The 72,089-nt window shown below is 39.3% G+C and overlaps 1 long non-coding RNA gene across 1 annotated transcript; it reads right to left on the bottom strand.

Moving 5' to 3' along the window:
* Window positions 1-28,477: 28,477 nt before the first annotated feature.
* LOC146433313 (uncharacterized) lies at window positions 28,478-64,263 on the bottom strand. The gene is made up of 3 exons (XR_014854051.1): window positions 64,207-64,263; window positions 63,805-63,927; window positions 28,478-29,462 (listed from the first exon to the last, which is right to left on the bottom strand). It is a non-coding gene; the product is annotated as an uncharacterized LOC146433313 (long non-coding RNA).
* Window positions 64,264-72,089: the final 7,826 nt, after the last annotated feature.

Below are 72,089 nucleotides of genomic sequence, written 5' to 3'. Positions count from 1 at the left end.
AATAAGACTACATAGATTATCTAGCAATAAATTTAATGCCAGATTAAAGTCACCTGTTGGTCCAAATGCCTCACTCAGTGTTATCTGTTGAACATTCCCTTGTGGTTGATAATGCCTGTGGACTTCACGGAAGTTGATCCATATATATATATTTTAAATAAAGTTTATATCTAAGAATTTCCCTGTCAAGTCATGCATATTTTATAAATAGCAAAAATTATATAGAAATAATGAAACTATTTTTGATGAAGTATTTTCTCAGATTTAGCTACCAGGTCTTTCCTCTGGCACTTTTTAAGACTGACCTATTTTAGTACCTCTGTTCTTAATTAGATTTCCTGACTGTCTTCAAGTTTCCATTTCCCCTGTGATCCCAATGCAAAACATGAAACTTTCAGGTGGAGCTTTAAGCTGGGCTTTTTTTAATGACAGAGCAGAATTGTATTTGGATTAAGATTAATGGAATAAATTATCCCATTTTAATTGCATATTGTGCTAAGGGGGTTTTGTTTGTATAAATCAAATAAGGACTACAACAATGTGCTTTAAACCATCCAGAAATCTGATGAAGACAGCAGTATATTATACAGTTTATTTCTAATTTAATGGCTTAGAAAAGCACTTCAATTCTCCTTCTCTAATAACCTGATCAAGGAGGTCAGGAAGCGACAAGACGGAATGGAGAGCATGTACTGAGCTAAGTAAATAGGGAGTGAGCAACTCCAATCCACAGGGCTACAGTGCTGGTATTTCCTATATTCCCACACAAGCTCAGCCAAGGAAAGCTGTGAAATCACATCCTTTTGAGGCTCACTGTAGCTTATATTTCCCAAAGACCACTGGGATTGCAGGTTCAGTCAGACAAGGCAGAAGCCCCCAAATAAATCATTTATTCCTCAGCATGGAACAGAGTTCCTGTAAGAGCTGAGAAAAGAAAGGCTGCTGCAACAGCATGGGAAACAATGCAGAGGTCTCTACATGGCTCTAAGGTGCACCTGGGTTTGTAGAAAGCATTTTATCCCTTATCAGACAGCTACTGAAGAAGCAGATCCTGGGGTTTTTCCTCTTGTCTATAATAATCCCTTAGACCTCCAACACCAGGAAAGCATTTTCTTCTTTCCTGAAGTAAACATCCAAAAATCAATAGTGGTTTTTGCAACTTTTCACAGGAGATACTTAAACAAAATCTGTTCTGCCTTGAACCTAAGTATTTACTCTGTGTTGTGGACTACATGGAAGAAACCTCCAGAGGACTCTTCAGTTTGAGTATATTTTAAAGGAACAGATGCAATCTGACTGCAAGCAATTGATCCTCAAAACTGGGTTTTAAATACTCTAATACTTCTCAGGGATATGAGCAATATGACCTTTCCAGATTAATGTACTCTTGTCTTTGCAAACAGCCCTATTTATGGCTGACCCAATTACTTTAGGGCTCATTAATCTGAGATCTAAATTGTTAGGTGGGGAAGTTTAGAGTTTTCTTTAGAGTCAGCTACACTTCTCTATTATTTTGGACAAATATAATCAGGCCTCCTGGGATCGATGTGCAGCTGATTTACAATTAGATTTACAATTAGAACAGGACTTCTCTTGGTGCTGGGGAAGGCAAATGAGGAGCAAAGCACAGGAATGAAAACCCCCAGAGCATTTTCAGTGCTTGCTGCTGGAGTTGTCTCAATCCCTGAATTTCCCAGTCTGAAAACTGGGGACGATTCAAAGAATAAACCTCACTGGATATCTTCTCCTGCTGACTTACAGACCCAAGCCCCAACCCAAATGCAAGAATCAGCTGGTTTTAAAGGGAAGCAGGGAAGGAAAAGCTTCAATAGCACGGCAGTGCAGGCAGGACAGAGCCCTTTACAGCCCCACTCCAGAGCCCATTCTTCCTCTCACCCTCTTGATTTTGCACTCAGGAAACCCCAGCCTTACCTTTCCCTGTATATTTCTCCTTTAGGAGATCCCAGTGCCCAGAGCAGAGCAAGGAGTTGACTCCAGAGAGGCACAGCCCTCAGGACTGCTTGACAAGGCTGTCACAGCACATTGATGTTAAGGAAGCTGTTAAATGACTTATTATACTAAACATTTACTGGAAAATAATCACCTCCTCTTAGCTGATCACTGTTTAGAGTAGGAAGATTCCCAATACTCCTATCTACTGTTTTCTGTGTGGTTGAGTTACATTTTAGATACATTATAGAGAGGAAGGCTTTAAAAAGTATTTTCTTTTGAAAATTTATAGTGAGGCATAAATTATTTTAATAGCACCTCATATAATTTTGTTTATAATAATTTGTAATGGTCTTAAGATGTCTAAACAATCTTAACTAGCTAAAATGTGTGGAGAGGAGACAAACTCAAACTGTGGTGTAGACCCTCTCTATAGTTTTCAGCCTGAACACATCAAAAGCCATGTCTATGTATAAGTTGTATTTCATCTGCCTCTAAGTCTATTCATTGCCTTACATAAAATCTAGAATAAAGCTCCTGGTGCCAGGACACACTGATGTTAAATGCCATTTCTCAGATGACAGTTGGAGCTGTGCCCACAACCTGAGTGCTCACCCCAAGGGACAATAAAGTCCATGTGGAAATAGAATAAAAGACACTCTAACAATATATGCACCCCAAATATCATCACAGCAGGTTCTTGAAATGGATCAGGCTATGCACAGAGGGCTCTGAGGTTTTCTGCTAAAGCAATGAATGGTTCTGTCAGATACATCTTTTGATTCCTACTTTGTCTTGATTCAGGACAGCATTGCTCCAGCGGAGCCATGTGTGGAACCAAAACACGACAAAGTTTTGTAACAAGTTGCAGATTAAAATGCTTTTAAATTAAGACATATTGTGGAGAGGATTAAAATTTCAAGCTAGAAACATGAGAGAGATCAGGGCATATTTAAGAACACCTCTTTCAAACCCAGCCTTATATAACGCTGGGCTGCCACAAGCTCTTTGTGAGCAGTGACATTTTAAGAAAAGCTTCTGTCCATTTCTTTTCCCATTTACCCTGCAGAATGCTTGCTTCTCCCTGTGCCCTTTTCAAGCAGACTGGCATTAATAAAATAAGAGGAAACAGTGAAAAATGTGGAGTAGAAAAAGGAAGCAAGTTTGTAAAATGCTAAAAACCCCTAGCTCATGAGGCATAGGCACTAACAGACAGTTTCTGATTTGATGCTGAGGTTCTGTGCTCTGCAAGTGAACATTTTAGGTAAGTGCTGGGTGGAAGGCTGACACTAACAGTTTAAGTATGCATTCAAACATGGATACAACTTCATTCAACCAGATATCTCCAGGGATATTTACCATCTTTACTTCCACGTAGTTGAAAAAGAGATTTGAGTTAATAGAGACAGCAATATAAGTTATTTTAGCACTAATATAAAAATACTTAGCTGTTCCTTGAGTGGCTGTAGCTTGAGAAAACCTTTGGTTTTAAGGAACATTCCTTCCTGTTTTAAATTTGCATGTGATTGGGCAATGCCTTAGTTTGCTTTCCATGTAGCATTGCTGGTGATTACACAACTATTAAGGATTGCAGCTAACACTTCCTTCCAATTATGAGTCGGTGCAAGAAAGTCTCTGTGTTATAAATCATATATTGTTTTTACAAAATCAGTAAGATGTTTGTCACTGGCCACACTAGAAGTTCAACGTATTTCTACAGGAATATTAAGATGCACAGGCAATGGAGTTCCTGAAGGCAATAAATAAGTGAGGCCCTACTTGAGCTGGGGAGGTTGGACAAGATCTCCATAGATCCCTTCCACCCTCAGCCATTTTGTGATGCTGTGAAGTGTGAGCTGTTGAAAGGGAAAATTTAATTAATGGTAGCCAACAGTGATGGCAAATAGATTACTAGAGTATTAAAAAAAAGTCCCACTTAAATTCAAATTCTGTCTATGTCAAAAGTTTAGAGTTTAAGCAACCTTCAGATACTGTAGGCTTGCAAAGTGTAGACTGAAAAGACAGTAAAATCCTTAAATGTTACATTCTGGAGGTAAGTTTGCACCAGTATAAATCATGTCATTTGAGTTAATTATACAGAAACAGTGCTTACTGTTATTATCTGATTATTAACCCCTATGTGAGCTATTTACATCTCAGTCTTGATTAATCATCATAATGATTACCTGCCTGTTGTGGTAATAATTAAGTAGAAAATCTAGCAACAAAATAATGAGATTTTTAATATTCTTCTTAGGTCAGACATAATGAGCATGGAGTGTAATAGTGGGTCTTGAACATAAGGCAAATGAGATTAAGTTTTAAGAGGCTAATTTTTATTTTTTTTCACTTACAGATATTTACTTTTCATCAACAGAGAGCTAAAATGTTTTAGGAGCCGAATAAACTGAATAAAATTAAAAGTCTGTTTCTAATGCATGAGACTTCCTGACATGCCAGCAGAGGAAGGGTCTGTGTCCACCTGACCCACACTCATGCCAGCCTTCCCATGGGTGGTGGGCACTGCAGGCTGCCCAGCTGACCCTCCGAGGTGACAAAGGTCATCCTCCATTTCTTCTCCTGGCACTGCAGCAGTTTTCACCAACTGAGCAGTAAAATCAGGAGAAAAATTTTAAAATTAATTAAATGCTGCATCACCAGAAGTTGGGGATATTTAATATTTAGTCAAACATGAAATCTGGCTGATCCAGGTTATCTCCACAGGGAAATGAGAGAAGTTTGCTGACTGTGGGCATTGGAAATTACATTCAATAGTATTCTAAGAAATTTACTGCAAGGTACTAATATTGCAAATGTGTTCATGTACAGCATATGGCTCTGATCTGAAAATCCTGAAGCATGAGCTCATTTTCATGGAGTAGTCCAGTGGGACGAACATCTTAAATTCATCTGGAATTCTGCAGCTGGTGTACATCTTGGAGGATTACTTGTAAGTGTTCGTTTAGCCAGCATATTAAACGACTGCTGCATCACATTAATTTTTCTGCACTTAATCGCAAATTAAGCATTTTTTCACTACAGTTTCTTAGTATACTCTGCTCTCTTCTCAGTGTTGACCTCCTGATGAACACGTAATAGCCCATGGGTGATAAAGCCACTGACTGTATGAAATAGTAGCCTTTAGAAGACCAGATTGCCTTTAGAGATTTCATTGGTTCTCTCTGAGCTTCCTTGATTTCAGTGAATTATCTGCTCTTCATCTCAAGACAACTGAAACCAGCACCTTCAAGCCACATTAGGAATATATACAGAAAGATCTTATCTCCCTGCTAGATAATGAGGTGCCCTGATAGCACATCTGGAGAATGTTGGCATTATTTGCTGCATTCCTACAAAGTAATCTTGTATGTACATGGCTTTGTGTGCTGGGAGAACTCTTTTCTGATTGTCTAATTAAATCATACCTCATGTTATTTCTCTCAGTGTTTCAAACATATTTTCCCTGTTTAATTACATTTCTGTTTAAAGTCTCTCATTACTTCTGGTTAGTCCAGGCTCACAAAGTATGGTGGGACACACATGCTGATCAAGTCCAGGTATGTTCTCTGTGAAGGGGAAAAAGAACAAACACAAGTTGTTGATGACATCATCTTTCATAAGATTAAAAAATCAAAATCTTCTTTGTTTCATTAGAACATCCTCAAGAAGGATAGATCTTAATGGGATGTTACTAAGCTGACTGTGGATTAAGAATAAAGCTTTGTACCCTGATTTGATTTTGTTCTGACCTCTTTGAAACATTGATTGCTTGTGATCATTTTCCAGCTTTGCTCTCAGAAGTCTCTTTCATCAGCTCTCTGAATGCTGCATGGAGCACCCAGAAAGTCCCACACCACTTGTCCCCTGAAGCCTTTCTCATCTGGTTTTGCTCTTTATCTTTTTCTGTAACTGCATTTGTGTATTAAAGGTTACCATGTTTTATTTCTCTACAGATAGATGTTTGGGGATGGTTTTGTTTTGTAATGTAGAATATATTGAAGGCGTTGGCTCTGCAATAAATTGCTTTGTGAATACATGGTAAAGGCCTGTCCAGAGGTTATTGCATGGTTAAGGCCAAGAGAGAAAACAGATTTCATGTATACATTAAGGAATATGCAGCACCAGCTTATTATAAAATGATTCCATTATTCTCTGATGCTTCAAATGCTCATGTGTATTTAACTTCACAGCCATGAGTAATTCATTGACAGTAATGGAATGACTTTTGTCCACTTCACATAAAGTGTTGGCTTACACAGGAATGAAAGTTTATGTCCTCAGTCACAGTACAGTTCCTTGGAGGAATGTTTTTACTTGCCTTTCTCCTCAGTGCAATGAACCTTGCATAAGCCCTACATTTGAAGAACTGTCTTTAAACAAAAGGGAGCTGTGTCTTCCACTTTCAGTGCTTACATGGTTTACAACCAAGATAGCTTAAGCTTTCTGTTATTTTTTTAAGCAAAGTAGAAATGCTTTGTGAATAAAAAATGCTGGTGTTTCTCTTCACTTTAAGGCTGGGCTTAAAAGAGGTCATTCTATATACTGCATGAATGGTTGGAGGATGGGGGAGAGAGAAGAGTAATAGCTTTCATTTCTTAATCCCATTTTTTAAAATATTGTTAATGATGAAAATGTTTTCAGAGAATATTAAACTCCACCAAACCGTGTGTAGATTGAAATGAAGATGAGTTTAATGTCTGAGATTATCTTTTGAATACTTTCTTCTTTTTTAAAGTATTGCTCTGTCAGCTAAATATAGTTCTGATTTTTACATTTTTATAGACCATGTGAGTTCCCTGTAGGCACATTGTCTCTCTTCAGTGATTTATATAGTTTGAATTATAGGGGATGATAAGCATTTGCTGTTCAATAGTGTAGTTAATGCTCAGCCCCCCCGGGTAACAGAGCAGTGAAGCATTTACTACTCAGTGGTAGTACTGCAACAATCAGCAGCAGTGCTGCTCTATCACAGTAAATTTATATCAGTACACTTCAGCCTCAGGGAGCTGAACATTCACTCAGCATAGCCCAGGGAAAACAATTAGAATGGACATTTTCCAGTCTTTTTGGGTGGCACAACAGGAGGAGTTTGCTATTGTAACCAGATCAGAAATAACATATGTGAACATGAAAATTATCCAACTTTTATTTTCTCTCCTTTTTTCCCTTCCAGCATAAGAAGTAAATAAACACTTGGACTAGAAAGCTTTTGGAAAACTGAAAGATAAAAAAGTTTCAGTTCTGGCAGACCCACTGCCATTCTGGTGAGATGCCAGAGTCTAAGACGGCTCCAAGCCATCACTCCTGTGTTTGGGAAGAACTTCCTCTGTGGCTTGGTGAGCTTTTAGGCTGTAGCTGTGAAACACTTCTTTTCCTGTGATTGTGATGAGAAAATAGCAAGGACTGCATCAGCCAAGCATTAACAGCATTTCTCTTCCACGTTATTTTGCTTCAATAGGCCTGAAAGCATTTTATAAAGGGAGCCAATATAATCAGGTTTGAGGAGCACAAGTAGTGTTCCCTTCTATCCTCCTGGTTGCAGGAAATGATGAGGGAAAAAACCATGAAAAGCCATAACATCAATACCTGTTTCTGAACCTGGTGTCATGGGAAGAATTTTGGAGTTTTTCATCATGGTCAGTCTACACAACACCAGGCCTGCTGGCAAGAGATGGGGTACAACTGTCTCAAACAGGGAAAGGAGTTAGCAGGGCTCACTGCAGCAGCTAGGATGCAAAGGTTATTGATGTGTCAGAAACCATGGAAGTACTTGGAAGGTCATGCAGGAATTTGGGTTTCTCCCCCAGGAAGGTGGTGGGATCAGTAGACTAGTGAAGTGGATCTGCACCAATGCACACAGCACAGGGAACAAACAGGAGGAGGTTATATGTTAGGAAAACCTTTGATGCCAAAAAGGGTTGTCAAGCACTGGAAGAGGCTGCCCAGGGAAGTAGTTGAGTCACCATTCCTGGAGGTATTTAAAAGACATGTAGATATGGCACTTAGGGACATGATTTCGTGGTGAGCTTGGCAGTGCTCAGTTAACAGTCAGACTTGATGATCTAAAAGGTTTTTTCCAACCTAAACCAAAATTCTGTGATTCACTCTCTGTATGAAAAATGTTGAAACCAAAGCAGAAGAAGGCCCCAGGTGATAGCCACAGTCCTTCAGCAAGACTGTGACAAAGTAAAAATAAAGCTGAGGTTCCCAGGGTGTCTTGCTTAATGCTTTGGCTGCTGCAGTCAACACTGCCCTCTCTCTCTGAAATGCATCTGGAAGCCTCAGGCTGTAGAACAGCCTGCATGAAGAATAAGGACTGACAAAGTTAATTTTTCTCTGTAAATTGTAAAAGATGAGGCAGAGTGAAATATAAAACAGGAGGAGAAGAAACTGCAGTAGGCAAGATGAGTTTCAGCCTAGAAAACAGTGGGAAAGTGTGAAGTGGGATTTCTGCAAAGCAGGATTCCTGTGAAGTGGGATTGTAAGTGCTCCAACCCCACAGATGCTGTTGTGATTGTGAGAAAAGATGATTGCAGTGAACTCAAGAGGTGTGAACTCTGCTCTGGTGGCAGGCAATCTACAAATAATGACCATTATACCTAGACTGCATTTTCAAGCCTGGCTGGTTGTAGAGACCCAGCAAGCACAAATATACAATAGGCATGTTTAAGTGCATCTCTCAGGGCCTCAGATCTCAACATCAGACATTTGCCAGCATCTCTCTGCACCAGAGAGCCTGAACAGGCTGTTGGCAGGAAGGCCTCAAGCTGAGAGGGCAAGTCAGGTTTCCAGAAGATGTCTGTGCTATGCTCTGTGCTTGTCTGCCTGCCACAGTGTGGAAACAGCATAAGGACATTGTGAAGAGCCTCAGAAAGGCTAATGTTGACAGGCAAGTGGAGAAGATTGAGGAAAAAACCACGATTTTTGTTAAAGTCATGGCGACAGAGCTGCTGACATCCTCTGGCAGTGGTGAGAGTGTGAATAATTGAAAAGAAGCTAGGTGGCATTAGAATTGGGACTGTTTTGAAATCAGCATAAAAATTAGGACATGCAAAACTTTCAAAGAACAGGAATCTGATGAATAACAGGGAGAAAAACTTAAATATAAACAGCTAATTGGCTGCAAATCATGAGAAGATCCCAGCTGAGCTGTTCCAGTCGGTGCTCAGGTGGGCAAGGCTCTCTCTGCTGTCAGCAGGCATAAGCCTCATTCTCCCACAGCCAGCCTGAGTCTGACCTTAAAGCATGGAAACTGATAACAGAGAGAGGAGCACCACTTACAGAAAGCATGGCATGAATCCTATGGAGCTGACAAAGATAAATCTCATCCAGTTAAACAGTGTGGCCTGTTTGGTCACTGCAGTCAAGGAAATCAAAATGATATTCCAGTCCTAGAAGGGAGTTTAAAACTGTGAAATGGAAAAAGAAAAGAACTATGAATAAAATCAAAGACAAAAATGAAAAGGTCACACTTAGAGTCAAGGAGAAGATGAAGGAGCACTAAATGAATAGCAAATGAGCTTTCTTTGGGGCAGAAGAATAATCTCAGCAGCTTCAAGCTTCAGGTAACCAACCCATTCCTTCACCTCAAGCTATAAAGGATAGGTCTCTTGGGGAGAGTGGTAGTAATATTTGAATGATTTCAGCTGTAACATCAGAAAGAAAGTTGAGAGTAATGGAGGATTCATTCAGTCAGGATTCAGAATCTGTGGTCTCAGAAATAGGAGAGGAACAGCTGTGGAAGATACAGTATTAATGTAAGCCTCAATGCACATGCACATAATACACAGAATCTGTATCACTTTATCTCTGATCATGCATTTACCTCTGCTGTTACCTCCATCCTCTTCCCTGCATCACAATGTGCCTAAGGCAAGAGGAGTGAGTTGGGCATAATGTGGAGTTACACAATGCAAATAAAGGCAAGGGTGCCTCACAGAGCATCTATTATAAGGGATAGTGGATAGTGAAAGAGTGGATGTCTTCAACTGAGAGGGAAAAGATATTTCTTTGAACTCTCTGAAAGGAAAGAAATCATGCATTTAGTCAGAATGGCACTATACCAGACCACTTTTATAGGTTCTTTCAGAGCAGAATCACATATGGAAACAATTTTTGATAACGTGCTGTAAAATACATTCCAGGGAATATTCCCATATTGGCAGAGATTGAACTAGACAGTTTAATAAGCCTTCCATCCCTAATTTCTCTCTGCTTGTGATTCTTTAAGCTGAAGCCACATAATTTTATGCTCTCTATAGCTTTTGAGTCATCCAATATCTACTGATTTATAGCTTGACTTGTATATTACAAACTCCAGGTTGCTTGAGGAAGAAAGACACCTTAATCACAATAGCAGGTTTCAGACACCCTATAGCCAACTCCAGGCCCTAGTTTTATTTCTTTATTTAGTCTGTGGAATGAAATTTACCAATAAAAAATACCTACATTGGCCAGCCTCACCTAGGGTCTTTATTAAATTCTCATATTAACAAAGAGCAGAGCAGTGAAAATGACATAAAAATACGGGGCAAGATACACAGAAACTAGATGATGGTTTGGGTGAGGCCACCATCATTTTTTAAGCTTGAGTGTTGGGAAGAGGTAGTGTTATATCATCAGATGAGACAATCCAAATGTTCTGTGTAGCTACCAGGGACTGTACACACTGCACAGCCTCTGATGGTCAAAATGTAACTTTTGGTGTGCAGTATTTCACAGGATGTGGATCCAGAGAAGACAATCCGCTTCTTCAGAGCATCTCTGCCTTTCACATCTGTGTCAGGAGCTGCTGGCAAGCTAAATCTTTGATAAAAAATCTGATACCTGAAACCACAGCTTGGGAGCAGCTGTTATGGAAGAGAGAGGTGCTTTTCTCATCTCACCTTACTGCAAAAATTTAAATCTTCAAATGAGAAGAGTCTCCTTGTGAAGGCACTGCTCTCTCTGCTGCCAATCCAAGTCCTACAAAAGGGAGACACAGGCACTTCCAGAGGCAAATTCATCCCACGTGTCTCTCATAAGAGGAACTTCAAATCACCAGGGGTAGAGATTAACCTTCACCTTTCAGTACATGCAGTTGGATGGGATAAAGTTCAACCAACAAGTGGAATTCCTCTGAATTTTTCCTCGAAAAACGATAGGTGTTTAAGGATGCTGAAGTCTGTAACAAAGTTGTGCTGGGCTCCAAGGCTTTGATAGCCTGGATTCTTACCAGTGCAAGCATGAGGAAAATTGTAAAAGCACTAGAAACCTTTATAAAAAAAAATCAAACATACTTTGATCTGTGCAAGATTTTTTAATAAGCTGTCAGGTGAGACTGCCCACAGTTTTGCTAACGAGTAGTGCAATCAAAACAATTGTGAAATGTTCAAAGGTGAACAAACTGGGAATGGAGATCTGTGTGATTATAATGACATACCAAAAGTAGTAAGATAAACGCTCCCCACCCCCCTCCAAATTGTATTCATTGTCACACTGAATGCTACATTTTCCAAAGTGAAGGAAAACCTGAATTGCAGTTAAAGAAAAATTCATACCCAACACTTTCATACTCACAATGAGGGGAGTGAGAAGAGAGAATAAGAAAACAAATAATATATTTGTGTGTAAGAATCCTGAACATTATGTGATTTTCTATTTTTAGCAGGGTTTTAAATAGTGTGAAGACTGATTATGAATCAGTAAATCATAATTAATTATAAATCAGTTTTCACTCCAGATGTAATCTCAGGTTTTGGAAGAGCTCTTGTTTGAATAACTAGGATTTCAGTTTTTATATTCAAGACATGTTTGTATCATCTAGGATTCTACCAGGAAGTCTGTTTCACTGTGAATGTGTCAAACTCGAGCATGACAGTGTTGGTGACTCGTGAAGTTGATATGCAAAGAGCAAGTGACTGGAACCAATATTGATTTTCCTATCAGCAAGGGCTGGCTAGGTCTGTCTTAAAAATACAGTTGAATCTGAAACAGGATAATTAAACATATCTATGATGAGCTTAATCCTGTGAAATACATAACATTCCAACTCTACTTTAACAAAGAGGTGAACAATTCCTTTGAAGATTGTGTTTATATCAGGAGAAGAGGCTCCAGAGACCTACAGTGCCTGAGCTGGACCTGGTGAGCTGCTCTTACAAACACCTCAGACAGGTGTGGACATTATTTACTGGAAAAAGTCTACTTCAGACATGTGATATTAATGTTATGTGGCAATGTTGAAGCAGGTCTGTGATTTGTATTTCCTTTTTCTAGAATAACAGAGAAAGATTTGAAGCCACATGTTAGAATAAAGTACAAGTTCAGTGATGAGGTGGCAAATGAAAAAGGCGATTCATTTGCACTTGCAGATTATGTCTTTACCTTGAAAACTAAACCATGGTCCAACTGTGCTGTAGACTTGACTTTGTTCAAGGTAATTTGATATCGATCAGCCTTCAGGTGTAAAGCTGCAACAATCAAAGTGATCAAATGTAAAGCTACACAGATATGGTTTTTCAGACACATTATTTCTATGAGAAATCATCACATTGCAGAGAGAGCAAGCAGACTGGAAAAAGCATACTTATCATGCTTAGTTTCTTTTCCTCCCTTCTGTATTTGTATTGAGTTTTATTTTTAACAGTGGAGAACAGCTAAGAAATATGTGGTTATTTCAGACATTCCATGAACATTGTTTTTTTCATTTGCAGTCCTCTTAAATGCACTAATAATGTGAACAAAGAACTTAAAACAGACATTTAAAAACAAGGCAATAGCTGAAGTCTTAAATTCAATTATTTACTCCGACCCATCTCTGAAATTCAGTAAGTCCTTTAAATTCAGTGGAGACGGTTCTCATTCACTTTAATGAAGAGAGTGTTTAGACCCTGCCAAAACCCATATTTATAAATGAGACACTTGCAACTGTCTTCTTCTAACTCCCTGTGTTCTAGGGCTGGGAACAGTGTCCATTTCCAGTGCAGCACTGGATTTTCTGGAGATTTCTAACTCCATACACCACTTGCAGCTCATCAAGCCCATGACCACATAAGATTCTTTACACTTTCATGCCTAATGCTGTTGTTTCTACTGTGACAGTCAGATTGAGCCAAGGTGTATTGACATCTAGAAAATTTATTTGATCTTTGACCACTATAATTTGTGTTGCATTTCTACAGCCAGGCACATTTTGAAAGGTATTTTATTTATTGAAAAGGTATGAAGGTCTTATCTACAGTTTCCTCCTGCACCTTAAATATCTTAATTTTAAAACTTTTTTTGGTCTTGAAAAACAAAAATTGTTCTTTAATGGGAAAATAGGTGCTCTCAAGAGTCATGCAATTAAAACTTGGGGGTGAAAGAGTCATGCAATTAAGACTTGGATTTACCTTAATACTAACAGGAATTTAGAATTATAGGCTTCTCTCTCAAGCTCAATATATAAGTAGATGTAATCAGTGTGATTGCTTGAAATAACCCATTTTCAGTGGGAATTGCAGCAGCATCCAAAATTCATCACAGTACGGACATTGTTACTCAGCCAAATAATCACCATGGTCTTTTAGACAATTAAAAGTATTAAGTCTTCACATACTTAAATCTGACTAACAGAGTCTTGGGCAAGCTTTTTATACAAAGAATATAAAACATATTAATTAATAAATCCAAATGCAAACTCATTAGCTTAAGACTGTGCAGCAGAAACATGAAAACAGTAACGTTTTTCCCCTTAGGGTGACAACGTCACAATTATAAACAGAGCTTGGAAAGACACACTTAGGAGGCACTTCTTTCAGATGAGCTAATTAAGAATGTTCTGTTTATTTTTGTGTGCACCCAAATGAACAGTACTATTATGGCAGGAGGAAGTAGATAATTTCAAAATCCCAGTCACAGTCAGTTCAAGTGGCTAAGTTTAGTTTCAAGACATTGGTTCAAACTCAGGTTGGACACATTTTCTTCAGTATAATTTTAGAAGATAATAAAAATGCAAACAACTCCTGAGGGTAAGTCATATCACCGAAAGGAGGAATTCAGATGTCCTCTTTAAATTAAAAGTGCTGACTTAGCAAGAATAGAAACCATAGAGATTCAGTTAAATGCTTAATAGAAGATTTAGAACCCACAGAATGTTCTTGTCTGCTATTCAAGAGTAGAAGTACAGTATTACCTGTGCAGCATTTACACTTGCTGCAGCACCATGTCTTTTGTTATTAAATGTGTGTGTGTACCCATCAAAGCAAGTCCCATTGGTTCTTCATTTGGTCATGATGCTTTGTCATCTGACAAGAATTGATTGATGTCAGTGAAATAACCTCAACATTAATCCCTGCTGATGTATTCCTCTGCTCAGGAGCTAAAAATAAACACATGCAAACATTTCTGCTGAGAATAATTCTTTTCATGCTATCTTGTGAGCAATAATATTAACAGTAAAGTTGTATAGCTGCAGATGTAGCCCTGAGCATATAACATTTTACAGCAACCTTTTCCATTGCAATATGAAGGGTCAAACTGCTGTTGTGGCAGGCAAATACAACAGTGCAGACTGTAGGACTCCTTACTCCCTCTATGAACAAAAAATCAAGTGAGCTTTTGTAATTAGGAAAACACCTCTAGCTGAATTGCCAGATATATTGTGTGCAAATGCACTTGGTACATTGTAGAAAGAGAAAACAATGCATTTGGCTATGCCAGGGAATGTGTCAAAATGTTGTGTAGCATGTGAGTAGCTATATTGCTTTACCTTTGCCTAATATAATAATGTTCCTTTACTTGTTCTTAGTTTATTGTCATAATGCATGTCAGTGACATGAAGCCACTGCTTCATAGAAAACACTACTGAAATTTGCCTATCTTCTGAGTGAAGGAAAGAATGAAATCTATTTTGAATCCAGTGCTCAAAATTCTACTTTGTTCACAGCATTTTTTTTTTGTTGTTTTGGTTGGTTGGTTTTTTATTTGGTTTGTTTATTTTTTTTTAATTGAGAAAGAAGGTATATAGACTAGCTTGAAGGTTTAATATGCTCCCATGCACTTTTTATGACTTAGTCATTAGGAATAAGAAATGTTAGTTTAGACTCGAGTTTGTGGTTGATTGTTTTCTTGTTTTACCCTCAGGAAGAAGCTTGAACGTTTAATTCCGTAGCTTTTCTAATTTTATACAAAGTCCACAGTAAAGCATAAGGCACCTTTACCTAGTTTATATTGGCATGTTTAATTAAATGTTTTGTTCTTTTCATTGCAAACCAAAATTCAAATCAAAAATCAGCAGCAGGAGATTTTAACTGCTCAACATTTCTTTTGAGCTGGAGACAAAAGCTCTCATGGGTTTGACCAGAAAAAGGTTATGTCTTTCTTTTTTATCTAAAACCTGTTTGAATTTGTTGAGTTTTGCTGTCTGAGTTTGTGGTCTAGTCACTTAGCTGAGCTCCTGCAGTTGCTAATGAACAATCTTCACAAAATTGTTGTCTGGGAGAAAATTATTTACTTGCCCTCTCTAGGCTGGAACAAGGCACATAAGAAATAGTAAATATTTCTGTGGATGTGGTGCCGTGCTCAGTGAGCAACACCTCCTGTTCCTCAGCCAAATGCCTCTGCCACAAAAGTGTTGTTCTGTTGTGATGTGCCATGAGGATGTCTATTAGTTCACTGACAGATGGAACTCAACAAAAATTTAATTTCAGTCAACCAGGTTGGTTCTGGACTGGCTTTATGTGGTGCTCTATTATACAAACTGCAATGGAGTCTGACTTCAGGGCCCAGTTTCAGCAAAGCATCTCTATTGGCAGCACTGTGACCTCTTTCCAAAACAATCAGGCCCTGGCATAACCTTTCTGTTATCTCTTCCACTCTCTATCTTGATTTGCACAAACCAAACAACAATTCCCCCAAACAGAAGAATAGGACGTTAGCTGAGTGCCTTCATGTATTTTTATGGGTGCCTGAGGGTCCCTGAAAATGCAATTTTTGCAGAATATGACCTTGAAAACAAACCTTCAAACAAAATGGGAACATGTCTTCAACTTCCCTTCCCACCTGTACACAGTTCTTTCCCCATGCCTATGGTCACTAATCTCCTTTATTTACATTTGATTGTGTGTGAAGAGTGCATTAAATAAAAAGCTTACTAGATTGAATTTTGAAGCTGGCTTGAAGCTGCCTGTTATACCCATTTTTTGGTGAACCCAGAATGTGTAGAGTATAGACACCATAGAATTAAATTCTTGCTCTTTGTTTAACTTGGAGCTCCTAAGTATATTCCTGCTTTATTGAAAACTTAGCTGTGAAAATTCTAACTAGGTGAAATAATTCAGGGAAAAAAACAAGCCAGATACAGTATTTTAGAAGCAATATACTTTTTCATGAGTATTCTAGGAGCTCAAGTGGGAAATACTGACTCATTCCCCAGAAATTTGAGCCCAATTCTTACCACATTCCTAACCTAACTGTACAGATTCACCAGTTCAGCTGCATTTCACATAGGCAGCTGAATGCCCAGGCATTTCTTTGGGTTTGTATTTTTTATTGAATGTTATATGAGCTGAGTGCTGATTTGTTTGAGCCTGGACTTCCACTGAATGTGAACCTTGCCCTCCAGGGTTTTTAATTCTTGATTTTCAAAAAGCATCATCCTGGTCATGAACTCTGTGGTTTTAATGCAAATTGTTTGCATCATTATTTCTAGATGAATGATTCTCCAGTTAAAAAGTAACAGAGGGGAAAGAAAAAAACAACAATAAAAATGACAACCAAGCTTAAGGGATTTCAACAGAAAAGCAATAACCTGGATCCCTCTAGAGGCGGTTTGTGTAATATTTGGTAGGAAAAAAAAGATTTGAACTTGTCTCCCAATTCGCTGTCTACAAATAAAGGAAGCTTATCTATCTCATGTTGTTGCTTATTATCATGCCAGCATGCTCCTGTCTGGTGGTGAAAGCTGCATAATTACTGTATTTTCTCTCCTTCAAACTAGTTCTTCCTTAGAACTGAGCAATGCAGCAGGAGTTTCTGCATGCACTGATTCAGAGTCTTAAATTAACTCCTAAAGGCATATTTCCTTGAAAACAATTTTTAGAAAGCAAGTGTTTTGTGTCAGAAACCAGTTGAGGCACCAGGAAGTTAGGCTGCCATTTGTGGTAGTATTGTCAAGGAGTTAATTAAACAGGGATTCAGCTACTTTCCCATCTGTGTGCATTGCTTCTGATCTCAGGTGTAGTGAGAATGCTGCTTTGTGCAAAAAGTCAAACCTTAAATCCTGTAAGAGACAAGACAGGCCATTATGATGGTGGAAACCTGCAGGAAATAGCCCAGAGAGTTCCTCCTTGGAAAGGAGCAGTGCTCAACACAGCAGGGTGAGGAGCAGAGCTTTCTGAACCTTTCCCATTGCTTCTGGTACACAATAATTTCTCCACTAAAACTAAATGCTTGCTGAGACTGAGAGCACTGCTATTGCAGGATAACCTGCTTTTTGGGGTGTGTGCATGGACATAAAGGATAGAGATTCCCCTGGTGCATCAGCACCCCCTGTGACACAACAGGCTGTGAACAAAGTGAGTGAAGTATTGGCAATGTGTCACAATCTGTCCTTCATTGATTGATTGAAAAACCTCGCCACAAAAAAACCCCTCAAATTGATTTAGGTGGCTAACTGAAAAAAATCAGAATGTTGTCATAGTGATCTTGGTCAAATCCATCAAAGAAAGCTTGCTGCCAAGGTTTTTGTATGTACTTTGTGTAATTTGAGTTGATGGTATGTAAATACTTTGTAATTAAAATACTTTGCCCTTTAAATTATTTTTGGTTCATCTCTGGTCCTTGTTCTTCCTCTCCTGAACATTTGTCATTCTTATCTCCTTTGTAGAAAAGTGTTGTAGCCCTCTATGATTGTGTCATTCCATGGGATCCTACCAGGTATTTGAAAATCAATTTAAATTTTTTAATTAAATTAATATGAGGAGTGGTATGTATATTTATACTTCTGGCATAGAGCAAAATAGCCTTTGATAATTCATTTTGTGCAAAATATCCTTTTGTACACCATGAAATGTAATTTTATCCACATGAGTGAATGCTGATGAGGTGCTTTTGAAGAACTGTTAGCAAAAATTACCAGCCATATTCAACTTTCCTGTAAAGGTGAAAAGAATAATGTTATTATTAAAGATAAAGATGTGGGAGAGTACTCATAAAGGCCATTTAAAAAAGAATTTAGAGAGAACACCATCTTTTTCTGCAGCATTATGCTGCCTTGGGAAAAAAGCCTGTAACTTGTGTATATGGAGCACTACAATAGAGCAAAACATAGGGACATTATGCTTAATCTGGATTAATTTTCTTACCACAAAATATCACTGTACCAGACTAGAATGATCTGGGGTTCACAGAAAGAACTGGTAGTGTCAAAATCTCTCTGCCTTTCTTTTGTTCTGGAGCTCAGCCAAGAATTATCCATGGCATGGGAAAGATTCCAGTGGGTCTGGAATCATTCCTCACCCTTTTCACAACTCTGCCCAAGGACCACTTTACATTTTGTTCATGTGCTTGTTCAAAGCTTCATTTCAGACCAGGAAATATATTTGAAGGTATGTGAGCTGTCACTGGGTACTTTTAAGCAACATAACTCTTATATTCTGAGTTGATCAGCTGGGCAATTGATTGATGGCTGTTTACTTCTGGTTTGGTTAATTAAGTGGGAAGCAATAACTCAGGGGCAGCATCTGCCAGCAAGTGGAGCTCTTTGCTAGCCTAGGGAGGTGTGTCCTCACCAGGAGCCTTCTCTGTCCTAAACTGAAGCTACTGGAGAGCTGCTGTTCAGTTTGCTTTTGGCCCTTTTGTAACTCACATTATGCTCCAGTTCTGTTGGTTTGTAAAATATGGGGATGATGGATAAAAACAGGCAACTTATAAATTATTTTATTTGCATGAAGATTTTATTATTTTTTGATTTGACAGCCAGATACTGTATTTATTCTCTTTACCCCTTAAAAGAAGGGGAAGATTTTAACATTTCATTTTTAATTTATGTTTTTTTAAGAAATATATCCTAGAAATTTTAGTAAAATGGTACATTTTGCCATACCAGGAACATGGAAGATGGAGGGGACCATCTTCCTATCCTTGTCACACTATGGGCTCATTGCCCACTGATGAATGTTTATGGGAATAGTTCCTTAGAGCAGAATGTCAACCCAAGTGGTCCATGATCTACTTTGGGGTTTCATAAATGGTTTAAAGTGTAGGGCAGTGAAGGATCTCTTAGTGAGAACCATTGTTCCAAGAAACAACTTTATTTTAAATTCTCCTTCCTTTATACTGCAAATTGTCTTGATTAGGAAGGATTTTTAACTAAAACATATAACTTTCCAGTCACATAAAGGGAAGAATGGAGAAAATTTCACTCAATCAAGACGAGATGTCAGGATTAGTTTTCTAACTCAAATTCTCAAATGAATCCTGAATGAAATCCAGATTGAACATAGCATTTGCCTGCTAATGTGAGAGGTATTCTTCTTCATGTATTTTATTAATGTTGAAGTCTCGTTTATTTTTGCTGGTAAGTGGTTCACTTGGTATGTTATTCCATGTATGCTGGCAGTGATTTATCCTAATCATCGTGTACTTTCCTAGGTTGGTGCTAAGTCAATCATCTTCCTGAAGGTCGCTCATTTTGTGAATAACTTGGCTCTGCAGTGCTTGTGCTTATTCCCTCAGATTTCCCCAGTGTTCTTACTCCCCCAGGGCCAAAACAGGATTGCCATACTTAGAGAAGAGAAAAACTATTTTGGCAGGAAAAATAGATTGGTTTAGGTGTGAATTTAATAAGACGGAAAGAGGAAGATGCATCCTTTTCTCACACATCCTCGTGTGCTCAGCAGGGAAACGACTCCTTCCTCCTGCTGTGCTGAGGATGAGTGAGGCAGGGAGAATTCACCTCTCCTCACCCCATGGCTCTGCTCACTCCATGGCTCCAAACCGAAGCTGCAGAGGAAAGGAGATTGGATTTCTAGGAAGGTTTAAAAGAGTTAAGCTCCTTTTCTCAGTGCTTTTGAGGAATAGCAAATGATCAGTAAATTAGCAATGTTAGTCATGTTATTAACAAAAAAGTCCAAGAAAGTAGAGTTTCCATCCCCAGTGCATGGGTGGAGGCACAGACTCAGAGATGGGTTAAGTGAATTCCCACCTGGTGAAGTTAGAAATTGTGGCCAGCTCTCTTGTACTCAAATCCTGCTCCATGAGGCCTCTCATATTTTCTCCTTTTGAAATACTGGTTTTATGAGCCATCGTTAGCTTTTCTCTGCTTTCATTGCCATGACAGAATTCCCTGGAAATGCTTTGTAGCCTTCCATGCCTGGCCAGGTCTTTGCAGCCCTGGACAAATTCAAGCAGAGCTTTGAAGGAGACCTGCTTAGACAAACTGTGTGAACTCTGGAAACAACAGAAATAGCTTCCAGCTTGGCTCCCTGTCCCTGAGATCTCTTGGAGCTTCTTACCCTGAGCTGGCTCAGCAACTTTTAAGCAAAATGCTGCCCACTCTCTTCTTCCTAACCCACTGATTTCTGGAAGGAATTTAAAAAAAAAGGAATTTTAAAAAGCTTATAATCATAAAATGCAAATATTAAATAACTACAATCCTCCCCTTGCAGAGGTCATTTCTCAAGTAGGAAGGTATAGAAAATCACTGTATCTAAGGAAAAAAATGCTCCCTAAACAAGCACTGAGAAGAAATCTCTATAACTAAGTAAAAAATAAAGGGGAAACAGCCTCCAGAAGAGGAGAGAGTGGCTCATGCCAGCTTTCCACAGTACTCTCACTCCCTGGAACCTGTTGTGTTTCCCAGCCTCTGCAGAAACCAAAGCTCATCTGTGCTTTCCCCGAGGTCTTCAGGGCACTGATTGTTTCTCAGAGTACAAAGACCTGCTTCATTTAGCTTTTGGGGGCTGTCAGTGGTGCTGTGAAGTCACTCGTATATTCAGAAAAGAACACCTGTATATCCCTGCAGGATCAGCTTGTTTTATTACTGCTACAGCACAGTGAGACTGTGCCTCACATCACTGCCAGGCAAATCTGGCTTTTGTTCCACATAAAAGTCAGGTCTCCCATAAACCACAGCTCAGTTTAGAAACATAGGGACTGGGGCCTCTTGCAAAGCAAGGAAGGCAGAGAACAGTTTCACTCAATCAGAACAAAACAAACAAAAAAATAGTGGAAACCCAGTGCAATAAGCCTCAAGGCTTTGGTAACTTGTGCTCCTCTCAATTGTGTGTGACTTTGTTAGGGGATTCATTAGTTAAGGCTAATGAGTGCTTGTCTACACACTCTCATCTCCATAATTCACACACCAGCACTTGTCTCAGAGTGTTACAGTGACATTACATCAGCCCACAGAGCCAACTGTGATTTATTAAACTGAGAAACAAAAACAAGGTAAAATTAGTTGGGATGGATATGGGGAGGTGAAAAAACGTTGGACTCTGAGCTCATGTATTTCCTTAGGAGAAGACGCAGTCATTCTGCCCAAATCAAGGCCCCTGTACACTCTGTGGTTTATATTCAAAAGTCCCATGAAGAGCAGGCTGGATTTTATGGCTGTTACATTCTCTGTCAATTTACATGAGCATTGAAGGAAGTGTCAAAACTCTTTAAAGTCAAGGTAAGGAGCAACTGACAAAATCATACCCGTAAGTTCTAATATGGAGAGGTGTAACATTAACTACGATGGAAGAGTGCAGGGACTGTAAACTGAAGAAGTGCTTAAATGCTCTGATGGATCACTGCCTCCTTCTGCCCTGTTTTACATCAAACTAGAGCAGCTGAATTGAACAGGAAAGACAGAGCAGTGTAGCCATGGTTCATGGCCAGACAGTGCAAAATTTAACCAAGACAACCTCCCCTTTGAATTGAGCCAGTGTTGGCAGCTTAAATTAAGCAAGAGATTATTTAGTAGCTTTGTGTCTGTGTGCTGCAATCAGAGCTGGAGAGTCTCTCAAACGAGGTACTGGAATGACTGCTCTGAGCTTCTGGTGTTGCAGGAGAGGCAGTGAGTGCTGTGGCACAGAAAGTGCTGGGTGGCAAGCAGTGCAGGGCAGGGACTGAGGCTGGAAGCCCTGACTGGCATCAGCATCCAAAAAACCTGCTCATACAGCTCCCAGAGGGAAGCTTCCCATTCCACAGGGCAAAGGTATGCCTCAAGAAAAGTATAAAGAAGCAGAGATAAGGAAGTAATGAATTATTTTGTCACTGCTCTCATGTTGTTTTGTAAACAATGGACCTGTTGATTAAATACATTATTTTGCTCAGGGTTTTGGGATGTTTAGCCATTCCTTTTGCAGGTTAGGCTGTTAGGTGCAGTCTCTGGATGTGCTGCAATTTTTAACCAATAGAGAAAAATTAATTCCCAAGTAAGGCTTCTTGGGGCCAAACAAAACCCAAAAGTAAATGTTATTGGGGCAACTTCAGTTGTCTTTTCAATGGTTTTCATGTAGGGGCTTTGGGCAGGGGTTTACTTCTGAATCCTTTCTGAAAATAAAAAAGCAAACTCAAGAAAATAACAGGTTATATGAAAGTTCAATCACAAGGGAATGGTTAAAAGAGTTGAAGATGTCCTTTAAGCTCTCCAGGATGACAGTGGAGTTATAAAGAGGAGGACCGGACTGACCTCAAACAGATTAAGATAAAACTATTCAAGAATAAAAGTAATATTTTCACCTTCAGAAAACTGAGCATGCACATATGGAGACTTCTGTCATTTCTTTAAACATTGGTTATGGAAAAAAACACATTCATAAATAGACAGTGTGAGATCTACTGATAAATTCAACAATAGTAATTTTGTACCTATTGCTGAGAACAAGCTTGACATTTAAATGGATGCCCGGAGCAGTAGATTGAAGAGAATAGGTAGATAGCTATATCCTTTGCCAGCTGTCTTCCTCCTCCCCTGTCTTTTAGAGCAGTCAGAGTTGGAAAAAAAGGGATAGATTTTCTTCTTTTGGAAAGAATTTAAAAATTAACTCTTTTTGCTTTATGAAAATTAGAGATGCCATACCTTCCTTTATTATTATCGTCATCCATTTTGATTTTCATCTCTAATGCAATGCTTTGAGAATAGTTGGAATAAGTAGAGTAAAACTTCAAGCAAAAGAAAAGGTCATTCTGTAGAAATAAATATCAAAAATAGGTCAGTGGCCTGTATCATAAAGCCTTCTTTATGCTGCTCAGCTAGTGATAAAGGTTATTCAAGACCCAGAAAGAGTCCCAAAGGTTACCCCTGTGGAAAAAAACCCACTACTACTGGATCAATATTGTTCCACAGCGTTGCATGTAAACCAGAGCTCTTCAAAAAATGATGGAGCATGGAAAGGAAGAGAGTGGCAACCTTCAGAGCATCCAGGAAAAAGCAGACCCCCACAGGCTCCAGGCCATCTGTGGGTGGCTGTCAGAGCTGCCTGTGCAGCCCCTGCCGGGGCCAGGACAACTCAGTACTGCAGCCTTGGTGAAACACCTCTGCCAGCAGCTTCTCTGCAGCTCACAGACAAACTTCCTTGAGCACTTCTATATTTGGGTTAAAGCTCTTTATCCCTCTCAGCCTGCAGAACTGCAAGAAATTCATGGTAAAGATTCTAAATTATATAAAACATAAATTAAATTACATAAAACAACAGAAAAAATCCATTCTCTTAGGCAGTTTTAGTGTGCCTGTGTAGAGTGCTGAGGTTGCCAGGCTGGTTGTGGAGCAGAGCAGAGAGCATGGGGGACACTGGTTCTTTGGCTTTGGGCAGGTGGTCTCCAAAATTTCTCTAACTGCATTTTCCCCTTTCCAAAACAGCTCTTGTTTTAAAGTTAGTAGCTTTTTGTAGTACAGGTGTCTGTGCTTTTCTTAATGTGAGCCATAGAAATTTCAGTCTTTATAGACTTGGGCTGCAAGCCTGCTTATGTAGAAATCCATGTCTGTTTTGCATTTAGTTTCCTTCTCTGCTGAATGGGGAAGTTAGAGAGCATCATGTCTGAAGAGGTTTGGCCTCTCAGGAGAACAGCATTCCAGCCTCTGATAAGACTGAAATTTGTGGGCAGTCACAGTAAGGTAAGGACAGCTGTGATGTGCTGTTGGTTGAACTCTGTGACACACCTGCAGAGAGCAAGGAAAACCAAATTCAGGCCTGCTGCACAACAGCTTCTGCTCTGAATGGTATGCCATTTATACAGAAATATGCATAACTGTGCTGGGGAAGTGTCAGCGAGTGAGATGGAAGGTCTAAAATCCCATTAGTGCCCTAGTAAATCTACTCTGAAGACAGTAAGGGCTAATCTGATCTATTGAGCTCTACAATATTGCCCTGGGCAGATGATTTACAGTGCCTTCAAGTGCAAGTGCAGAGCTCTGCTGCAGCCTGGGGGTCATGGGGGCACAGCCCTGGTTGCTCAGTTTGCAGAGCAGTGGCACAATTGAATCCTTGGTTTCAGTCACAGCCAGAGGTTTTTCAGCTGGGTTGTGTTCATTTTCTTTTCTGAATTTTAATAATATAAGTTAATCACCCAGGTCAGATTTCTGCCTGCTCTGTTCCAGAAGGACCAAAGGATATTGGTGCTGTGACATTTGAGCAGTAATTTAAACAGTGCTCAGTTTCAAGCATCAGAATCAATATCTCTGTGCATCTGGGCTTAACCCATATATTCCTCCTGACACTCAGGCGTCTCTCCCACGTTGATCAGCAAGCCTTTGAACCACATATTGCAAAGGAAAATGCTGTCACACATCTGTGACACCATGGCTGTGACCTGGCAAGGGACCCTCTCACTTTCAAAACTGGTGTTAAATATCCTGTGCTGGACACAGCTTGGGCTCTGGGCCTGATGGTGCAAAGCAAGAGTCTGGCACTGCCACCAACAGGACCAGGGGACAGTGATGGCTCTGGGGACCCCCTGCTCACCAAGACACTCAGCTCCCCTGGCTCTGGCTCTGCTCAAAGCTGGTGCTAAAGTCCCAGCTAAACATGTCAACCTCTGCTCCGAGCAGGATGTGTCCTCTTGTTAGAAGACACAGAAGAGAAATGCTGTGACTCACTCTGCACTCAGGGTCCTGACATGCCTTGGTATTGTCTTTGCTGTTGCAAAAATCAACTCTTATTTTTCAGACTACATTAGCAGCTGTGTGATGCTTTGGCACTCTCACTGCTGAGCAAAGTTATTGCATCCAGTGTTAAATCAAGGGGTGCATTATACTGGAAAAATGTTATTTTGCATAAATAAGCTTCTTGAACCTTCCCATGTCAGTCTCCAGTCTGTTTCTGGGACAGAGCCATGCCATGTTCCTCCTCATGGCAAAATCACAAAAATAGTAAAGAAAAACTGGGAACAGGCTCACACAGGACTCAAATTTCTGATTGTGAGGCCTTTATCCAGTCATGGGGAAAATTGCTGTTTTTCTTTCAGCATTGTGTAAAATGAGTTTGTTTACAGATAAATAACACGAGAGTGCAGTGGAATGAATGTAAAATTTCACATACTGACTCTGCTTACTCAGACAGAGTAGGTAGTCTTGTCTAATTTTGAAGTTATTTTATGTTTGTTTTGTTACTCACTAGGGCCAATATTTTTTTCCATGTATTATTATTTTATGCTTGGTGCCTCTTAAAAAAAGATGAAAATTTCTGTGCTATACATTTTTTCTCACTATTTCTTTTTGGCTAGCCTTTTTAATAAAATCTCTGTCCAAGAGCCAAATATAAATTTGAAACACTGGCTCTAGTGCTGATGACTGAAGCTATTAAACCAGTGGCTATCCCAATGACACATGCATATCACATTCTGGTTTAAACCTCTGACTACATGAGCTCCTTTTTGCCCCCTCCAAAAAGGTGTAGTTGGCCCAGGGAAGTTCTGTCCTGCAGCTGCTGCTGCTGCCAGTTGCTCGTGTAGGAAAGTATAGGATTGCAGTGGTGCTGTAAACTTCATCACTTCTGAAAAGCATTTCTGCACATGCAGGACTGTAAAGTGACACTTGCCAGGTGGTTTCTGTGCTCAAGTACATCTGCTTTGCCTCTCACAACTTCTTCTAATTGTAAATGCTGTTGGTCCTGGGCTTGAGTCTCCCTGCTAGATTCACCACTGAATAATGTGTGAAATTTCTGCAGTCTGCTCTGAAATTACACCTAGTTACAGTGATCTGCAGAGAGGCAAAGAGGAATTTCACACCCTTTTGTGGAATTTTTGTATGGTCTGTGATATCAGGTAATAAACTATTACACAACCAAACACACTATCTCTTCTTTATTAGAATATTCCCCTTAGTTTATATAAAAGAATATATTTTACCACATAAAAATTACTGGGAAAAATTAAATGGAAGTTAGATGATTAGCAGGCCTACTTCAGATCTTGAAATTTTCATTTTTAAAATGCCAAAATATTTTAAGTGTGCCCTTCTAGAAGAACCACAGGTCCTTGGAAATATCCTTTCATGGAATGTGGCCTTCTAAATGTTTAATTTAATAGCTGATAATAGGATTCAGGCTCTTCAGGCTGAGAGCTTTCAGAAGTTTATTCAGCTTGTTTATCTAGATGGAGCAGGGACAGAGCATATAATTGAATAAACAATGGTTTAATTAATTTTTCGGTCTTGCAGTGCAGCTCATTTGTACATGTGAGTGATAGCCTCTTTGGCAGATGCTGATTTCAGTTCATACAGCAGTGTTCCACCAAAGACACCAAAAATGTTTTTTCAGTTTTTTGTGTTTTATTTCCAAAGTAATACAAACTTTCTATCCTTTTTTTATAGTTGATACAGAAATGCTGGTTAGAAAGAAGTTCATCTTTCACTTCAACATCAACCCTTTCCTGGGGAAGGTCTGGGTGTCCAGACCTTGTTTGCACAGCTCTTCCTGCAGCTCCCAAGGAATTTGGGCTGTTGGCAGCCCCAGCCAGCCGGGGAGGTTGGTCCAGGGTTGCCTGGGTGTGTGTGTGGACACTGCCAGGCTCTGGCTGGGCTGGCAGGGTCACATGAAATGCCACAGAAGCACAGCCTTTGTTTGCTTTCTCCTTCTGAACACAGGGCTGGGAATAACAGAGAAGTCTGAGAGAGCAGTTTGGCCATTCCTCCTGCTAATATGTAGTTTCCAGCTTCGGGGTTGTACTTTTGGCTTGGTTTTTTTGCTTGTTTGTTTTGACTCTTTCTACTGAAGCAAACAGAGCTTTTGTAAAGTGCAGACACATTTTGAAAAACCACAATAAAACCAAAGAAAATCACAATAATTAGAAAGACTGAGTAAAGGTCAAAGATAGAGTTGGCTAAAGGCATCACTCAGACTTGCTCTGTAGTTTTCCTGAGCTGCGTCACAGCTCCTCAGCCTTCTGCTGGGCACTGCCAGTCCTGTTTGCTTGATTGTCTTCCTCCAAGTCTTCATCTCCTTTTAGACCTCGTGAGTGCATGAAGAACACACAGAAAAACATTAAGATTTTTTATTAAACACAACATTGCTTTTGAACCTCAGATAGGCTGAAAGAATCTGACTGAGAGCTTAAAACATGCAGTTTTTTTCAAATTTGTCTTGCAGTGCCATTTTTAGGATCCTGATATTTTTACCATTTTTAATTAGTTCTTTGACAGTGATTTCAGGAAAAAAGGCAAATGTGAAATTATTGAGAAACTGCATTTGCTGACACAGGTGGTGTGACTGAAGTATCACGGAGGTGATTTAGCAGCCAGTACTAAAAGGTCCCATTAGGAATATTTTATGTGTTTATAACAATGTGTTTACATTGCCCTTTATGTTTTTCAGCTCTGTTGATACCTAAATACAGCAGAGATCTAACTGCAAGGAGAATTTGGATCAGTGTTTATTCAGATAAGAAAAGCATCATCAAGGATTTTTTCATCCTGATCAGACCAAGCATATATAAGAAAGTCAATTACATCATCTGGCAGCATCTGTAGATCATGGGGATTGAAAACAAGCAGCTTGGGATCTTTTGCAAGGAATTAGGATAATAATGGGTGTAGAAAGTCCTAAGCAATTTTAAGACTCCAAGAAAGGTGTTTTCTGGGCTGCACCACTCTGAACGATAATCAACTAACACAGCAACTCATCACTCTGTAAGTTCTGCACATGAGAAAAGGAGCAGAGAGAACCTCTCATCTTCTTCCAGAGCCAGAAAGTTTGGGGAAGAGCAAGTGTAAGGAGACATCCATCAGTGTGCAACAGCAGCCAGAAGCTGGGAAATTGAGGGAAAAGTTGGCTCAAAGAAAAAAAGTCAACATGAAATCTCAGCAAGCAAGATGTTAAAAGTGAAAAACAGACCCCACCTACCACGTGGCTGAACTGGGAGTGGAAGCTGTTGCAGTGTTGGCTGCCTCTCTGGTGGGAAGGCTGTGTCCTCTCCACCCTACATTCACTGGAAAAGCCTCTGGTGTTTGCTGGAATGTCCTTCGTGCTAATAGAGTTGTCTCTGGCATGGTCATTTCTGCAGTAGGAAGTTTCTTCTTAAAAAGAAAAAATGCAAACCCAAGAAACAACAAAGCCAACAACTAAAACCCACAATAACAGGATTTAGAAACAAAACCAAATAAGTTTATAGTAGCAGACTGGCTGTACACAGACTGTTGTAATTTATTTTTGAAATACAGCACTAAACTCTGGATTTATTCATGAATGCTCTGAGAAATTTACTTTCCTTTTATTACAGGACAGAAAATCCCACAGGTCTCTGATCTTGTCTTTCACTTTCTGCTGGAGTTTGGAAGATTTTTTTTTTTTTGCTTGGTCCCTCTGCATTATATTTCTTGGCTTCTTACAGAAGTACAGTTTCTGTGCTCCAAATTCTTCTCACATAATATAACTAAATCCATATGTCCAATTCATACAATTGAACACGAGTCTCTGGCTGAAGCTCTCTCAAAATCTGGCTACCACTTTGGCATTTTTCATCCCATACGGTTTTTTAAGAGATTTTTGCCCATGAAGTTCTAATGTTTGGCAATTGGAAATCAAAGCACCTTCTTTGCTACTATAGACCTTAAATAATTTTTTAAAGTCTTGGTTCACAGTTTTTTGCATTCAAAGCAGAGTGACCTAAAAATTAGCTGTTTGGTTTTCCTAGTCCTTCCTGCTCTTCAAAGACAAGCTAAACATTTGAAGACATTCCTTTAAAAAGATATGGAAACTCCAGCATTTTGCCTAATGCTCCTCTGTCCTAATTCAATGTAATTGAAAGTCAGGTTGGATCAGCAGCTTGTCCTTGGTTGCAGATGTTGGTCTGACTCTTGATTGCTAAGCTACACGAGAGCTGCAGAAGTGGAAGCAGTGGGTTGTGGGTTGTGTTTTTCCACCACATTTCAAAGCAGCTCATCTTCTCGATCAAAATTAGCTGTGCCAGTTTTCTGTGTTTGATTTAGACAGGGAAAGTCACAACAGTATTCAAGCTTCTGCAGCTGTCAAAGTCTTTTCAGTTTCCTTATCTGAATGCTGCCATTTTGGTTTATATGCTGTGAAGTGAAGCTCCGTTTTCATGGGTCCTTGTTCTGTGACCAAACTCTATAAATGAAAAAGATTAAACACTAAAAGACATGTGCACGATGTACTTCTGCTGCACTGAGCCCAAAAAAAAACCAAGGTGTAAAAACTGTCTGAGCTACCAAAAGGAGTTGTGAGGAACTATGAGTGTATCCAAAGATATTTGGAGAGAATATATGTTTATATAGTAAATTAACTTCAAACAAAGGCAATTTATCTTGTCTGAAAATTCACATAGTTGGTAATGCAATTGAATTAGAAAAACAAGAACAGGATGTTTAAAAATTCTTACAAGTTTAAAACCAACACTAGACACTTTCTATTTTAGAATGAGATTTAATTGCTCTCTGTAAAATGCACTGGCAGGACAACCATTTTCTCACTGGCAGGTAACAGCAGTTCCAAAAAATGTGCTTTCTCCAATGTAGCTGTAGGAAGTGTTGCTGCCTAGAGACTAGCATGGTCATTAATCAAAACAAAGAGAACAAACTGTTACATAAAGCAATAATTTTACTAGGCAAGTACTTCAAGTCTGCTTAAAACAGATGATCAGAACATATTACCCAGTTCTTGCTTTATTGTCTCCATAAAAACTTGGAAGAATACATGTCTGGTTCAGTAATTTATTTTTTCAGGCTCAAATATAATTTACTTCTGCAAGTGGTTTGGGGTTTGCTTTTTTTTTGGTGGATTTGTTTGTTTGTTGGTTGGATGGTTTGTTGGGTTTTTTAATCTGGTTCTTGCAAAAATTTTACTTTATTGGTAACTACTGCTGTGGGATTTCAGACACACACATTGCTCACCTTGAGTGCATTGAGGGTGGAATGGAATGGAGTGAACACCAGTTGGAAATTTCTCTGGGGTGTTGTTATCAATACTTAACATGGATAATCTGAAGGAGTTCAGGATAATCTAAAGTACCCTAAGCATAAGTAACAGGACAAAATCAAGCAGAAGGAAATTTATGCTGATCCTTAGGGAAAAACACTCTTTATATTGCATATCCTGTTAAATTACATGAAAGGTCAGTGGGGAGCAGGTAGGTGCTTGGAGCCACTTTAGCCTGAAATTTGAGGTTCACTTGCAGGAAACTGTTTTGCCAGGAGAAGGAACTCCTCTGGTCTAAGATTAATCTCAACATTTATTGCAAATGTTCTGACTCCAGGGGCCTTGCTGAGCACTGGTGACTTTCCCAGTTTGGCTGTCCAAGTGCCTGGCGTGTATCTTGTCAGATCAGCACTGGGAATCCCTATTCACTGGTGACAATACCATTCGTCTGGAAAATACTAATTGAGCTCAGAGACTTTCAGGGACTAAGGCACTATTGTGTTGTCTCAGCAAGTATATAAATTATACAGATCTTTCTTAAGCAGAGGCCTGTAATTGGAACTCAAGCAGCCAATTTTCTCCTAACTTATAGTAAGTGGGGAAGAGGAAACAATTTAGTTAGAAACCTGAGTTTAAATAAGAAGTTATTTGGTTAGAAATCATTCAGCTATTTATTTTGGTTTTTATTCCATTTCAAGAGGGACAAAAAGGGGAGTATAGGAAATGAATTAATGGAAAAATAAAGCAAAATTCAGATATGGTATTATGAAATGTTTAATATTAATGTATTTCATTTATCCTACAAGGACTACTCAGTGGTTCCAGTAAGCTGCTTCTTCCATCCCTGTTATGCTCAATTTGATTTTGCTCTCTTGCTATCCCTTTTTTATAGGAACACATTTTTAAATATAATGTGCTAGTTTACTTGTGCCTCCTGCTCTCCAAAATAGTCGAGGATTTGCAAAACCATGTCTTTTTCTACTCCTTTATACTGTTGCAGAAGCTGAAGAAGTATTTTCTAATTTCATTTTCAATTATTTTTAGGCTAAAGAAATGATTAAACACAGATTACCTCCTCCTGGTCCTCCCACATGCAATGTAGCACTGGCAAAAGGAGAATGCACTAAATTCCTTTCTGTACAGTGATCTTTGTGTCTGCTATAGCAAAGGTATTATAAGTTTTTAAATACTAAAGAATGTAAGATTTTTCTTGTATAGAATCTGCACAGCTAGAGCATAATAAAAAAGGATTTAAAAGCCTTTTTGCTCATTTGCTTGATAAAACCAAGAGAAACATCCCAAAAAGAGCTTGCTTGATTCAGAGTGCATCCCAGGATGCTTGATAAGCTTCCTGGTTTGTAAAAGAGCATGATCCTTCCTGTGGCATTCTCATGAATGATACCTTGCATCATACCCTGGCTAGACTGAAATGTTTTTGGATGTTGTTTTGGAAAAGTGAGAAGGCAGTGAAACAAGAAGCTGCTAGACATTTTTGAAAATACCTTGCTTTTATTATCATAGAGTGTTCTTCTGATGAACCAACACAAGTCAGTTGCTCAGAAGTTCCTTCTATGACCCTTTGAGGTTCATTTATTTACTTTTATATTAATAAAAAGTCAGAGAGAAATCGTAAATGTGGTGCTTTCCAATTTGTATTTTTCTGGGTCATAACTAGTGCTATGTCAAGTTGTTACTTAAAGCAGATATATTTTTATGTAATAAGATTAGACTTTTTTGAAAGTGATGGGTGGAAAACCTGCCTCCACCTCTCCCTCTTTGCCGTCAACTTCGCTCAGCATTTGGGAACCAATGACCTCTAAGAGTGTCTCAGAAATCCCCCTGTGATGTGTAGGAAGCAGTCAAGTGTCACTACTGGTGTCTGGCTTGTACAGCCTCTCAAATCCCACTGATGTGATCTAAAAAGCTCTGAACCTGTTTTTACACAATACTTGTTGTAAGTATTAAGTTGTTGTTATGTTGTAAGAAGCCACCATGTCTTCTTAGTACTTGTTCAGCCTTAGGTTAAATACAGCTCACCATGGCCAAGCTCTCTGACTGTATCTAAAAAATTATTTGAAGTATTTTCTGAATATTTTTAGATATTATTTTCTGGTGTATGGAGAATTTTTTTTTCTTTCTAGCTTAAAATCTGCTAAAAGATAACATATTGTAGGATAATGTGGTGAATAAAAATCATTCTGCATCTGAACTGTACTTGACCTATCAAAAATTCAGTGAAAAATCACTACTAGCCTGAGTTCACAAAGATAACAGACTGGGGTTTTCAGTCAGCTGGCACTCAGCTCTGTAGTTTTCTCTGGGCTGTGACATTGGTTTACAATAGTCTATGACCATTTATTCATCACCAAGAATTAAAAATGGTTTGTTATTCAAATAAAAAAATTTAACAATACACTGTTACTGTCAATTCAGTAGCTTCTCAGCCCATTTCTAAATTAACTGGTTTAACAAAACTAATTTTCTTCCTGGAAAGAATGGACAGGGCAAAAAAACCACAAAACAAAAGAAAACCAAAACCAAATAAACAAATAAAAGCCACAATAATCCCTCAGTGCTCTTTAGAATTGAGGCTGATTTGCAGAAGCATTGAATGCATCTACACACTGAAAGGGCTGGAAGATAAAAGCACAGACTGTAACACCAGAACTTCTTGACTCAGAGCAGAATTCTGAGACTAAATCAAAATTAATAGTTAGGTGTTTGATAGATGTAAACTGGGATGTAATTACCTACCCTGAACTACATCATTTGAAATGAAATCCTTTGAAGAGCTTTCCTTATTTTTATGAAAACAACCTGAAAGGATTCCAGCTCTGCAATGCTGGTGTTGTCAATGACCTTCTTCCAGATCCTGATAAAATGATTTCCAAAGGAATTAAAAACTTATTATGAAAATAACATAATATTTAATTAAATAGCATTTGAAGGTTTTTGTTTTTTGGTTTTTTTTCTCTTTAAGTGTTCCTTCTGTAATTACCTTGTTGCCTCCTTAGTTATGTAGGAATTTCAGTCCAAGAAGCACTGGGTGAGCCTTGGGAAGTGCTTGGAAAAGTGGTGTTATTCCCATCCATCACCAAGTACTCATTGCCAATGGATTCCCATTTCTCCCCACTCTAAGGATTTTCTGGTCTAGGTAATAAGCTGTATTTCATTGCAGTTTAACTGGATATTTTTCGTCGTAAAGTTTAGGAGATGAAGCATTTCTGCAATAAAATTAATCTCTGTAAATACATTGTATTGCACATGCTATTTTTTCTTTATCAGAGGAATTAACCTCTACTACCACAATTCACCACCAACTGTAAAAATTAAAGAGGATACTAAAACCATAGTTCTAAAAAGGACATAAATCAATTTAAAATTAACAATAAGCTTTCTATTTGAGCTGTTTATGGCCATTCATATTAATACTTAATGGAAGAATAAAAATGTCAATTATTTCTGTGTATCTGATCATCAAGTTGCAAACACCCATTAGTAAGAATAATGAAGTTCAAAGCAAACATCCATTTTGAGTGACCAACCCATGTAAAATAATAAAATACTTTAAATTAATGACACGGGAATGTGTTGATATATTTAAAAAAAATTTCTACCAAGTAAATATATCTTAATGTAAGTAGATTTGGCATGATCAACTATTAAAAACTCTTATTTTCAATAAGAAATCTCCACTAGTATATTTTATAACGTCTGTCACAGAAACACACTTGATTCAGAGTAATTAAATCTCTTGAGTCACCAGAAGCAAGTATCTGAAAAGTGATATAAAATCTTTGCTAGTAAAATTTGCAAATGACAAAAACAATTCTAATAAAGCAGCAATAAGTAATTGTGCCAGATCAATCTTATAGCTCAGCTTGGGTGAGCAAGTATGCTTGGTGGAATAGAACAAATTCTGACTAAAAACTCAGGTTTGCATATTCCATAGACATTTGCTAAGTTCAGCTGTCTTTGGTCACATGGAGTCTGCTGTAAAATTTTGCTTTGAACTTAAGTGTTGTTGTTTTATCTGTCTTGACATTTTATGTGAGTCTGGGAATTTAAAAGCCTCAAAAAATTGAAATAAGTGAGGCTGGTTTTCACATCAAAATGCACAAGGGGGGAGTTTCACAAGGTTACAACATGAAGCCAAAATCAGAACTGTTTTCCTAAGGCTGATACCAAGGCAGCAGTGAGAATCTGAAACCTGTGATGTAATTCACACCATATCCACTTCTTTTGGAACTCGATGAGTTTCCAGTAATCTTGTATTTATTATATGCTTTCTGTAACTCTAATATTTAGCCTCTAGTCTTGCTCTTCTTCAAACATCCTGTTGTTGCAGCACTGCACTTGGTGATGACTCAGCCTTGCAAATGTCTTTCCCTTGAATGATGAGAGTGATGCTGTCTTTATTCTTTGCTTAATGACATATTTAATGATTAATAGTTGATAACTGAGATCCAAATTCTTTTATGTGACTAAAATGATAACCAGCGCAGACTAAGTAATTCCTCTGTGACCTTAGGCAAGACACTTCAGCTCTGTGTAGCTAACATCCTTATCTATAAAATGTGAATGGCATCACTTCATTTATTTCCTCAAAAGAAAGCAACCACAGAGCTTCTGCCTCCAGCATTGTGATGATGCACATCTGACAGGCATTTCTGCTCACAATCAAAGAAATTATTGAGTTCTACATGGGGCTGAGCAATTACTCTGTACAAGTCCAAGGCTTTGAGTGTTTCACACCTAGACACAAGCATTTCAAGCTTTGAGTACTTATGTACACATTAGAGAGGTTTTGGTTATTACTTTAAGACAAGCAAACAGTTGCTTTTCTGTTCAGTACTGAACCTGTTGTGTGAAGAGTTCAACTTTTCAGTGCATCATGTTTGATTTCTGTGGTGAAGGGAACGAAGATCTGAGCCACTGGACTCTGCAGAGGTGTCTGTGAATTTAACATACTTCAGGGGAACTGCAAGATCCACAAGATATCCCTTTTCACCACATTGAGGAATTCCACACCAGTAGTACTGTGACTGGGCTGCAGCCATCTGTACAGAGCTCTTGGTTTCTGAGGTGGGAGCTTGAGGAATATTTTTCAATATTTACACCTTACAGAAAACTGAGTGTTGACAAAAGCCCAATAGGCACCAATATCTTTCATGACTGTAAGTGGGGAGAATGATAAAGTCCACAGTGTGTAGGGTTTTTTAATTTGTATTATCATTGCCAGTCTTGAATATTAAAACTATAAACCATTTCTAACTGCCTTGATCCAAGGGGTTGGATTCCTTTTTCTTTCTTTTCTAAACTGCTCAGTAATTCAGTTCATTTTTTTTCTCATGGTTTATGACTTAAACATTTTTTTTTTTTAATACCATCACTTGCTGTGGTATTAGACTTCTCTAACCCACAGTTCATCTCCATCTTATCTTGCAGACTCACAGGGAAGTTCTTCCTCTCCCTGGCACACTTCATCTTGCATACAGGTAACATCTTCCTGCTAAACCATTCATAAACAATGTGTAGCTGTGCATCCACCCAACTGAAGATCACAAAACAAAAAATATACCTAGAACATACCAATTAATTTGTCTCACTATTTCTGCCGTAAAGAATTGTCATTGTTTAGGACAGAACCCATTTTCATGGCACTCCTAAACCTCACCAAACCCTCATTTCACATTGTGCTTTCCAAGTAGAGATGTCCAAGGCTTTTCCAGCATAGCTATAAAATAAGCATGGCTCAGCTCGGACACCTTTATTTAAAGAAAATCTGGTGCAAACTATTAAGATCTTTCTTTCTGGTCCCTGCACGGTGGTTTCCAGGGGAAATGAAGCCAGACCCACACAGGCTCCAACATTATCTCTCTGGTCTGACACCTGATCTGAATAATTAGTAGCCTGAGACTCACCAAAGCAAAGAGACCACCCTGGGAAAAGTATTTGCTTATCTGAATCTGGATTTTGAGCTTGAATGTGCTTTAAGATGAAAAGAAACTCCTTGCAGCCCTCTGACTGCCATGGTAATATTGTAGTAACATTGTTTTTTTTGTTGTTTTTTTGTTCTTTGTTTTTCTTTCTAAATTTGGCTTAATTTGGGGGATTTGATTTACATGAAACCCAGAAAAAGACAAGGTTGCCATTGTGTTGCTCTGTTATTGCCATATAATGCCATCCAGCATAGATTAAAAAGGTGATGGTATGATGTTTCTCTGTTTGGGTGCAATGATATTCAATATGCTTTTTGGAGAGCTCTGTGGTCAAAGTCAGAGAAACCAGAGCTTTTCTTCTGACCTTTCTCATGTCCTTTGTAGAATTCTGATAGAGTGGGAAAATTACTCTAAGTCTATAAGCTCTTCTTAAGACAGATAAAGGGATGTGGAGTTTCTGGTATCAGGTTGCCAGTATCTTGAAGAATAAGAAGTCATTTAAAAGTTGACAGAGTTTGAGCCTTTTATTTAAATTCTGGTAAGTAAATTTTAAGAGCCCTGAAATCAGTGAAGTGGAACTTAAGAAAAGTGACTTAAGGAAAGTTTTAGGGATGACATTACTGCTCTCTAAAGAGATGTCTTCATTCCAACTACTTTCTCACCCCTGCCATGAGTGTGGAGGTGCTGCTGCCCACAAAGAGGGCACCTGAGAGAGGGCTGGCAGCTTTCAGGAGCTTTTGCATCCTGCTCTGGGCTGCCTTTTGTTCCTCTGTACTTTATAAATTGATCACAGCTTGCAGGCAGAAAATGGCCTGCAGATTGTTAGATGGCTGCAGTCATTAGATTTATCCTGCTTTGAATAAAAGAAAGTATAATGCAGGATTCAGTAAAAAGGTAGGCAAATGGCTCAGCTTCTTGTGCTTTCCTTTTTAAAACCTACACTGTAATGGTGCCCTGAGCATACTAAAGAGCTTGGGCCATAGACTGGAAGATTTGTTTGAGGTTTTTATGGCTGGGCTTGTTCTGCATCTGTCTGATCCATCTGCCTTGGTCTGATCTTGCCCATGAGTGAACTGGATCACAGAACTAGAAAAACCTCTCCTCCCTTAGGCTGAGTGGGAGATTTTTTATTGTGTAGCAAATTTCTCTTCCCTCCCCTGTCCCTTCAGTATCTGAGCCAATGGGTTGAGAAGAAAAACTGCCACTATGTCTGCTATTTCACAGCTGGCTTGTGTATTGGAATCTCACCTTTCAGCATAGTCTTCATATGTGCTAAATGATTGAAAACTCTTAAAGAAAAACTTGTGGTATGTATATCTCAGGGCACGAGACAGAGGTCCATCACCTTTTTTTTTCCATTAGCTAGTGGAGTTTCAAGGATGAGAGACAATAAACCCCATTGAGAAAAGGAACCTTTCCCAGGTACTGAGGCAAAATGAGAAGGAAGTACTGAAAGATAGCATGACAAAAATGTAAGAGTTGCACACACATGCAAATCAGCAGTGTCACAGTTAACCAGCACTAAAAGCTGCTCATCTTAATAATGATATCTTGAAAATATGCAGCAATTACTCATGATGGTCTTGAGATGCTCTTCTTTCACAAGATCAGACTTCTGATGAGCATTTAACTCACAGAGTCACATTCTTTCATTAAAAATGATTACTCGAGCATGGCTTTAATATTTTTTTTAAAGAAAAATGAAAACAGAACTTAAACCTCCTTGCTGTTATGGGCTTCAGAAGTTCCTTTCTGTGTCAGTCTTGCATAAGCTAAAGTGCTGGAAAGGAATTTGAATTTGTGGGTTTTACATAGTTCAGAATTTTTTCCAAGTACTAATATTTATTAAAGGAAATTTAGTACCTAACTGGAATACCAAATCTGTTTAACAATTCAATACTGTGGCTTTACACCCTGTTCTCTGGAGCAAGCTAAGGCTTCCTACCAATTGAAGCAGGAGCTGATTTTCTTTTCAAATAGACAAGCTGTATTTAATTTATATTTCTTACCATCATTTTAAAGATTACTTTTTAAACCTATCTTCATGCTGCTGAATATCATTAGGTATGATACTTTTACTACCCATTTACTTTGGGAGTAGGCAGAGGTCATTAAAATCTGTCTTCTTTTTTTTCTCCCCCTCTCCTATCCTCTGCCATTGCATTACTGGTGTATCCATTGCCTTCCCCTAAATATTCCATCACAAAATTTTAAACACACTCATCCCTTTTCCTTTTGCAGAGAGAAAGCCCAGTGTGAATAAAATTTAATAACTATTGATGTGCTTCTAAATAAAATAATTCAGTATCTATACAGCACCAGTCTGGCAAGCATAAGCAGACATAAAGAAGCAGTAAAAATTTAATTAAACCAGTTGTACTATTGTTATATTCAACCTGGAGTGGAGCAGGGAAAAAGTAATATTAGAGCTGCTAAACCACACACTAGATTTGCAGACCTTTATGATTTAAAGCAAGAACATAAATAAGATCAAAACCAGTTTTAGGTTGAACTAAGTCAGTGGTTATAACATGAAGTTGCCTGAGTTAGGTTCTCTTAGTGATGTCTTAGCAAAGAGCCATGAATAAGAAATCACTTTGCAGCACTGATGTGCTCAGCTCTGGACACATGGGACACACCTGTAGCTGCCACAGGAATGCTCTGAGTAGAAATGCAGAATTGTGAAAGATGATTCAACTGGGTTTTCCTTCCACAGCCTATTCCTCTGCTGGGTTTCATCTGAGCACAGCTGAATTGCAAGCCCAGAGCACATCAGAGAGAGAGATTTCTGATCATTCACAACACCGAGTCTATCAAATATTCATAAAACCTCTGCAATCTGAATTAGCCTTTCAAGTAATAGAAAAAATACATCAAAGTAATACAATAAGTGAGGGGGCCCCTCTACTACGTGTGATATGAAGCATAAGAATTTCTGTTAAATATTTGATTCATGAAAAGTAAATGAGGCATTTTCTGATGCCACAATTATGGGATTTCATACTGTATGAAAGAGTAACAAGAAAGATATTGTGTTATTGTGAACAGCTCTATTTCCGACCATCTAGACTAATGAGTGCCTTTGATCTGCTCTGAATTCTTCATGCTTCGTTGTTTCCATCATTGTCAAAAGCCACTCCTTTGCTTTTCTTGGGAAATAATCTACATAATGCAAAGTGACTGTTTATGGAGCACGGTGAGTGTTCTGCTCAAGGAAGAAAGGACATCATCTGATAAAAGGAGACATATCCTTGAGACAGCTACAAAATTAGATAACTTTAGCAGAGAGCAGATTTTTTTTCCTGCCAGTCAGATTTTAAGGAAAGGAATCATCCCACATTTGGGAGACAATTTTGCTTCTCCAAGGGAAAACATAACACTGAGTGAAAAAAGTTGCAATTCTGTTTTTCTCAGATTTTTTTTTAAATATTTTGAAGTGCCTGGTAAATGAAAAAGCTAAAAAAATGAACAACTGTAACAATTATTGCTCCAGAGATAGAGGCAATGCTCATGTCATCTTTTTATGAATTCATTTTTAATTTCAGTTTTCAGATTTTGCATCACTAATTTTTGCTTTTTGGTCCCCAGCCAGCAGATAACAATACAGGAAGACACCTGCCAACTCCATATTGCTGGTGTCCAGGTTTGAATTAATTTCTTTCCAGCATTGATGTTGGATTTTAAATTATAAGGCCCTAATCCTAAAGTGTCTCCTAAATTTGAAAGTCCTTCTTAATTTTAATAGCACCTGTATCAAGATTACCTAAATGGATTTTTTGCAGGATTTATTAGACATATTGTCATAAGGAACAAGATGGGATGATTTTAAAGAGTTTCAGTCACAAATGTGTTGTATGTAGCAGAGGATGACTATATTCGAATGTTTCTGATACAAATAAAAACTGTGATTTAAAAAGCAAATCCTTAGTCACAAATAGGTAATATTGGTATGGCAGATGCTGGGAAAGACAAGATCCTGTATGTTTATATACATAACCTCATTGTTACTGCATTTCTGTCCAGGAAATTCCCATTGGCTTCAGAGGATTCCCATCAGTGTGAGCAGCATGGGAACCAACCTGAAGGATGCAGGGCTCAGAAAAGTAGCCTAAAGCCTGACTGCATTCCCATATTCCTTTCTGAAATGAACCTCCCTTAAATAACAAGAAGAAAAAAGATCAAACAAGAAGTAGTTTTATTCAAAGAAGCAGTGTGAGAGATCAGCAAGCAGCAAGCTTATCCCTAGAGGAAGGATAACACACTCATTTTCTCCTCTCATCATACACTCCTGGAAATATCTTGATCAGTATCAGAGCTCTATGCAATATGTAAAGGAGATTACATTTCGTAAGATATATTTTAAATTATAAATTTCCACACTCTGTATTAATATGAAATGCAATTTTATCTGATTTTAATACTTTAATGCTAGCTTCCATTATTTGCACAGTAAGTAAATGAAGAGATGCACAGAAATCTGGATTTAATTAGATAGGACATGCTATCATTTACTGACTGACATAAGAATACATTAAATACAAGCATTGTATAATAATTTTTGTCCTGAGATGATGCACAGCAACACAGCAAAGTTGCATTTAATGCTGACTGATAAAACCCACCCAAATTTTGTAAAATGTAAATTGACAGCATTTTCTCTTTGTTTTTTTTTGGTTTGGTTGTTTTGTGTTGTGGGTGGTTTTGGGTGTTTTTTTTGGGGGTGTGTTGTTTGTTTTTGTTGTTGTTTTGGTGTTTTTGCTCAGTGACATCTGAGCACCTCACTGCCTTTAGTCCCTCAGCAGTTTCAAGGGCAAGAAAAAAGGACGGTGACCAGTGCTGGGCTAACTCCACACATCTCCTCTTCTTTTTCTGTTTGGTTTTTGTCCTTGGTCATCAATTCCCATTAGGTGAAAGCTTTCTACACTGCAGTTTTTTATACATAATAGAAAACTGTTGGGCAGTATAAAAACTTTTTTTTTATTTTATAGCAGAACCAAAATAAAACCAGAACCACTAAATTCCTCCCCATCTCAAGGGGTTCTGATTTCCAGTAGCTCCTTCTTTTCCCTGAGACTTTTTGATTTTCCCTTACAGCAGACTCCTATGTTCAGGAAACTTTGGTATCTTTATTCATAGCTGCCTACATAAATTCTTGGGTTGTTATTTATGCCATTATGGTAATGTCCCTTTCATCTTAAATTACTGCACTAAATTTGTCTTAATTTTCTGTTAAAGGTTACACTGACAAAGGCTAATAAAACACATGGAGCATTATTTGTATTTACTTACAAAGCTGCAGTATCCAGGACGACATCACCACTTCCATAAAGTATTATCCCATAAAGTTCATTTTGAAAGTGAATGCCATATCTCATTTCACTATGACATGCAAACAGCCTTTCTATCTGAGCCTTTACAGCACATCCATCATGCCAGAAGTGTGCTCATGCCAGTGAATCAAAAGCTACAGCAGCAGTTAACAAGAACTGTGCTAATTAATGGCTCAAACAGAAAGTTTTAGGAGTGATTTTTCCAGACACTTCACTCAAAAGTGATTGAGAAGGAAATGCCTCTTTAAAATTTTTATATAATGTCACACTAAATGAACCATAAAGAAACAATATAGAAAATACATAGCTTGGAATTTATGAGAACATTTTACAACTATTAAAGACCATGTTTAAAGGTCTGGATTTTAAATGGAGCTGAGGGACCTTTGAAAGCAGATTTACCACCAAGGTCATCTTTAAAAATGGAAAGGAAGAAATCAAGTCCCAAACATCACAGTCAGGAACATAAGAAAGTCTAGAATTGCAAGACAAGAGAGGAAGAATGGACACTAAAATGCTAAGAAATCATTATACAGATAATATCTATTCAAATCCAAAAGAAATGTGGACTGCCAGTCACAAGCTAAATGAAAAATGACATTGCAGCTGATTTTTTTCAAAAAAGTCTTTTGGACCAGCCATCCTCACTGGCTATTTAAAACTCTGATGTTCACCAGCTTAGCTGGTGACATGTTACTGCACCTCAGAACACAAATCTTGTCTCATGAGAAAACAGTTGTCAAAACATTTTTTTTCCCCCTCATGACATATGGAAAGAAATTCTTCATACATATTGAAACCATTTTTCTTTCTCTGAAGCAGTTTCAGTCATATGCTATATGGTATAACATAAAACCCATTTTCAAAATGCAAACATAGAATGAAAAAAATCTAAAAAATTTGAAATATATCTATTTTTTGGAACATCCTTTCTTCCATTATTTCATCAACAAATTGCATTCCTGTGAAATGGGTAGCTCCTTTACAAAGCAGAGTGGATGTTGATAAGGCAATGTATTAACTTGTATTTGGATCCTCTGGCGACATTTCTTTCAACACGTTTTTCTAACTGACCTTATAGTAGAAACTTAGCCCATATTGTGTGAAAATAAAGGTCCTTTTTGCTTTAAGTGAGGCAGTTATTTCCCCACCCCCTCCAAGATAAAAAACTCCAATTCTTTTTTTGAAAAGGAGTACAAAAAATTGTAGCTATTAATATCTCTGACTGTAAATATAAAGCCAAGTTTTGTCTAAATCGCCGGGAACAGAGGGTTTTAGCACTTTATATGGAGCCTAGAGCCACACACCAAAACTACAGATACATGAAAATTAGAAGTTAAAAGTCCTTAAAACATTGCTGGCACTGCAAATTCCCAGCCCTGTTTTGCCAGGGCTGCCCTGGGGAGCACAGGCAGTGTCCAGCAGGTGATGGACACAGGGCACAGCCCTGGGCTCTGCCTGGCCACACTGACCAGCGGGAGAAGGAGGGGGAGATAGGAGAAGGAGAAGGAGAAGGAGAAGGAGAAGGAGAAGGACAAGGACAAGGACAAGGACAAGGACAAGGACAAGGCAGGGCTGTGCCCCTCTCTGGGGCAGGCTGGGGAGCTGTGGGGCTCTGAGCACCCAGGGGTGACTGCTGCCTCCACTGAGCTGGCACAGGAATGAGGAGAGCTTGCCAGGGATTCCTCTCACTTCTATTCTTGCACAGCGCTGGGAAAGGACAGTTTCCTGGCTGCTAAGATAATTCTCTGCTTTTAATTTGAGTACCCTTTACCTTTGACAAACACATTCTTCCTGAAGTTTGTACAAAATAATACCAGTCTATTTCTTGCACATTGAAGTGCACCACTTCATTCTGAGCTGTTGTAAATATATCCAGAAGAGAGCTGAAAGGTAATTAGCACTGAGAACTGTCTGCCACCTTTTACTTATCTGACATTTTCAAGCCCTGTAAATTGTGTCTAAAGATAATAACTTACTTATTTTTATATAGCATTGAACTTGCCAGCCATTTTTAGTTATCAGTTCTTAAAGAAAACATTTTAGACCTGGAATCTTGTAAAATTTCAGCCTGGAGCAGACTTCACCAAAGTTAATGAGCCGTGAAAAATAAGATTTAACTTGAGAAGGCTGTTAATACATTTTTGCAGCTGTAGCCTGTGCTGGCAGACTACACTCTGTTAAAATAGATACCTCAATTAATTCTTTATTGGAAATTGAGAAAATAACCTATCTGGTTTTATTATAAAAAGAGGTGTCAATTTTTCTACTGGGTTTTAGTACTGGGTTTTGAGGCTGCAAGATGAGGCAAATTCTCCCACCCTGGGGGAAAGCTCTCATTGCAGGGCAGTGTGAGCAGAAGGGATGGAGCTCTGGGCTCTGTGCTGCCCAGCAGAGCAGAGCAGGGCAGGGCAGAGCAGAGCAGAGGAGAGCAGAGCAGAGCAGAGCAGAGCAGAGCTGATGCTTTCCTGACTCTCTGTCTGCTGTGCACCTCAGGCTCCCTCCTGGCTGCCCAGGGGTGAAGCTGAGAAAGCTCCATGACCTGTGGCAGCATCACACACATGCAAAGAAAGCAAAGAACAAAGAAATCTACCACCCCTCCTTTTTTCTTTTTTTTTTTTTTTTGACAGAGTGAACAAACACAGTTCATTTGTAATAAGGTTTTACTCAATTTTATTCGTTATTCACAAGTTTTTGACTTTCAGAGTTCCCCTTTTTTTCAAAAAAGAGGTGTCTGGGAAAAACAGAAAACAACAAATTGTCACTAAATTCACCATGTTGGCCTCTTTTTCCAAGTGTCATTTTCACTCATGCTGCTTGACAAGCTCATATGAGAAATGACAAAGAAAGTTCACAGAACTGTCACTTCTCTATTAAAATGAAATAGCCTCTCTTTTGCTGTCCTTCTTCACAATTTTCAGCATTTAATGTCAGTAAATGAGGGGCACACCAGTGGCATTTATAAATTCAGTTCATTTTGTTCTGTCTAGAAAACAAAAATGGAACTTGTCACCTTCTGTGTGTTTTCTTGATATCAGATATTTAGAAAACTATCTGACTACATGAAGAAGCATTTATCAAACTAAACATGCTATCTATATGTAAACACCCTTACCTGTTGCAGAGATTACTTTTATATCCCCATTTTTCTCCAGTCTTGATGGTGTATTGTAGCACTCGAAGTGCTGATAAAAATTATTGGGTTCTGCTGACTACAGAATGGGAAATGACAAATAGGTTGAAATCCACAGATTAAAAAAAAAATAATTGCTGAACTTGGTACTGTAACTCTTACATATTTTCTTGCCACACAATGTCCATAATAAATTAACAAATGTAAGAGATAAGTGTCTCTCTAGTCCAAATAAAATGCTTGCACCGTCAGTGGCTATAAACATTAGCACTCCACCTTAGTGGGTGAATGTTTGTATGATATTCAGCACTGAACTTTCCTCACTGCCTTTTAGTTATCATCCTGGCTGCTGCCTGTCAGCTCCTGAGGGTCTGTGACCATCTGGTCCACGTGAATACACATTTGAAGGTGTTGTGTAGTGTGAGAATGGGTGTAGTTCTTTAATACATGGAAAAGGAGAGCTCACACTCCATCCTAAAATAATTTTCTTACCTGAGGCAGCACCAAAAAACCCACCCAAAGGCAAAGGGCTGAGTGGTCAGTGTCCAGCTGCTGGTGCTGCAGGCAAAGCAGGGAATGGGGTCAGCACATGCCCTCCCTACCCAAGCAGCTCCTGCCCCACTCCCCCAGGCTCACCCCTCAGCTCCCCTCCCCTCCTGAGCTCCCACACCAGCACAGCCACATTGCACAGCCTTATTTCAAATGCAGTTACCACACTGATGTCTGAGAGACTCTTTTGGATTGCTCTCATATTCGCAGCATTGCTTTTCCAGCCTTCTTCCCTCTGGATCTTCATTCCTGTCTCTGTCCCCCTCTGTTTCCCTGCCCTGCCTGGGCCAGGCATCACCTAATTGTCTCTTGCACCCATTTCCCCATGTCCTCCATGCTTCAGTCCCTATCAGTTACACAGCTAAAAGGTATTACCTTCCCCTCACACCACATCTGAAAGAATGATTAAAATGCTGTTCGGAGTCTTGCAGTGCTCTGTGCCAGGTTGCTCATCACCGTGGGGGTGGAACAGTAAATCCCTCAGCAGAGTGTCTGCAGCTCCTTGTGTCTGCCTGCCAGCTCTGTTGTCACACTCCCTCACTGAGACCCTCCTGCATTAGCTCTGCTATCTTCACACCCACAAACCACATTCCTATTCCTGCAGAGAGCACAGTGAGTCCATACCCTGCAGGGTCCTTCTGCCTTCCCCTCAATCTCCCACCTTCCCTTGCTCTCGTTCATTTTGCTGTCCAAGCTTTACAGAGTGTTCTCCATTTCCTCTGCAAAGTCTGGCAACTTTCACTTCCTCACATCTTCTCCCTCATCTGTTCCTTTGCCTAACTCTTCAAGATTCAGTTTTTTGTTTGGGTTTTTTTTTTTTCTGCTTGCTCATTTCTGCCCTACAAGAGGGGGTTATTTGTCCAACAATCTCTCAACTACTAATTTTCACATCTTATTAGGATACAGTTTTCAGACAACTTTTGCCCTTATTTTAAAAATAGCCTAACATCTCCATCCTGTTTTATTAGTTGTTTCTCTTGCTTTCTAAAAGCCTGGCCTTTTGAAAACAAAATTTACTATTTGTTGATTTTTAAGCAAAATTAATGTGTGAGCTTCTATCAGTTTCAACTTAATCCCCTCACTAAAATTCATGGCAGAGTAAAAAATACATTTTGCTTTGGAAATGCTGAAATCTTTCGCCTGTAACAAGCTGCATTGACTGGACCATTTTGACAATACCTGTTCTCTGGTCTGCATTTGGGAAGGTATATTACCCTGTGATGTCAGTGATCCCAGCAGTATTTATCTCCCTACTAAAATGTCTTTCCAGCTTTATCTCTTTCCAGTCCACTTGAGCAGAGGAGAGTCATAACAAGCAAGGGATTTAGGACAGATGCACCCTTCAACACCAACAGAAATTAATCTGCAGTAATTCTCCAACGTGCTTTGGCTCCAGACTCAGCTTTCACCAGCTCCCCAAGCAGTGCATGGCAGCAGCCCATGGCTCAGTCATGGCTTGGCTGGTGCTGCAATGTCTAATGCATCCTGCAGCAGAAACTTGAGCTACTTTTTTATTCTCCTGAGGGTTTTGGGTTTTTTTTAAATCTTTTTGTAGTAAACAAACATTGTAGTTGTTCCTTTTGCCTTATACCTAATAGGGTGACATTACAGCTCAGTAGCTTATGGTCCCTGCTGCTGAACAATAATATTTTTTATATCAACAAGAACCCTTTTTACTATTTCATGCAGTCAGTGTAGCATCTGAAAATTTTCTGTCTGCGTCCTTGCAAAACTCTTCTGTTTAAGATGTACACCAGGGTTTTCTTGATTAAAGGGAGTACAGATCCTGCTGGATCAGATCTCTGTGATGCACCTTCTGTTACTGCTCAAGGAAGGCAGATGAATAAAAGATGGATACTCTTCTTCTTGTCAGCAATTCCAGAATTTCTTGAGAAGAGTCCACATTTTTTTATGGAGAAACTGTATGGATTTTCAATACTAGATTTTCTGCAATATTGTACTTGTGGGTGCAGACAATTGCTTTCCATACCAAGCAGAAAGACAAATGGAAACAGCACTTTGCTGTTCCTCTGTCTGCAAAAGTGATTTTCCTGTTGCTTCTATTCATTGGCTATTGAGTTGGAAAAGTAAATTCTGGAATTTGGCAACTTATATCAATTGACATTAGCAGCAAGATGTCCACTCAAAATAGCAGAAGGTAGGATTCCCCTCAAGAGTATGAGAAGGTCTAAATTTATAGCACAGTTTGGTTGCCATTCTGTGGAGTATAAAGTAGTTCAGAATATCTAAGGATGGTTAGGAACATATCAACATAAACATCAGGAAAATCAGTCTGTGCAAGAGGCAGATCTGCCAGGACCTCCTCCAGCCGTTCTGAAGTTTATCTGTGATGCACTAACTGACCTGGCTCTGTTCCATGAGCTCTAGCTCAAAACCACCTTGGTACTGGAGGGCTATAAACCAGAAAATACGATAAATGTGTGTCATGAGAAGGACACAAAATTATAAGCCAGTAAATTTGATATCAACACCTTAAAAAGCATTAGAAAGGACAAGAAAAATTGAAACAGATAAACGAAAATATAAATGAATCTTTATTCTTTGGTGTTTTGAAGGAGACAAAAGGTCTGTGATAAAGAAGATCCACTTGAAATAATAGATCTGGCTTTCTAAAAGGCTCTCAGACTCTCCCTTGCCAAAAGAGAAGGATTAAAAAGCTGAAAACAGAGAGTGGGAACAGCAGTTGAAGCTTCACTAAAGAAATAGAAAAAAACCTTTGAGATGGGCAACTGGTCATTTAACTGGCAGATGCAATTCAACAAAATAAATGTGAATTGTTATAGTTGAGGGAAAGATAAATCATCATTTCACATATACCATGATGTGTTCTAAGTTACTGCAGACTGCATCTTGCAGAGCAATACACAGTCCATGAGAACATCAGCTCAGAGAACAGCAAATAAAGACAAATGTTAGGAATTATTAAGAACAGGGAAAAAAATAGAAAATTTCTCTTACTAAGGTAGTTTCTGATTTCATGTTTGGTCTGCCTTGGACATCTGCTTTTACTCATTGCTTGAGACAGCATATTAAGAACTTTGGTTTTACCCTGTATAGCCATTTTAAAGCTTTTACTGACATGCCTCAGTGTATTAAGCAATTTATTCACTAAAAAGCATAAACCCCATAATTTATTAATAACAGAACTGAGCCTAATTGCATCAATCTTGTTTTAATTTTCAGTAAGGGTGTGTGTGTATATACGTATATATATATGTATATATATGTTTCATTTTTCTAATCCCAAATTGTAAATTTTTTTTAATTCCATTTTATAGCCTCCATATTTATAGCTCCTTGCAAGCTCCAAATATGTTCCTCAAGACCATGACTCTGACTAGGAAGATGAAGGAACATTAAATCAACCATACTGAACATAATTTGACTGGCAGCTTGCCTCAAATACTATTTTTCTCTCCCTGTGTATCCTTTTGATTTTACAACAAATTTCCCTGAAGCAGCACTTACATTATGATGCTTTCCCTAAAACAGGTTAATTGTTATTTGCTTTAATTATTCTCTACTCAGCTTCAGAAGAGCTGTCAAAATACACCTTCATAATTATATATTTCACAATAAGGTTGGAATGAAGACTGGACCATTGAAATAGTAGTAAAAAATTATTTCTAGGTAAGTTAGTTTTTCTCATCATCTGCTTTGGAAGAAATTGGCACAGCATAATGCACTGCACACATCTTTTGCAAATATGCTAAGAAAAGCTTACTGAGACAGACAAATAATTAAAATACATTTTGATGAGGTAAATCTGCAAGCATATAAAAACTCATAGAAATAATGCATTTCTTGTTAGTTGCAAAGCATACACAATTGAGCTCCTCCAAGCAGTGTCCTCCTCCAGATGTTCCTATGCATAGCTCAAAATTAAACAAATTGAGAAATTGGTATCAAATTATGTCCCAGCCTGGAAAATTTCTTCATCGCTGTGCTGTAAGTTGCCAAAGAACATTATCTGCATAATAAATCAGGGTCTGTCTTGGTTCTTGCCAAGTTATTCTCCATCTTTCTCGTGCCTTTGAGAGCTCCAGTTCACTCAGGCTGCAGAAAGGGCAGGCAGGGTTTGCAAATGCTCCTCTTGCTTTTCTTCCTGAGGGCTGGATGGGAGCAAACACAGGTAACTGAGCTTCCCAATCCCCTACTGCTTATTCCCAATTACTAGGTTTACCCCAACAAGATTACTTTTCAACTTTATCTTACTCTGAATCTCCAGCAGAGGACAACAATCTTTTTTAACAAAGTAATGTGTCTGTGGAACAGAATTTAACATTGAGGTAGAAACTCTTTAATGGCAGGATGAACCTGCTGCATTTCTCTGCATCCACCTTCTTTCCTTGGCACAGCAGTGCTTGATCTAGAATAGAATAGAATAGAAAAGGTAGTACTTCTCTGCAATTTTTTGGTCAACATTCTGTGGTTGTTCTAAGTCTGTGATTTGGGGACCTTCTCCATGGAATTTAGCCATTCCAATGACACTTTGTAATTTGCTTTGCTCAGGAAAGATTTTCAGCCACACAAGTAGCATAAAGCAAAGAATACAGAACACCAAAATAAATGTTTTTCCAAACAGTGAGGTGTTTATATAGAAGGCTTGCTGAGAAGTGATGTCATCATGGGAGGAATGAAAATATCCTGTAGAGCTCTATTGGCTACATACATCTTTAGCAAATACTGCTTCGTGTTGTTTGGAATATCTATTCCAAAAACAGAACACAGCAAAACCCACATGAAAACTAGAAACTTTTTCCTGCAATTTTCTGGACCTCTAAAATGTAAGATCTAAAAAAATAATTAGAAAACCCTCTGAACCTTCAGGGAAAAAAAGTATACTTTCAGTGCTTCTGTGGTCATACTGCAATCTTTTATTACAAAATTTTCTGTCTGGGCAAATGCTTATTTATTTGTAATGGCAGTGCCCAATTGGCACCATATGGGATGAGTATTTTTTATACTCCATGGTGTGCACAGACAATAAACAGCAAGCCCAGCAAAAGAAACATCACCATGAGTGTAATTGAAATCAACTGGCTGCATAACTTAAATTTGTACTGTTAAGAAATAGCAAAAATTAATTGTTTGCACAGGAAACAACTATTTTGGTGCTGCTCCATCCCTGTTTGCAGCAATGAAATTCTAAAAAGGGCAGGAAGAAGTTAAAGGACTCATCAGAATATTGCCAAAAATGATGGGCTAGGAGGTTTGCTTTTTCCATCTGATAATAGGAATCTCTCACTACAAAATTCCAGTTTTATTTCCATTTCAGGACATAGGATCTTCACATCTCTGATTTTTCTGCCATCTATTTATTGTGTCATATTTATCATTTATGGGCATCCTCATTCCAGGCCAGGGATGCTACTGGGGATGTGTAATATGTAGCATTTCTAGCCTTTGCCAGCTTAACCAGAGCATTTTCTTTTTATGGGCAATTGCTCAACAGGGATCGAAGTGTGCAATGAAACATCAATACTTGTAGGTAAAACCACTTTCCACCTTGCCTGCTTTTACGGCTACTACAGATCACTTTTTCCTCTGTTCCTATAGGAACTGTCTTCTACCAAAATGGAAAATGGAAAATGGAAACCCACCCACAGTGATGACAGCTCAATGAATATGCAGTATAATGCAAAGAGCTCCACATGTTAACTGGAACAAAATAAATTATTCCTATATGTGCCAAGACATTTTCAGGCAGATTTCACCACTACAGCAGAATAAATACAGGAATTCCTTTGATGTTTCTTCAACTATGAGAAAGTAAGTTCTCCACAGTATCCTCCCAGTATTTTCTACAGAAGTCACATTGTGGCCAAGGCTAAGGAAAGCAGAAAAAGTCAGCAGCAGCCCAAGGTCCAACTGTCATTGGAAATAAGGGGACAACAGCTCTCTGGGAAGCACGTGAGATGTTTGTTGGAGCAGTGTGCTGCTATCAGTGGACAGCATTCCTAATAATGTCAGTATTTTATGACCAGATATTGCGCTCATTCTTTTTTGTCTCTTTCAAAAAACATAAAAATAGAAAGGAAAACCCTTACTATAATAAGAACAGGTTTTGTGTCATTATTTTAATTCGTCAGTTTTTATTTTGTTGAGAGAAAGGAAAAACCAGGAACATATACAAGTATAGGAAAGAAGAAATTTAAAAAAAAATTTCTGTGTAAATGAAAAAAACCTCTAGAACTCCTTCAACCTTGTTTTTTCCCCTAAAACTTTTTGTATTTTTTCCTCCTGGCAAGTAATGGTTCAAACAATTCTTTCACTCATTCCTTCTTATTGATTTCAAATTTGAAAAAAATAAGAATTAAATGGTGTTCTTGTAAATAGAGGAGATTCTTATATCCGAAAATCCCTACAAAAGTTGAAAGAACACATGCTGCCCTGTGCTGGCCTATTCCATATCATGCTGCACAACAGCCTTAAAGAAAGACTTTTCCTCATCTGCATGGTGGGAAAAGGAGGATTTCCATGATGATCTCTCGCAACAGAGAGTCTGGTGGTCAGCATTGCAGCAATTGGCAGGAAATGATTTATGTAATAGAATGGTGGCCCGAGGTTTTACATCAAACAATTTATTAGAGCTATTCTGCTATACAGTATTTTACTGTTAAAAATTTCACAGGAGACAGGGGTGTATTCAATTTCATGGTTTTCCACATATAAAAGTTAATTACCATAGAAGTCCACACTTTTTCTCCAGGATTGGGTGCATCCAGCAGGAAGTGTCACTGTTCCGTCTGCATCACTTTTATGAAAGCTCTCCTGGATGAGTTCAGCAATTTCCTGAGGAGGTCAATGGACTTTATAACTGTGTCTTCTGAGACCACTGTCTCAGGGACATGTGGGATATAAGAAGGGAAATCTGCTCTACAGTTTGAGTTTTATGATTGGTATTGGGAAAATAAAAAAATCATGGTTGGATCTAAAATCAATGAGGTATGAACATAGTTTGCATTTGAATAAAATTTTGATTGTTATCCCAAATCTGTTGAAGGACCCACATGGTCTTCAAAGAATGTTGAACTGTGGAATGGTTCCTCAGCTGCCTTTTGGTTATGGAAATCACAGCAACATGTGACAAGGTTTCAACCATCTGCTGAAATCGTTGCTCCAATAGAAAAGTCAAGGGTGCATTTTAAACCATTTTCCACTTAGCACAGAATTGTTTCATACAGAGTGGAATCTTTTAAATAAGGTGTCAAATATGGCTTTCTATATGCATCAAAGAAATAGCTGTGTAGAAATGGATGTCACATTTCAAACTGGCACAGAATCTCCCTTCTGGTTCAACTTAGAAGCTTTCACAGATTTTCACCAAAATACACGCCTGATCTCATTTATATGTTAAAAATCATCACCACATACACTGCATTTATGTTATTTTGACATTTGGTCTTTTTTTTGAATGTATAAAGCACATTTAACCTACTTTCAAAAATATATTGTGTGTGATAGGATTTGTTTCTTCTGCAAAAGTAAAACACCCTGTGATGTACCTTGATGTGTGTTCTGCTGCAAAGCTCATGGAGTTTTATGACTTTAGCATTAGCTGCTCCTGGAAGGAGGTCACTTGGAGTCTGTTCTTCACCCTTAAAATAAAGCCTGCTGTGTTTTGGCTGGTCAAAAGTCTGCATCCAAATGCTAAACTGCACACACATGGATCAAAGCCACCACACCAAATATCATCTTAGTTTATATCAAAATGAGGACCGTGGAACTATAAATATACTATTTCAATGTAATATTAATACATTATAATGCCAGTGTTACTATTTGGGGGCCTTATATTAGGATTTTGGGCCTTAATGTTAACATTATGCTCATGATGAACACAACTTTGGTGAGATATCAAGTCCTCATGTTCACTTCATGTGCTTCCAAGTATCACAAAATGCACACAGATAATGCAAGAAAGTAACTATGAGGAGAGCAAAAAGTAAATTTTGGGTTTTAATCTGGAAAATATGTTTTCAGAACTGATTGTATTGTTTAATGGAGCCATTGGTTTTCAGTTAGATATGCTGATTAACTAAACATGGGTTTAAATATCAGCCAGTAGAGAGGAGGTGGGGTAGAGCAGCCCAGGTTTCCCATTCTATCAAAACAAGCTTTAGACAGAAGAAACTCGTAGTGTTTTGCAAGGACCTAATACATGATTTTGGATTTATTGTAAATCTTTGCTCTGGACATTATAAACCTTTGGCAAGATACATTTCTTGGTTTGCAAGACAGGTGACATAGTTTTAGCTGAATAGTTAAATCCTTCATTAGTTCAGCCCTTTCAATGTCTTTTTTACTGAGTGGGAAGTTTTAAAATCCCACAGCAAACAACAACAGTCTTTTAAAAAATGCTGTGATCTTTGGAATATGTTACAGTAAAATCAGACATAGACAGCTCACAGTTTTTTCATACTGATGCCCTTTGGTAAATCGGATTCCTTCCTTAAGGGATGGAGTGAGTTGAGAAACGTGGCTTCAATAAATTTCTGTCTGAAACCTGAACCAGCCAGTACGTTTGTATGGAATGTCAAAGTTGAAAACTGCTCCTGCAAACTTCTGTTTCAATGCAAAAACAAATGTTGCCACACTCATTAGGTGCTGATATAATCACAGCAGCCACAAGCACACTTTTCTGCTGCTCTTTCCCACCATGCCTGGTGCACCCCAGACCTGCACTGCATCCCTCCTGCTGTTCCAAACACATTTATTCTCATGCATCATGAATTGCAAAGGGAGGATTGCTCTATTTGGAATCAGCTTCCATTACTCCAGGAAACACTGTAAGCTTTTAGAGGAAGCAATATTTGCTGTATGGCCAGAAAAATGATACTTTAATGAAACATAAGGCTCTGAAAAATGAAGCTGTTTGAAATAAGGATTTGTATTAATCTGCTGGAAAATTGTCCTGGGATTTTCTGCTGGGATTATTGCAGACATGCTGAACACAAATGACTATAAAATCCTTGTTTCTTAACTTTTGGGTTTTTTTCACCCTGACTTCTACTCTCTCATTTTCCAGAAATGGTGTTCTAACTTCCCTAGTTGTTCCTCCATGTCTTTTAAAAATCTTCTTTCCTTTTGTTTGCTAAGGAAAGATATAAAAAATGCTATCATCTTTTAATATTGTATTTTTAACTTTTTCCAAATGTCTTTTAATTCCTCAAGACAGTAACAATGCTATAGTTACTGTAGTTCTCCACTACTCATTAAAGACCCTCGCAGGAAAAAATTTCTTCGTAATATTGAATCTAAATCTGCCCTCCTTCAATTTAAAGACAATCCCCCTTATGGAACTTCATGAGGTTTTGCCCTTCTCTCAAGCCTGTCAGGGTCTCTCTGGCTGGAATTTGAGCTCTTCAGTCCTTCCAATCATATGGTCAGTCTACTTCAGTGGCAGCTCAGAGTAGCCTAAGATTATACTGTTCCCAAACCATGAAAAAAGCACTAATTCATATAGCTCAGTAACCAGTCTAAACTGTTTCAGACCCAGATAGAGTGGTGAGGCACCCAATACAATCTTAAGAATACATTTTTAGCTATTTCAGTCACATTTCTCTTCAAACAAATTCAGTTTGCATCTTTAAATAGTTCACAAAATGTAGTAAGAAAGACCAAGTCTCTCTACAGTGTTTTAACAGATACATAATCTACTGAAACAGCATGATGATAATTAAGTGGAAGAACCACTAAAGTTTTCTAAGAAAGAAAGGTGCTCTCTTAAAGAAAGAGAAAACAAGGTGGAAAAGGAGATAAGAGCTGTGACAAAGAAAAATTACAGATTTTTGGCAGTTTTTAAAATCTATTTTGCAGCAATCTTAACCTAAAGCAGGCTTGTTTTGGCTCACTGTGCAATGTTTGCAATTCTGGGCTAGCTAAGCCTAGAAGGTGCTATTACACATATCTGATTGGCAATGTTACTGGTGCAGGGAGAAAATCAAAACAAAACCAAATAAAAGGTGAGTAGTATGGATATTCTGCTACTTTTTTTTACAATGTTCCTGTGCAGAAAGGATTTCTTGAGGTGCAAGAATTAAATCAATATTAAAAGATCACAGAATAATGATAATATCATGCTATCTACTTGCAAGCCATTAAAAAAACTCATCATTTTCCAATTAGTTAATGAGTTATTTATTGCTGCTACTGTTATTTTATGCTTCCAGGTACCCAAAATGGCTAAAAGGATATAGCTATAAAACTATCATCAACCACAGCAAGACAGGTTGCCTAGAGTGTATCATGCCAGAAGACTAAATTTACTTTTCTTTTGTCCTCCAGAGCACTTTTATATAGCCCCTGAAGGTTGAATATTTACTTTTTGCTCTAATTCCTCATTTTAACCATAGAGTTGTCTCTCTTCAGCAGAATTTGCTTTCAGAGCATCACACTGTTGTGTCTGGCCAAAGCACACTGAGCCTGCACATGTGCACTGCTCCCTCAGGCACCTGAACCTGGGCCAGGCAGGGACTCCCCAGGAGAGCTATCAGCACTGCAGCTCCCTGTTTGCACCCCCAGTGTTACACTCACTCTCTGCCATGTGGAAGAACAAACATGCAGGAAGGTGCCAGTGCCAGGCTTCCCTGCCTTTCCTTTGAGGAGGAGCATCTCTGCCATTAAGCACTTGTGGACCATCTGAGCCACACTCCACCTGCACAGGGCAGGCTTGTGCCTCTTTCACACATTTTTGTTCTATCTCACTGTTCTTGGCAATTCCTGCTCCAGTTAGATGTAATATCTATGCTGAGGAAACCTTCCAGAAAGATGGTGGTGTTTGCTGCTCAGTGACAGGAATGTCCTTTGGACAGACCTGCTGTCCTTATTTTAATCATTGCATCTGTTTGGTGTGCTATATACCACTGCTCTTTTTATAGTTTCATTTTTCTTTAAGCCTGAAACTTCTACTGATCTGCTGACTCAATAACCTCTGTTGTCCACACTTTCTTCTTAAGGAACTGCTTTAAACTTTCTGATAACAGATCAGAAGCTGCTGCAAGTATTGGATTTATGTACCTCTACAGAAATCACCAGGCTGAAGTTTTTATTGTTTCTGCACTCCATCTTTGCCCCAGGCATCAATGTCACAGTGTCACCTGGAGACAGTTCCTTTCTTGCTTCACAACTAAATTTTAATCCTGGTTGATCTACAATCTGCTCCCAGACCAGTTTTTTTAAAAGATGGATTACCCATCCCCTTGCTACTCTGAGTCATTAAGCCCATGATTAAGCCAATCTGTCTTTAAGACCCTAGATCTGATCAGGTTTAAACGCATTGCCTTCACTGTACCTGAACAAAGCACTTGTGCCATTTTTTCAGATGCCTGGATCTCCACTGGACAGGAGAAGCCAACTGGAATTGGCTGCCAGCACAGCCCAGCAGTGCTCCGTAACCCCAGCACACAGCAAATGTTTTCCAGGCTGCTTTGAAGCACAAAAAATTGTGTATAAAGTTTCAAAATTTATCATCACCTCTATCTCTGGGTCTCTAAAGGATGGGCAAACTCTGAAGTCTTTGAGGTGCTATGACTGAGTGCATGACAACCTAAATCCTAAGAAATCCATTGCTCTATAAAGGATTTTCTCTCCACTCTCCCTAAAATGCTGAACAGGGATTAGTGAAGCGTAGTTGTTATGTAAAAAGTCCCCATGTTTTGTATAATTAGTGAATGCATGAGCAGGCAATAGGCTGGTTAATATTTCTGCTTGATACCTGTATTGTCATAATGATTAACCTTTCATAACTGTCAGAGCAGCAACACTATGTGATAATGCCAAAACAGAAAAGGGCTAGGAGGGAATAAAGATATTTTTGTGTAAAAGCTGCTGCACTGGCTCCTGAGTCCAATGCACTTAATGGTGTAGAAAACATACATGTAGATGTCAGCAAATGGGAGGCAAAGATCTAAGTAAGAAGGAAAAGAACTTGGCCTACCAGATTTTGGATAACAAACATTGAATATGAATCCTGACGTAAAAAGATTCATGTATAGCAAAAAAGCTGCCAGTGAAATGAATGGTCTTGGATCCTCTTTAGCAATGTGATATTAAGTAAAAGAGTAGGAGAGTTCTTATAACTTCAGTATAAATATGACAATATTTCTGTATCAATTTTTTTTTTCACAAAAATTTTGTGAAAAAAATTTTGTGAAATTTCTGTATCAATTTTTTTTTTTCACAAAAGCTCTCAGTGATGCCAATAGAGATAATATCCTTCAATTTATAGTTTGCTGAACTTGGATTCAGCTCCACTGCAATTGTTTACTCAGGCCCACAGAAAGTAAATGTCAGCATTGGGACTGAAGTCCAATTAAGCAATTAAGCCTGGAGTAATAGATGCCTCAGACAAGGTGAGTGTCCCATTGCTTCAGGCAGAGTGTGAGAAATGTCATGGTGTTGGGACATGGGCTATGACATGAGGAGGGAAAGGCCTTTCTAAGGGCAAAAGCAATTCCCACATCTCTCTCTGTCTTAACAAGAATTTTTTCTTCTGTATCCTTTTTTCTCCCATACTTTGGGCAGATGCCTTGACCTAGATCTCAATTGTTGACTTTCCCACTGGGCCTCTTCTGGGAGACCTTATTTCTACAGATTTTCCTCTGGTGTTTTAACATCTACCCCAGCAGTCCATCAGAGCCAAAACCCACAGACTTGTTAAGGAGAATATCAGGTGTTTGTGCACACACACAATTCTGTGTGAAAGCCTTCCTTTCCCTGTGAGCATTTCAGTGAGGAGCAGAGTGAATTGTGCTCAGGAGCTGCTTTTCCAGAGAGTTATTCTGGGCACTGCCTGTGCCAAAGGGAAGCTCCAGCGCTGAATGCACATCTTTGTGTCCTGACTGGAGACAGGGAAAGGCCAGCAAAACCCTGCAGAGGCCATGCAGGGACAGAGCTCTTGTCCCCAGACAACATCCAGGGGATGTAAACAAGCATTGCAGAGAGGAAGCTGCAATTTCTGCTGTATTTTCCTACTTTTGGTGTCTCTGTTTACAACTGTCTCACTCCCCAGGGAATTCACAAGCCTCAAACCTTGCCCCTCTCTTCAGGCTCTTGCAGGTATAAAAGTAAGTAAAACCTTTGCAGCTGAAAGGATTTTGGTGTGAGTCATTCGGCACCTGAATGCTGAGTCCATTCTCTCAAGGATAAAATATTTATTATGATTTATAAAATAATGAATATTTCTTACACAGAGTGTTAATTACACGGGAGGAAATTATCACCTTTCGCTGTTTATATGCATAACTCTAGATGGGATTTTTTTCTAGGAAAATTAATAAAATTTTTAAATTTTTTTTAAAATGAGCACCCAAAAAAAAATTGACATAGCATCAGCTTATATAAGCCTATTTTGTACCTCTCCATTTCTACTTCAAATGTCATCTCAGCAACTCTTTTCACCTTACATAAAATCCTTTAGAAAACACTTGCAAAAATAATTAGAAACTCTTAGACTGAGGAAAAACAAAAGTAGGACTTCTGTATACAAAGAAGGAAAAATTGCAGTCCCAAACACTGGCTGGTATGTCATGAGCATGAAGACCAGAATAAGTTAAACCAGAAAATAGATGAATATGAAAAAAAAAGTAAAGAAAAAAAAGGAGAAACTGAAATATAGTATGCTATTAATAGTGAACAATTGCATCAAAGTCATTGAACTGATCCTTGACTGAAAGTTGAAAGATTTTTTGTTGCTGTGTTTTATTTTTCGAAGATGTGGAGATATCTGTGTTCTGCAGGCTCCATTTGGGCTGCTGAGGATGCTGTGGAACCCAGGAGCATCCCAGCCAAGCATCTGAAGCACTTGTGCTCCTCTGTTTTCACCTCCTCCCATCACCTCTGCTTCCCCTCCTGGCAGATCTGAAGGTCTCTAAAGGCTGAGCCTTCACTACAATTAGAAAACAGAGTTTAAAGATGGGACCAATAAGCCACACAAACATGAGAGGACAATGATACCATTTAGCTATCAATGAATGGATCAGTTCCAGATATTTATAGATGAAATTGTGTGTGCCAGTTTGGGCATATGTGAGTAACTTTAGATTCCTTGACTTTTTATTTTAATGCAATATGTGGTAGATACAGTAACTTATTTTTATAAACCACAAAACATAAGCTTCATTTCCTCCTACTTATAAAAAGATCTCAGTTTATACACTTCCATGGAAATAGAGTGTTCAGCTTCCTGCTAAACTGCTAGCATGTTTCTACCAACTTCTCAAAATGTTTTTCTTTACCCTTGTTGATTGTGAAAACACTCCAAATATTGTGGCAAAACACACTGGAAAATAACAGAGGCTATAAGTAGGTAATACTAATTTTTCACACTGTGAGCTGATATTCACAGACCTTTTCCTGGAGGTGTGAAAGATGGGAACTCAGAGTATATGAAATCAGACTATACGAAGGGAAAGTCTGGGCCTCCCCAATAGAAGCCATTGCTTTGCCAACTTGTTTGCCACTATTAAACAATTTTCCATGGACCACAAGCCCATCATTCCTGAGAAACCTCTGTCAACTCCCATGTAAACTGTAATTGCATTTCCTAACTAAAATTCAGCAAAAATCCCTAGTGCTTCCTCAGCACCAGGGGAAGAACAAACTGTATGAATTTCCATCCTTCACACACAGGTCACACTTGATGGACTCCACTGTGGGCCCTGCATCACACATTCTCTCCTACCGACAGTCTAGCTGTGCTCAAGTCATATTTCCATGCTATATGTTTCTAGTAGTCAAAAAATTATTACATTTGCACTGAAACTCTTTAAAGACATGACCTTGGAATCACCATCCCACGTAAAGGATCTGCTCTGATCTAGTGCAGATGAAAACCAAATACTGAAATACTCATGGTCACAGGAGAGTGATGATAACTCCAGCTTATGCTATTTCACTGCCTGCCCCTACTATAACAATTTCTCACAGCTGGAGAAACAGAAATAAAGGCAAAGGCTTTAGTTCTGTTGCCCATACAGTGTTAAAAAAAAACCAAACAAAAAAACAAAAACAAGCCAACAAAAGAGCTAAGATCAATAAAAATCTTCGAAGTTAAGTTTGGAATAATCTCCATTTTCTTCACCCTGAAATAGTAACTTCAGTTTTAGTAGTTACTTCATCCTCTTCTTGTTTACCAGATGCAGACAGTGAGCTACAGCAGAATGAAAACAGAGCTGTCTTTCCCCTTCCAGCCTTTACTCCTGCATGCTTCTTCATATGGTTTTATTTTTAAACATTTTCCCATAAAGATGTAACTTACTTTAGGGCTTACTTCAAGGAAGCTCCCAACAAGTTCCCATATGCGATTGCTTAACCCAGAACAGCTGAGCTTTGTAAATCAGCACCAGACCCAGCAGCACGCTGAGCCTGCACAGGCTGATGGGGTTTGCCTTTTGTAGTGCAGTCCGTTCACTAATGAGGAGCTGGCAAGAGGCACAGTGCCCGCTGGACCTCATTAAATGGGTTTATTTTGGCTGCTTTTGGCCTGCTGAAGCCTTACCTCAGGCAGGGCTGAGCACAGGGGCTGCAGCAGCACAAACAGGGCTCCTGTATCCCAGCACACCTGGGCTCTTCCTGAAGAGTTTGAAGGCAGGTTTCCTCCCTGTCACTAAGTGTGACATAGAGATACAATGGCACTTTAGTGGTTTTCCTCAGAACTTGTCACTGCTCTCACTGAAGAGACTCAGCCCCAGCCTGAGGGTCGCTCCCCCACATGTCACCATGTCCCTGCACTGACAGTCTCCAAGCACTGCTGACCCTTCTCAGCCTGCACTGCAGAGCTACCAGTTTTGAATTTACTTAACAAATTGCACAGACATCTTCCCAAGGTAAAGAAAATGAGCTGAGTGGCAGCAAGCCATCCTGTGCCACACTCTGCCCCAGGCAAGGCAGCCTTGGGGCTGCAGGATAGGGAAAGCCACAAAGGCATTAATGTTGCTGCAGTCAAACCTCATCACTCAGTTCTCTCAGGTGTGGGGGAGTCTGGAGGTGAACAACAGCCATTAGTGCCTCTTAACCTGCTCTCGTTGCCCTCAGCTGTCAAGTCCAGCTCTGCTCTTTCCAGCTCAGACATGCTGGTGAAAGAGATGCTTATGAAGTGAAGCTCGAGTGCCAAGTCCAGCAGTCCCTCCAGGCTGATTATTTTGCTTGGAGGCTCAACTCCTCTGGCTAAGCAGAGGAGTAAAACCACTGCAAATCTGATCAATCTTTCCTCAGCCCAGAGGTAGGAAACTTATACTATAAAAACTGGAACCTGAAGCTGTGATTGTGAAAAACCTCAAGTTGTTTTAAAGAACTAGTTGAGGAGCACTTGAGCTGTGGCAGCAGTGCTTCAAGAAAACTGTGGACATTTTGTCCCCTGCCACAGCTGATGCACTGTGCAGCTCTGCACTGCTCATGACGTGTGCAGGAGGACTGTGCAAGCACAGGGGGACCATTAGGTTTGTCAGGGGAGCCCCTGCTGAATTTTGGACTCTTCCCATGCTGGGCAGCCTCTGGGGCTGGTTTGTCAGCAGAAGTGGCCTTCTATGGTCAGACTTTTAAGTCAGTTGGATTGCACCCAAAGCCGCAGAAGTATGTGGAAAAAGACTTAGGATCATAACTGCAGATTTTCATTAGCGAAGATTAAAAGCTGCTTTACGTTAGCCTAACTAGGGGCTTTACTCACTAACATAGCATTACACATTTCCAAGTCCCTCTAAGTAAAGCTGGACGTGCTGTGCCAGCACAACTGCACTTGGTGCCTGGAGACCACCCGTGTTCCTCTGGCAGGTCTGAGCCAGGCTGCACAGGTGGTGCTTGAAAACATCCTGCTGCTTGGCCACCACTGCAGGGCAGGATGTGTAAAGAGATATATGAGCTGTGCTTTTCTAAATTAGTAATGACTTATTAATCTGGACAGGTATATTCTGGCTGTGGACATCTAACAAGAAGTGAGAGAGCTATTTTTGCTCAGCTGTGTTGGTGCAGGGATATGTTTGACAAGGCTGGTGGCAGCCAGCGTGCTGAGACATCCATCAGAGAGGCTGAAGCTCAGAGTCACAGTGGGGTGCTCGCTCCTGACAGCACCCCTGGCCATTCTGACCCCTCAGGGATTTTGATCTCCTGCTGGCTCAGGGGGCTCAGTGCTGGCTGCTCTTGTCATGGCTCTGCCTGTGCTGTCACTTCCATCTAAGCCTTTATTCACGTAATTGAAACACAGTGTGCTGAAAAGCAGGGCCAAAACTCAAACTTTGTGGTGTTCCTTATTTGACAAAGCTCACAGCTCTGCTACAGCTCTGGCCTGTCATGATAAAATAACTGGTTTAGTGCACACAGAGGTGTTCCTTTTTGCTCTCAGCCTCCAGTGTTTCTGATGTGTTGTGGTCCCATGATGTGTCCCCTGCTAACTGCTCTCACCACACTTTCAGCAGACACCTCTCATGGCAGATATCCATTTGGACGGTCAGGAGTAATTCCTGCTTTGAGATTTGCCATTCAGCATCTCTGTGCAGCAAACTCACATTGACAAAGGAGGAAGCTGAACCCACACAGCTCCCCCAACACACTCCAGAAGCCAGGCTGCACAGCTGAGCAGGAGACCCAGGGGCTGCAGCATTTCCCTGCTTTTCCCTGCACAGTGAGACAGCAGCTCATGACCACTGTGCTCAGCCCCAGATGATTTTCATCCCAGCTCACTCAGTTCATTACTGTGCCTGCCTTGTTTTCCCTGGTTTTGATGTTTGTTTAATGAGACTACTTGCTAACAAAGCTGCACGGAGGTTTAGGAAGCACTTCAAGGTAACATTAGAAAACTGGCTTGTAGTTTTCTCTGGTTTGAATAGCACACTTTTGTCTGTGTGAGCCATACTCCATGTCTGCTACTTCCATAAAATACAAGCAAAAGTAGAAAAGTTCCATCAGTTGCACTCCTAGCATAGGGCAGTCCACAAAGCTCTGGTAAAGAGCCACTGCATCCCAAGCCTTTCTGAAATTACCTATCAAAAATTTAGTGAAGTATTCAGGTAAGTTTTTTGGTTTGGGCCATTCTGCCTAGTTACTGATAAAAAAACTACACCTTAAAGAGATAAGTAGGAAAGGCACTTTAAAAAGACAGTAGCTAGAAATATGATCACATTCTCAGCAGTGCAAATTTCTACTAAAATTGAAATCAAGTGGTGTGTTTCCCATGCTTAATTACAGAACTTAAGCCACTGTATATCATAAAGACTATTTATTAATTGCTCACAGATTAACAGGCTAACATTTTGATCAGTACCTAAAAAGTGCTGGGATTTTTTTTATTTTTTTTTCACCAAAACCAACTTGTGTTGCTAAATTATGTTTCTGGTAAAATCAAGTTTCATTAGAACCTGCTCTGTCTAAAATTTAGCGTCTAACCAACAACTTTTACTTGTTCTTTACAGCATTTCTTCTAAGATGTCCAAAATTAGTGTAAGACTCTTACCCATTTTGAGTGCTGTACCTCTGCAGGTCAGCTACACCCTGGAAGCTGAAGCTGTATTAATAATGAGTTTCAAAAAAGAATCTGTAGGATTTAACCACCCAGAAGTACTCACAGCACTGAATGCAGGGAATTCTGAAAGTTTTTGCAGATTTTTCTCTTGCCATGAGATTCTGAACTCCCAGAAAGCTTCCCAGCCTGGCTGTATAAGGAGGCCAAGCAGGATTTCTGACAGGCTCTGTGGAAAACAGAACAGTATTTGTAATTTAAATAATTACTTTTAAATCAGTGTTCATGAGAAATATCTTTTGAGATGAGTTGTACTGATAGTGGCTTCAGACTGAGCTGTTAAACAGATTACTTCTAGATGGTTTCCAGTGCTGCCAGTGCAAACTGTTTGCATCCAGCTACAGTCACTAGGTCCCAGTGGAAATGTTTACTCATAACCACATCCCGCAAGCAGGTGAAAAAAGCGCAAAAATTTGCATTTTTACTATTCAGCTGCTGAATTATTTACCTTCCATTTTCTGTTTCCAGTATGAATTAAGCTGTGAAATAGATGCCCAGAATCACTGATCTGTTTAAATAAACAATGTGATACACACCAGGCCACGAGGACCATCTGACACTGATTTCTTTTGTTTCCATTTGTGGAGCAGGCAAATTATATCCTGCACAGAGAGAACAGACCTATCCATGTGATTTCATCAGAGATCTCCATTTGTGGTGGTGAGTTCCACCACACCACTTGATGGTCTGTTTTTCCGAAATGGAAACATTTCTGGCTCTCGGAGGGTGCAGGGGATGACATTTCCGTAAGAGGAGCTGCTACATATACATTTGTGGTTCTGCCTTTGGCACAACACCACTCAATGCCAAGCTCACAGGGCTCGTGATTGTATATATGTTCACCACAAATTTGTTTCTCCTTTGAAGGGCTTGAAAAGGAGCATGATGGAAACTTTTTTTCCCATTTGTGATAAGATTTACAGGTTAGGAAGGCTAAATTTATAGGTGCCATTTCCTCTCGTACAGCAAGATTGTTTCCATGAGAAAAGAGGCACTATTCCCCAGTCTAAATATACATTAAATAAAAACCCTTCTTGCAGCCAGAGTTTAAAATTTCACAAGAATTGGTTGAGCAAACATTGAGCCCCTGAGACTGGAAGAGGCAGAGTCCTGGGAGGCACAGCTAGGGTACAGATGGAGCCTCCTTTTCCAGGAGTGTGTGCCTCCCTCCCAGAGGGAAGGATGCTGAGCACAGGGCTCCTGCAGCTCCTTAAGGCTGTCACCACAACCACCCAGGGGACATGGAGACCTCCCAGATCCAACACTCACTGAGTAAAGGTTGCACCAGAATCGTTTCCTTCTTGCTCCTCAGGTTCAGGCTCTTGTGTCTCTGGATTTGGCCTCGGTGTTGAGCTCCCCGAAGCAGCAAAGCCAAAGCCCTAAAAGCAAAGCCTTTGAGGATCCCTGAGCAAGGAAAGGTAGAGGAAAATTAATTGCCCAGAAGAAAACATCTGAGGGCACTCCAGTGGCTCCCTAACCATAAGAAAGAAGGAACCTAATGCCAGGTGCCAGCTGGTTACACCTCCTTCAGCAGCTCCCCCAGTCCTCCTGCCATGCAGCAGTGACACTAATATGAGTCAGAAAAGTATTTGAAGCAGTAAGGGGTTTTTTTAAAATTTTTCTTGGATAGTGCACTTTATATGCCAGGGAACATTTTTCTTTATATATAAATGCTTTAGCATCCAGAAGTGTTGATATTCCATGCAAATATTTTCACTTTTAATTTTACAAAATAAAGGACAACGTTTCTTCTACAGCCAGTTTATTTTGTTCCTTGAGCACTGTTTTTGACTATTGGCAGCCCATCTGCCTGCTAGTTATCAGCAAGATAATTTGATCAATCCTGTAGCAGGCAGATCCATGGTCCTCTTCCAGACAGTATTGAAAATGCTTTTGCTTAAATGTTTAGCATCAAGGAGGTTATAAATCCACACCATGTGATCAAGCTGAAGGAACAGCTGTACTCAAAAATAATTGTTTTTTTCTCACAGCCTTGAGATAATTTCTAAGATAGCTGGTCCCTCTAGCATCTAATTTATGTGCCAGAACAGCATATAAACTCAAACAATATTGTAGAGCAACCCCAAAGATTTTCTAAATTTTCTAGTATTAAGAGATAACCACATAGATTGACTGAAAAAATTAACAAATATTTGAGAGTAAAGGAAAACTTCTGGGCCCCAGAGTTACAAAAACAATTGAACTTCTCTGTATTTAGAAATTCCAGGAGAGTTTTCAGACCATAAGCTTCACACAGTTGGAAAGCTCTTGGTATTCTGAGAGAACCAGTAAATGTGATTTTTGTTGACGACCTGTTCTGGCAATATAACTTACTTTCCCATTATCATCCTCAGGAACATTCCTTTGTCTCATGGGTGGGTATACTCATGTCCTTGTGCTTGGCCTGGCAGAAGATGTAGGAAGGAACTGCTCATATTTGGACAGAGCTGCTGGTAACTTGTGCGCCCCCATTTGTCGTGGAGTAGCAGCTTCTTTGTATGCCTATGATGGAGGTGCTAATTTACATCTGGAAGTGTTAATTAATAACAATTCATAAGGTCACCTGTCTACAATTGAAACTCCTTCCCTGTGGAGAGGAACAGAGAGCAGCAGTGATGTCAAGGAGCATACAAGAGCCACTGTAGATAAAACAAACAGGCACATCCTTTCCCTGAGCTTCTCTGCCTTAGAAAAAATAGCTTAACATCCAAATACTTCATATAATTTCTCACTGATTGCAAGCATAGACAGACCCTCTGCTGCAGAACAGGCATGTCCATTTGCCTAATAAAGATTTCAGAGATTTGTAGGGAAAGGTTGTAAATCGGTAACAAAGTGGAAAAGAAATGCAGTGGAACCATGTCATTGCTTTCTGTGAAAAAAAAATATGTGAAGCAGCTTACAACTCCTGCAATCACTGCCTAAGCACCCTTTTTGAGAGAAGTGCTTGCAGGACAGCAGAGTGAAGAGCATGAAGATCAAGATGTTCCTTAAGGGCTCCCTAGGCTCTGGGGTCAGGAGAAATTTGTCTTCAGATCTGTCTCAAATGGCTTATCTCAGTCAAAAATTAAACCCAGGGAGGATGCTAAGAGGCTGGTTCAGAATGTAATAAAAATTATGTAGGAAAGGTATATTCCCTGGTCTCCTCTCCTGAGTGAGAGGGTGCTAAATCAGCTGAAAGAGCGAGCAGAGACCTGGCTTTGTTGAATTATATGACAGAGAAAGAGAAAATCCTTTGTGTAAGCCATTTTTGCACATGGTGAGTCAGGGAATTTACATTCCATTATGTGCTCAGCAAGAAGTGCAAAATACAACTCCTTCAAGCAGATGTGAACAAACACTCAGGATCAATATAATGTCAACTGAAAAAAAATTGATAGGGTATGAATTAATGTTTCATTATGTCAGATCTACGAAGGCTGGATGATCTCAGACATGCAAATAATACGCCTGTCCAATCTGCCACTCATTTTGTCATCCACAAACATGGACAGAAAGCAGTGGTGCTGCCATCTGATGTGAAGGTGGTAGGTGAGGGACTCTGGGGCCTGGAGTTTGGCTGTGGGCAAATTATGCAGTCATTTAGAGAGAGACATGAGTTACACTCTTGTGACAGCTGAGGTCCCTGTGTCTAGAAAGCTGCTTGTCTGAGTTTTGTCTGAGAGGAAGGGACCAAGCATCCCTTGGTCCAGGTGGGAGCAGCTGGAAGAGTGCTCAGATCAGCCCTGATGTGCATGAGAGACTGTGCCTGTCTGTGTTACCAGAAACTCACAGGTTTTGCACTCGGGTTTGACTCATGCAACTCCTTCCAAACAAATGGAGTTGCAGCTTCTTTATCCATCTGTCATGGTGTGTGCTAGCTGTGCTGCTGTAGATCCTTGGATTGAATTTAGCCCTAAAGCTATTAGAGTTTCACAGGTACTAAATTCTCCAACGTAATTTTTAGAAATATAAAATAAGGCAGTAAAGGTGTTAACTTAGAACTTGGTATATATATTGTCAGCTCGAGGCCTTTCTAAGAAAACACATGGCAGAAAAGCAAAACAAAACTAAACAGTAACATAAATTCTCAGTTCATAAAATGGTCAGTGCAATTTGCAGCATTATAGTGGTTACAGTTCTGTCTTATACTGACAGGAAGTATTTAAACATACTTGTATATACACATACCTACATATATACATAAATATATGCACGATCCACCCTGCCAGACAAAACTCTGCTACATAAAGACAGATGGGAAAGAGCTGCATTGTGTACTTGATTGCTGCATTGTGTCAGACTAAGACTGGCCATAAAGTTGGTCCATGCAACTATTCATATTTACCTAGAAATTCTCAAGGCAGTCATTAAAACAGTAGTTGTTTTCTTACCCAGGAAAACAAACACAGAGGGTTTGAAAGTGTCCGAGCTCTTCTGGAAGATGCTGTCATAAGCAAAAATTGCTTAATGCTGCCTTCCTTTCAATCACACAGGCAGATGGGTGAAGTGTAGCAGGCACTGGACAGAAAAGAAAGCTTTGGAGCTGGGAGCCAAACCAACATAACACAGCAGAAGTTGGAGGCTAAACCTGTGAATCGTTCCAGAAATAAAGTGGTAGGGACTTAAGCTTTGGAGAAATATTACTCTGTAGTAAAAATATGTGAATCTTCATCAAGAAGTAAATCTGAAACAGAACTTTTTTTTTTTTCAAAGGACTTCAAAATTAAATGCCTCTGTCATCCGGTAATTCTGGAGCTTGCAGGAGAAGTATAGACCATCTGTTCAAGAGCCCAGGAACACAGTCTGTGCAGCTAATCAGCATGATAGCAGTAGGAAATGATTTCATAGGGGCCTATCACATCTGGTTTTAGAGCTAGTAAGTAGACTTTTTTTAGTTTTAATAAGTTTTCTGCATTGCTCACAAAACCTCTTTCCTGATAGTATTTGTACTTTAATTTTTTGGTTTTTTTTTTAAATCTCTCTCTAAACAGGGATACACATGAGAAATAAATACATACACAGTAGGGTGCATGGGTACTCCTGCAGCCTATCAGTACTTCAGTGAATAGCAGTCAGGGTTATCCCAGCAAGGATAACATCACTATCATTGTAAAACTCTAATATAAAACCTTTTTTACATGGAAAATTTTTGATTAATTGTAAAAAAAAGAAAAAGCAGCACTCCATTACTGAACTCCCTCCCTCGTTTTCATTTTTCCTAGTCTACTATTATCTAGGTATATTTTCATACTGTTTTTAAGCATTTTGTTGAATTCTGAATATGGAAATCTAAAATGCTCTACTGAATGCCTTTTTGTTCAATTTTTTTTTGGCAAGAATTGAGAAAATGCACATTAGATAGTGCTTCAGTTTTCAGAAATCCATTTACCGCCTCCCCAATGTTGGGAGAGTTCACCAGTTGGGGACTAAGTACTGCTTGATTCCTGATAACAAGGCATCAAAACCGACTTTGGAGTATACAAAATTGATTTCATTACTTCCTGGAAGTATGAATTTGGAAAAAAAAAATTGAAAAACAAATTGATAGGAAAAAGATCTTTTGATTTCACACAAAGAGCAGTAGGAATGCTTTTCATACCACTGCATGTCAGCAATTTGGAAAGTCAGTATAACCAAATGAAAATGGCAATGTGCTCTACATCTGTTCCAGCAGAAATATTGACTCTGAACTCCATGTGCTTCTAGATGTGTAATTCTGATGGTTTATGGGATTTTCACCCATTTTAATTTTCATTATGTCTCCAAGTGGTTAAATTAACCATGAGAGATCAAGAACACAAAATATCTAATCTTCCATATGCAGCAAGAATGGCAAGGCAGCAATAGTTACCTAGAATAAATAAAGAAGAAAGAAATGGAAATATTTGAATTATTTCAGTATTGAAAACACTGTTTATATATCTTGGTCCTGCATTATTATTATATGCAGGATTTCTCCTTTCCCACTCTTGAACTGCTCCTGGTATTGTTCCTGGCAGCATGGAGGAGTTAATGGTACTCAAAGTGCTTGGAGCTGTACCATGGTCTAATAGAAAAGAGGGAAAATGTGCTAGGGAAGAAACTCACAGGCTCCTTTCCACACCCCTGTACTCCTACCAACAATTCCCCAGGCAGCTGGAATTTCCTTTCCTAGTGGCAGCTAGCCCAGAGCTCCTCCCTCCAGCCTCAGGACCCCATGCTATTGCCTTGCCATTTGCTGAGCTCTGGCTCTCACACAGAGCCCAGCAGCACTCAAGGCCTGTTTCTCTGGTGGCCTGAGCAGTTTATGTCCTCCATAATGGGACCAGAGGAGACTTACCTGCCTAAAAATGTCCACTTCTTTGCTGTCACACCCTTGCAAGCTCTGTCATGACAATAACGAGCCTCAGCTCAGAGGTGAGCAGCGTGAGGGGTGAGTGCTTCCAGCAGGGGTATTCAGAGTGGATATTGAACTGGTTCAGGAGAATTAAAGACCCATTTTCATGGGATAGGGCTTGTTCCTGTGCCTTACACTCCTGCCCAAAGACTAAACACTGTCACTGATGGATTTGGAAGCAGGAATGCATTTACATATTGTGCTTTTCTCAGTGTTAAAATTCTGGTCAGTTCTACTGATAACAGGGAGCTGAACCTGTGAGAAAATGAGCTGGGCCCAGAGAAGTGAGGAGCACAGCAATGGTGTGTATCAACCAGGAGAGTTTATTTTTCCTGAAAACAGATTTGACTTCTTAGCTCTCCTCATCTGTTTGCACAGGCCATGTGCTGTCAATGTATTGACTGCAGCAGCTTCAGCACATGGATTGGCTTAATGAGAAAGAAGTTTTTCTGCACATGAACTCCATGTGACAGCAAGGGTGGGCAGAAAGGATCAATGTATTTGTGCAATTTGTAACTACTTACCAATCAACTTAATTTAGGTGTTCTCTGGACAATGTGGATGAATACTTAGATCTATCCTATTAAGGTTAGGCTAATTAAACTAGTTTTGAGCTACAGATAGTGGGTGTTAATAATAGATTATTGCTGTGCAAGAAACCAAAAGAGACTATATGAATTTAATTTTGGTTCCAGATCTGATCTTTGCAAGTCAGTGCCTACACAGAGAACCCCTCAGATTCCTCTGTCTTCTGCTCTCTCCCTACTCTTCCCCTTATCATAACAACAAATTCCAGCTGTGAACATTTTGAAGACTGAGTTCCTTCTCACCACTGGTCTGTAACCAGGGCTTTAAAAAAAAATATTAATCCAACCAACACAAAGCTTGCACAGAAAAACAAATCACTTAAAAAGTGGAACAGCAGGAAAACATCAGTGCAAGACCCCTAAGTTATCTGCTCAATCACCAGGAATCAAAAATATATTTGGCAAGCTATTACTGTTAGTCCCCTAAGTGCACTGCAGGTATGCAGTTATGCCTGCAGGCCAGAGGACAGAAACAGAGGGTTTAATTCCAGCTCCTCTCCACCTGCTTTACTGAAGTGGCCTAGCAGCTCCTGCAACACTAGCATGAGCTCCAACAATAATGATGTGGTTTAGTAAGTATAATGACAACATCTGTAAGATATTAAAGTCCAAAACTCAGGTTTTCTTGCATATTTTTAAAGGTCTTTAAAAAAAGAAGAAGAAAAAAGAAAAAAAGTACTTTGTGAAATACTTTTTACAGTTGAGGGCTAAAGGGTCACTTGCAGCCAGGCAATTCCTAGAATCATAGAATAATTTAGGTTGGAAAAGACCTCTAAGATCATTGGGTCCAGCCTTTAACCTAGCACTGCCAGGTCCACCACTAAACCATGTCTATAGGCACCCCATCTCCATTGTTTTTGAATGCTTCTAGGGACAGTGATTACACCATTTCCCTGGGAAGCAATGGCTGACCACCACTGCAGTGAAGAAATTTTTCCTAATATTCAATCTAAACCTTCTTTGGCACAATTTAGGGGCATTTCCTGTCACTTGTCACCTTGGGAAAGAGATCAGCCCCACCTGGCGACAAGCTCCTCTGAGGTTCCTGCTATGTTTGCAATAAGTAATTGCATTAGCATGTAGATGGCAGAGAATGTCTACAAAACCATGGCAAAATAAAGGGCAAGAGGCTGCTGGAGGCACCAGCAATGACCTCTGTGCCCTGTGCCCCTTGCCTCTCAGGAGGGCATGGATGGAATAAGCTGCCATGGTCACCCCTGAATTCAAACTGCCACTCTCACCCACTGGGCTCTCTGTTCCAAATTAACATTTCACACAGGCTATAGAGTTAAATACTTTAGATCTGCACCTAACTCCTTCAAGGCACAGAGGGAGGGGACAATTTGGCTCCTGCAGCAGAATGTAACCTGCCTGCCTTCATGGATA

The sequence above is a fragment of the Lichenostomus cassidix genome, chromosome 9 (genome assembly GCF_008360975.1).
Source record: "Lichenostomus cassidix isolate B80296 chromosome 9, HeHo_3.0, whole genome shotgun sequence".
In the NCBI taxonomy this organism is placed as follows: domain Eukaryota; kingdom Metazoa; phylum Chordata; class Aves; order Passeriformes; family Meliphagidae; genus Lichenostomus; species Lichenostomus cassidix.
The sequence above is the reverse complement of the archived record's forward strand: the minus strand, read 5'-3'. Positions and strand labels throughout refer to the sequence as shown.